This window comes from Cyanistes caeruleus, chromosome 2 (assembly GCF_971803275.1).
Source record: "Cyanistes caeruleus chromosome 2, bCyaCae1.hap1.1, whole genome shotgun sequence".
NCBI classification, from domain to species: Eukaryota; Metazoa; Chordata; class Aves; order Passeriformes; family Paridae; genus Cyanistes; species Cyanistes caeruleus.
The window spans coordinates 121,147,275-121,217,341 of NC_141702.1; the positions used below are offsets into that span (position 1 = coordinate 121,147,275).

The 70,067-nt window shown below is 50.5% G+C and overlaps 1 protein-coding gene and 3 long non-coding RNA genes across 10 annotated transcripts; 2 read left to right on the forward strand and 2 right to left on the reverse strand.

Moving 5' to 3' along the window:
• Positions 1-27,125: 27,125 nt before the first annotated feature.
• On the reverse strand, positions 27,126-28,595 carry LOC147655202 (uncharacterized). The gene is made up of 3 exons (XR_015283935.1): positions 28,452-28,595; positions 27,720-27,765; positions 27,126-27,291 (listed from the first exon to the last, which is right to left on the reverse strand). It is a non-coding gene; the product is annotated as an uncharacterized LOC147655202 (long non-coding RNA).
• A 91-nt stretch (positions 28,596-28,686) lies between these two features.
• LOC147655203 (uncharacterized) lies at positions 28,687-39,475 on the forward strand. 7 transcript variants are annotated; one of them, XR_015283939.1, is made up of 12 exons: positions 28,687-28,783; positions 28,981-29,077; positions 32,301-32,392; positions 34,245-35,333; positions 35,412-35,453; positions 35,548-35,712; positions 35,796-35,874; positions 35,956-37,044; positions 37,098-37,164; positions 37,259-37,423; positions 37,507-37,585; positions 37,667-39,475. It is a non-coding gene; the product is annotated as an uncharacterized LOC147655203 (long non-coding RNA). The 7 variants fall into 7 exon arrangements; XR_015283936.1 differs by lacking the exon at positions 28,687-28,783 and having other exon boundaries at positions 28,893-29,077; positions 32,301-32,732; positions 33,307-35,333; positions 35,387-35,453; XR_015283938.1 differs by lacking the exon at positions 28,687-28,783 and having other exon boundaries at positions 28,893-29,077; positions 35,387-35,453; positions 35,956-37,022.
• Positions 39,476-45,497: 6,022 nt separating this feature from the next.
• LOC147655204 (uncharacterized) lies at positions 45,498-52,542 on the forward strand. The gene is made up of 4 exons (XR_015283943.1): positions 45,498-45,675; positions 46,310-46,420; positions 48,490-50,197; positions 50,433-52,542. It is a non-coding gene; the product is annotated as an uncharacterized LOC147655204 (long non-coding RNA).
• LOC147655205 (extracellular matrix organizing protein FRAS1-like) lies at positions 48,508-49,066 on the reverse strand. The gene is made up of 2 exons (XM_086879435.1): positions 48,851-49,066; positions 48,508-48,630 (listed from the first exon to the last, which is right to left on the reverse strand). The coding sequence occupies exons 1-2, from the start codon at positions 49,064-49,066 to the stop codon at positions 48,508-48,510; spliced, it is 339 nt and encodes a 112-aa protein (XP_086735561.1).
• Positions 52,543-70,067: the final 17,525 nt, after the last annotated feature.

Sequence of the window (70,067 nt, forward strand, 5' to 3'; positions counted from 1 at the left end):
GCGCCTTGTACCTGGAGAAGTTTCTGCCAGCAGCACTGAAGAAACACGCATCTGGAGCCGGAAGAAGAGCTTGCAGTGAAATAAAGCTTGTGGGCCAAGAGCTGAAATCACTGGGGCTGGGAAAGGGCTCTCGAGGGCAAGAGCAAAAAATCACTGTGGGCTGGGATAGGGACTGACAATGTCAAAGCCACTGTAGGATCTGTGTGCTGGAATCACTGTAGGCCTGTGATATGGATGTTGGGGCTGGGTCTTGTGACTGAAAAGAGAACAAAATGGGTAGGGGCAAAATAATGGGACCGTAACAGGGGAGCTGAAACGGGTTAGGGATTTTACCTGCGTCTTCGATAGCCACTGTAGCGCTGGTGCTGAATTCACAGTGGGGCGGGGTCATTGACTGTGGGGTGGGCTTCTAGGCCCTAGGGTGGGAGCTGAAATGTTGCCGAGCTGGAGACAGGAGGAACATCCTGCGCCTTGTACCTGGAGAAGTTTCAGCCAGCAGCACTGAAGAAACACGCATCTGGAGCCGGAAGAAGAGCTTGCAGTGAAATAAAGCTTGTGGGCCAAGAGCTGAAATCACTGGGGCTGGGAAAGGGCTCTCCAGGGCAAGAGCTGAAATCACTGTGGGCTGGGATAGGGACTGACAATGTCAAAGCCACTGTAGGATCTGTGTGCTGGAATCATTGTAGGCCTGTGATACGGGTGTTGGTGCTGGGTCCTGTGACTGAAAATAGAACAAGATGGGTAGGGGCAAAATAATGGGACTGTAACACGGGAGCTGAAATGGGTTCGGGTTAGGGATTTTGCCTTCGTCTTTGATAGCCACTGTGGGGCTGGTGCTGAATTCACTGTGGGGCTGGGATAGGGACTGCTAATGGGATTGCCACTGTAGGATCTGTGTGCTGGAATCGCTGTAGGCCTGTGATACGGGTGTTGGTGCTGGGTCCTGTGATTGGAAATAGAACAAGATGGGTAGGGGCAAAATAATGGGACCATAACATGGGAGCTGAAATGCTGGCAGTGCCAAGGTTTTGCCTGCGTCTTTGATAGCCACTGTAGCGCTGGCGCTGAATTCACAATGGGGCGGGGACATTGACTGTGGGGTGGGCTTCTAGGCCCTAGGGTGGGAGCTGAAATGTTGCCGAGCTGGAGACAGGAGGAAGGTCCTGCGCCTTGTACCTGGAGAAGTTTCTGCCAGCAGAACTGAAGAAACATGCATCTGGAGCCGGAAGAAGAGCTTGCAGTGAAATAAAGCTTGTGGGCCAAGAGCTGAAATCACTGGGGCTGGGAAAGGGCTCTCGAGGGCAAGAGCTGAAATCACTGTGGGCTGGGATAGGGACTGACAATGTCAAAGCCACTGTAGGATCTGTGTGCAGGAATCACTGTAGGCCTGTGATATGGATGTTGGAGCTGGGTCCTGTGACTGGAAATAGAACAAGATGGGTAGGGCCAAAATAATGGGACCGTAACATGGGAGCTGAAACGGGTTAGGGATTTTGCCTGCGTCTTTGATAGCCACTGTAGCGCTGGTGCTGAATTCACAGTGGGGCGGGGACATTGACTGTGGGGTGGGCTTCTAGGCCCTAGGGTGGGAGCTGAAATGTTGCCGAGCTGGAGACAGGAGGAACATCCTGCGCCTTGTACCTGGAGAAGTTTCTGCCAGCAGCATTGAAGAAACACGCATCTGGAGCCGGAAGAAGAGCTTGCAGTGAAATAAAGCTTGTGGGCCAAGAGCTGAAATCACTGGGGCTGGGAAAGGGCTCTCCAGGGCAAGAGCTGAAATCACTGTGGGCTGGGATAGGGACTGACAATGTCAAAGCCACTGTAGGATCTGTGTGCTGGAATCACTGTAGGCCTGTGATATGGATGTTGGGGCTGGGTCTTGTGACTGAAAAGAGAACAAGATGGGTAGGGGCAAAATAATGGGACCGTAACAGGGGAGCTGAAACGGGTTAGGGATTTTGCCTGCGTCTTCGATAGCCACTGTAGCGCTGGTGCTGAATTCACAGTGGGGCGGGGACATTGACTGTGGGGTGGGCTTCTAGGCCCTAGGGTGGGAGCTGAAATGTTGCCGAGCTGGAGACAGGAGGAACATCCTGCGCCTTGTACCTGGAGAAGTTTCAGCCAGCAGCACTGAAGAAACACGCATCTGGAGCCGGAAGAAGAGCTTGCAGTGAAATAAAGCTTGTGGGCCAAGAGCTGAAATCACTGGGGCTGGGAAAGGGCTCTCCAGGGCAAGAGCTGAAATCACTGTGGGCTGGGATAGGGACTGCTAATGGGATTGCCACTGTAGGATCTGTGTGCAGGAATCACTGTAGGCCTGTGATATGGATGTTGGGGCTGGGTCCTGTGACTGAAAAGAGAACAAGATGGGTAGGGGCAAAATAATGGGAGTGTAACACGGGAGCTGAAATGGGTTCGGGTTAGGGATTTTGTCCGCGTCTTTGATAGCCACTGTGGGGCTGGTGCTGAATTCATTGTGGCGCTGGGATAGGGACTGCTAATGGGATTGCCACTGTAGGATCTGTGTGCTGGAATCACTGTAGGCCTGTGATATGGGTGTTGGTGCTGGGTCCTGTGATTGGAAATAGAACAAGATGGGTAGGGGCAAAATAATGGGACCATAACATGGGAGCTGAAATGCTGGCAGTGCCAAGGTTTTGCCAGCGTCTTTGATAGCCACTGTAGGGCTGCTGCTGAATTCACTGTAAGGCTGGGACATTGACTTTGGGGTGGGCTTCTAGGCCCTAGGGTGGGAGCTGAAATGTTGCCGAGCTGGACACAGGAGGAACATCCTGCGCCTTGTACCTGGAGAAGTTTCAGCCAGCAGCACTGAAGAAACACGCATCAGGAGCCGGAAGGAGAGCTTGCAGTGAAATAAAGCTTGTGGGCCAAGAGCTGAAATCACTGGGGCTGGGAAAGGGCTCTCCAGGGCTAGAGCTGAAATCACTGTGGGCTGGGATAGGGACTGACAATGTCAAAGCCACTGTAGGATCTGTGTGCAGGAATCACTGTAGGCCTGTGATATGGATGTTGGGGCTGGGTCCTGTGACTGAAAATAGAACAAGATGGGTAGGGGCAAAATAATGGGAGTGTAACACGGGAGCTGAAATGGGTTCGGGTTAGGGATTTTGTCCGCGTCTTTGATAGCCACTGTGGGGCTGGTGCTGAATTCATTGTGGCGCTGGGATAGGGACTGCTAATGGGATTGCCACTGTAGGATCTGTGTGCTGGAATCACTGTAGGCCTGTGATACGGGTGTTGGTGCTGGGTCCTGTGATTGGAAATAGAACAAGATGGGTAGGGGCAAAATAATGGGACCATAACATGGGAGCTGAAATGCTGGCAGTGCCAAGGTTTTGCCTGCGTCTTTGATAGCCACTGTAGCGCTGCGGCTGAATTCACAATGGGGCGGGGAAATTGACTGTGGGGTGGGCTTCTAGGCCCTAGGGTGGGAGCTGAAATGTTGCCGAGCTGGAGACAGGAGGAAGGTCCTGCGCCTTGTACCTGGAGAAGTTTCTGCCAGCAGCACTGAAGAAACACGCATCTGGAGCCGGAAGAAGAGCTTGCAGTGAAATAAAGCTTGTGGGCCAAGAGCTGAAATCACTGGGGCTGGGAAAGGGCTCTCGAGGGCAAGAGCAAAAAATCACTGTGGGCTGGGATAGGGACTGACAATGTCAAAGCCACTGTAGGATCTGTGTGCTGGAATCACTGTAGGCCTGTGATATGGATGTTGGGGCTGGGTCTTGTGACTGAAAAGAGAACAAGATGGGTAGGGGCAAAATAATGGGACCGTAACAGGGGAGCTGAAACGGGTTAGGGATTTTACCTGCGTCTTCGATAGCCACTGTAGCGCTGGTGCTGAATTCACAGTGGGGCGGGGTCATTGACTGTGGGGTGGGCTTCTAGGCCCTAGGGTGGGAGCTGAAATGTTGCCGAGCTGGAGACAGGAGGAACATCCTGCGCCTTGTACCTGGAGAAGTTTCAGCCAGCAGCACTGAAGAAACACGCATCTGGAGCCGGAAGAAGAGCTTGCAGTGAAATAAAGCTTGTGGGCCAAGAGCTGAAATCACTGGGGCTGGGAAAGGGCTCTCCAGGGCAAGAGCTGAAATCACTGTGGGCTGGGATAGGGACTGACAATGTCAAAGCCACTGTAGGATCTGTGTGCTGGAATCATTGTAGGCCTGTGATACGGGTGTTGGTGCTGGGTCCTGTGACTGAAAATAGAACAAGATGGGTAGGGGCAAAATAATGGGACTGTAACACGGGAGCTGAAATGGGTTCGGGTTAGGGATTTTGCCTTCGTCTTTGATAGCCACTGTGGGGCTGGTGCTGAATTCACTGTGGGGCTGGGATAGGGACTGCTAATGGGATTGCCACTGTAGGATCTGTGTGCTGGAATCGCTGTAGGCCTGTGATACGGGTGTTGGTGCTGGGTCCTGTGATTGGAAATAGAACAAGATGGGTAGGGGCAAAATAATGGGACCATAACATGGGAGCTGAAATGCTGGCAGTGCCAAGGTTTTGCCAGCGTCTTTGATAGCCACTGTAGGGCTGCTGCTGAATTCACTGTAAGGCTGGGACATTGACTTTGGGGTGGGCTTCTAGGCCCTAGGGTGGGAGCTGAAATGTTGCCGAGCTGGACACAGGAGGAACATCCTGCGCCTTGTACCTGGAGAAGTTTCAGCCAGCAGCACTGAAGAAACACGCATCAGGAGCCGGAAGGAGAGCTTGCAGTGAAATAAAGGTTGTGGGCCAAGAGCTGAAATCACTGGGGCTGGGAAAGGGCTCTCCAGGGCTAGAGCTGAAATCACTGTGGGCTGGGATAGGGACTGACAATGTCAAAGCCACTGTAGGATCTGTGTGCAGGAATCACTGTAGGCCTGTGATATGGATGTTGGGGCTGGGTCCTGTGACTGAAAATAGAACAAGATGGGTAGGGGCAAAATAATGGGACTGTAACACGGGAGCTGAAATGGGTTCGGGTTAGGGATTTTGCCTTCGTCTTTGATAGCCACTGTGGGGCTGGTGCTGAATTCACTGTGGGGCTGGGATAGGGACTGCTAATGGGATTGCCACTGTAGGATCTGTGTGCTGGAATCATTGTAGGCCTGTGATACGGGTGTTGGTGCTGGGTCCTGTGATTGGAAATAGAACAAGATGGGTAGGGGCAAAATAATGGGACCATAACATGGGAGCTGAAATGCTGGCAGTGCCAAGGTTTTGCCTGCGTCTTTGATAGCCACTGTAGCGCTGGCGCTGAATTCTCAATGGGGCGGGGACATTGACTGTGGGGTGGGCTTCTAGGCCCTAGGGTGGGAGCTGAAATGTTGCCGAGCTGGAGACAGGAGGAAGGTCCTGCGCCTTGTACCTGGAGAAGTTTCTGCCAGCAGCACTGAAGAAACACGCATCTGGAGCCGGAAGAAGAGCTTGCAGTGAAATAAAGCTTGTGGGCCAAGAGCTGAAATCACTGGGGCTGGGAAAGGGCTCTCGAGTGCAAGAGCTGAAATCACTGTGGGCTGGGATAGGGACTGACAATGTCAAAGCCACTGTAGGATCTGTGTGCAGGAATCACTGTAGGCCTGTGATATGGATGTTGGGGCTGGGTCCTGTGACTGAAAAGAGAACAAGATGGGTAGGGGCAAAATAATGGGAGTGTAACACGGGAGCTGAAATGGGTTCGGGTTAGGGATTTTGTCCGCGTCTTTGATAGCCACTGTGGGGCTGGTGCTGAATTCACTGTGGGGCTGGGATAGGGACTGCTAATGGGATTGCCACTGTAGGATCTGTGTGCTGGAATCACTGTAGGCCTGTGATACGGGTGTTGGTGCTGGGTCCTGTGATTGGAAATAGAACAAGATGGGTAGGGGCAAAATAATGGGACCATAACATGGGAGCTGAAATGCTGGCAGTGCCAAGGTTTTGCCAGCGTCTTTGATAGCCACTGTAGGGCTGCTGCTGAATTCACTGTAAGGCTGGGACATTGACTTTAGGGTGGGCTTCTAGGCCCTAGGGTGTGAGCTGAAATGTTGCCGAGCTGGAGACAGGAGGAACATCCTGCGCCTTGTACCTGGAGAAGTTTCTGCCAGCAGCATTGAAGAAACACGCATCTGGAGCCGGAAGAAGAGCTTGCAGTGAAATAAAGCTTGTGGGCCAAGAGCTGAAATCACTGGGGCTGGGAAAGGGCTCTCCAGGGCAAGAGCTGAAATCACTGTGGGCTGGGATAGGGACTGACAATGTCAATGCCACTGTAGGATCTGTGTGCTGGAATCACTGTAGGCCTGTGATATGGATGTTGGGGCTGGGTCTTGTGACTGAAAAGAGAACAAGATGGGTAGGGGCAAAATAATGGGACCGTAACAGGGGAGCTGAAACGGGTTAGGGATTTTGCCTGCGTCTTCGATAGCCACTGTAGCGCTGGTGCTGAATTCACAGTGGGGCGGGGACATTGACTGTGGGGTGGGCTTCTAGGCCCTAGGGTGGGAGCTGAAATGTTGCCGAGCTGGAGACAGGAGGAACATCCTGCGCCTTGTACCTGGAGAAGTTTCAGCCAGCAGCACTGAAGAAACACGCATCTGGAGCCGGAAGAAGAGCTTGCAGTGAAATAAAGCTTGTGGGCCAAGAGCTGAAATCACTGGGGCTGGGAAAGTGCTCTCCAGGGCTAGATCTGAAATCACTGTGGGCTGGGATAGGGACTGACAATGTCAAAGCCACTGTAGGATCTGTGTGCAGGAATCACTGTAGGCCTGTGATATGGATGTTGGGGCTGGGTCCTGTGACTGAAAATAGAACAAGATGGGTAGGGGCAAAATAATGGGACTGTAACACGGGAGCTGAAATGGGTTCAGGTTAGGGATTTTGCCTTCGTCTTTGATAGCCACTGTGGGGCTAGTGCTGAATTCACTGTGGGGCTGGGATAGGGACTGCTAATGGGATTGCCACTGTAGGATCTGTGTGCTGGAATCATTGTAGGCCTGTGATACGGGTGTTGGTGCTGGGTCCTGTGATTGGAAATAGAACAAGATGGGTAGGGGCAAAATAATGGGACCATAACATGGGAGCTGAAATGCTGGCAGTGCCAAGGTTTTGCCTGCGTCTTTGATAGCCACTGTAGCGCTGGCGCTGAATTCACAATGGGGCGGGGACATTGACTGTGGGGTGGGCTTCTAGGCCCTAGGGTGGGAGCTGAAATGTTGCCGAGCTGGAGACAGGAGGAAGGTCCTGCGCCTTGTACCTGGAGAAGTTTCTGCCAGCAGCATTGAAGAAACACGCATCTGGAGCCGGAAGAAGAGCTTGCAGTGAAATAAAGCTTGTGGGCCAAGAGCTGAAATCACTGGGGCTGGGAAAGGGCTCTCGAGGGCAAGAGCTGAAATCACTGTGGGCTGGGATAGGGACTGACAATGTCAAAGCCACTGTAGGATCTGTGTGCTGGAATCACTGTAGGCCTGTGATATGGATGTTGGGGCTGGGTCTTGTGACTGAAAAGAGAACAAGATGGGTAGGGGCAAAATAATGGGACCGTAACAGGGGAGCTGAAACGGGTTAGGGATTTTGCCTGCGTCTTCGATAGCCACTGTAGCGCTGGTGCTGAATTCACAGTGGGGCGGGGACATTGACTGTGGGGTGGGCTTCTAGGCCCTAGGGTGGGAGCTGAAATGTTGCCGAGCTGGAGACAGGAGGAACATCCTGCGCCTTGTACCTGGAGAAGTTTCAGCCAGCAGCACTGAAGAAACACGCATCTGGAGCCGGAAGAAGAGCTTGCAGTGAAATAAAGCTTGTGGGCCAAGAGCTGAAATCACTGGGGCTGGGAAAGGGCTCTCCAGGGCAAGAGCTGAAATCACTGTGGGCTGGGATAGGGACTGACAATGTCAAAGCCACTGTAGGATCTGTGTGCAGGAATCACTGTAGGCCTGTGATATGGATGTTGGGGCTGGGTCCTGTGACTGAAAAGAGAACAAGATGGGTAGGGGCAAAATAATGGGAGTGTAACACGGGAGCTGAAATGGGTTCGGGTTAGGGATTTTGTCCGCGTCTTTGATAGCCACTGTGGGGCTGGTGCTGAATTCATTGTGGCGCTGGGATAGGGACTGCTAATGGGATTGCCACTGTAGGATCTGTGTGCTGGAATCACTGTAGGCCTGTGATACGGGTGTTGGTGCTGGGTCCTGTGATTGGAAATAGAACAAGATGGGTAGGGGCAAAATAATGGGACCATAACATGGGAGCTGAAATGCTGGCAGTGCCAAGGTTTTGCCAGCGTCTTTGATAGCCACTGTAGGGCTGCTGCTGAATTCACTGTAAGGCTGGGACATTGACTTTAGGGTGGGCTTCTAGGCCCTAGGGTGGGAGCTGAAATGTTGCCGAGCTGGAGACAGGAGGAACATCCTGCGCCTTGTACCTGGAGAAGTTTCTGCCAGCAGCATTGAAGAAACACGCATCTGGAGCCGGAAGAAGAGCTTGCAGTGAAATAAAGCTTGTGGGCCAAGAGCTGAAATCACTGGGGCTGGGAAAGGGCTCTCGAGGGCAAGAGCTGAAATCACTGTGGGCTGGGATAGGGACTGACAATGTCAAAGCCACTGTAGGATCTGTGTGCTGGAATCACTGTAGGCCTGTGATATGGATGTTGGGGCTGGGTCTTGTGACTGAAAAGAGAACAAGATGGGTAGGGCCAAAATAATGGGACCGTAACATGGGAGCTGAAACGGGTTAGGGATTTTGCCTGCGTCTTTGATAGCCACTGTAGCGCTGGTGCTGAATTCACAGTGGGGCGGGGACATTGACTGTGGGGTGGGCTTCTAGGCCCTAGGGTGGGAGCTGAAATGTTGCCGAGCTGGAGACAGGAGGAACATCCTGTGCCTTGTACCTGGAGAAGTTTCAGCCAGCAGCATTGAAGAAACACGCATCTGGAGCCGGAAGAAGAGCTTGCAGTGAAATAAAGCTTGTGGGCCAAGAGCTGAAATCACTGGGGCTGGGAAAGGGCTCTCCAGGGCAAGAGCTGAAATCACTGTGGGCTGGGATAGGGACTGCTAATGGGATTGCCACTGTAGGATCTGTGTGCAGGAATCACTGTAGGCCTGTGATATGGATGTTGGGGCTGGGTCCTGTGACTGAAAAGAGAACAAGATGGGTAGGGGCAAAATAATGGGAGTGTAACACGGGAGCTGAAATGGGTTCGGGTTAGGGATTTTGTCCGCGTCTTTGATAGCCACTGTGGGGCTGGTGCTGAATTCATTGTGGCGCTGGGATAGGGACTGCTAATGGGATTGCCACTGTAGGATCTGTGTGCTGGAATCACTGTAGGCCTGTGATACGGGTGTTGGTGCTGGGTCCTGTGATTGGAAATAGAACAAGATGGGTAGGGGCAAAATAATGGGACCATAACATGGGAGCTGAAATGCTGGCAGTGCCAAGGTTTTGCCAGCGTCTTTGATAGCCACTGTAGGGCTGCTGCTGAATTCACTGTAAGGCTGGGACATTGACTTTAGGGTGGGCTTCTAGGCCCTAGGGTGGGAGCTGAAATGTTGCCGAGCTGGAGACAGGAGGAACATCCTGCGCCTTGTACCTGGAGAAGTTTCTGCCAGCAGCATTGAAGAAACACGCATCTGGAGCCGGAAGAAGAGCTTGCAGTGAAATAAAGCTTGTGGGCCAAGAGCTGAAATCACTGGGGCTGGGAAAGGGCTCTCCAGGGCAAGAGCTGAAATCACTGTGGGCTGGGATAGGGACTGACAATGTCAAAGCCACTGTAGGATCTGTGTGCTGGAATCACTGTAGGCCTGTGATATGGATGTTGGGGCTGGGTCTTGTGACTGAAAAGAGAACAAGATGGGTAGGGGCAAAATAATGGGACCGTAACAGGGGAGCTGAAACGGGTTAGGGATTTTGCCTGCGTCTTCGATAGCCACTGTAGCGCTGGTGCTGAATTCACAGTGGGGCGGGGACATTGACTGTGGGGTGGGCTTCTAGGCCCTAGGGTGGGAGCTGAAATGTTGCCGAGCTGGAGACAGGAGGAACATCCTGCGCCTTGTACCTGGAGAAGTTTCAGCCAGCAGCACTGAAGAAACACGCATCTGGAGCCGGAAGAAGAGCTTGCAGTGAAATAAAGCTTGTGGGCCAAGAGCTGAAATCACTGGGGCTGGGAAAGGGCTCTCCAGGGCAAGAGCTGAAATCACTGTGGGCTGGGATAGGGACTGCTAATGGGATTGCCACTGTAGGATCTGTGTGCAGGAATCACTGTAGGCCTGTGATATGGATGTTGGGGCTGGGTCCTGTGACTGAAAAGAGAACAAGATGGGTAGGGGCAAAATAATGGGAGTGTAACACGGGAGCTGAAATGGGTTCGGGTTAGGGATTTTGTACGCGTCTTTGATAGCCACTGTGGGGCTGGTGCTGAATTCATTGTGGCGCTGGGATAGGGACTGCTAATGGGATTGCCACTGTAGGATCTGTGTGCTGGAATCACTGTAGGCCTGTGATACGGGTGTTGGTGCTGGGTCCTGTGATTGGAAATAGAACAAGATGGGTAGGGGCAAAATAATGGGACCATAACATGGGAGCTGAAATGCTGGCAGTGCCAAGGTTTTGCCAGCGTCTTTGATAGCCACTGTAGGGCTGCTGCTGAATTCACTGTAAGGCTGGGACATTGACTTTGGGGTGGGCTTCTAGGCCCTAGGGTGGGAGCTGAAATGTTGCCGAGCTGGACACAGGAGGAACATCCTGCGCCTTGTACCTGGAGAAGTTTCAGCCAGCAGCACTGAAGAAACACGCATCAGGAGCCGGAAGGAGAGCTTGCAGTGAAATAAAGCTTGTGGGCCAAGAGCTGAAATCACTGGGGCTGGGAAAGGGCTCTCCAGGGCAAGAGCTGAAATCACTGTGGGCTGGGATAGGGACTGACAATGTCAAAGCCACTGTAGGATCTGTGTGCAGGAATCACTGTAGGCCTGTGATATGGATGTTGGGGCTGGGTCCTGTGACTGAAAATAGAACAAGATGGGTAGGGGCAAAATAATGGGACTGTAACACGGGAGCTGAAATGGGTTCGGGTTAGGGATTTTGCCTTCGTCTTTGATAGCCACTGTGGGGCTGGTGCTGAATTCACTGTGGGGCTGGGATAGGGACTGCTAATGGGATTGCCACTGTAGGATCTGTGTGCTGGAATCATTGTAGGCCTGTGATACGGGTGTTGGTGCTGGGTCCTGTGATTGGAAATAGAACAAGATGGGTAGGGGCAAAATAATGGGACCATAACATGGGAGCTGAAATGCTGGCAGTGCCAAGGTTTTGCCTGCGTCTTTGATAGCCACTGTAGCGCTGGCGCTGAATTCTCAATGGGGCGGGGACATTGACTGTGGGGTGGGCTTCTAGGCCCTAGGGTGGGAGCTGAAATGTTGCCGAGCTGGAGACAGGAGGAAGGTCCTGCGCCTTGTACCTGGAGAAGTTTCTGCCAGCAGCACTGAAGAAACACGCATCTGGAGCCGGAAGAAGAGCTTGCAGTGAAATAAAGCTTGTGGGCCAAGAGCTGAAATCACTGGGGCTGGGAAAGGGCTCTCGAGGGCAAGAGCTGAAATCACTGTGGGCTGGGATAGGGACTGACAATGTCAAAGCCACTGTAGGATCTGTGTGCAGGAATCACTGTAGGCCTGTGATATGGATGTTGGAGCTGGGTCCTGTGACTGGAAATAGAACAAGATGGGTAGGGCCAAAATAATGGGACCGTAACATGGGAGCTGAAACGGGTTAGGGATTTTGCCTGCGTCTTTGATAGCCACTGTAGCGCTGGTGCTGAATTCACAGTGGGGCGGGGACATTGACTGTGGGGTGGGCTTCTAGGCCCTAGGGTGGGAGCTGAAATGTTGCCGAGCTGGAGACAGGAGGAACATCCTGCGCCTTGTACCTGGAGAAGTTTCTGCCAGCAGCATTGAAGAAACACGCATCTGGAGCCGGAAGAAGAGCTTGCAGTGAAATAAAGCTTGTGGGCCAAGAGCTGAAATCACTGGGGCTGGGAAAGGGCTCTCCAGGGCAAGAGCTGAAATCACTGTGGGCTGGGATAGGGACTGCTAATGGGATTGCCACTGTAGGATCTGTGTGCAGGAATCACTGTAGGCCTGTGATATGGATGTTGGGGCTGGGTCCTGTGACTGAAAAGAGAACAAGATGGGTAGGGGCAAAATAATGGGAGTGTAACACGGGAGCTGAAATGGGTTCGGGTTAGGGATTTTGTCCGCGTCTTTGATAGCCACTGTGGGGCTGGTGCTGAATTCATTGTGGCGCTGGGATAGGGACTGCTAATGGGATTGCCACTGTAGGATCTGTGTGCTGGAATCACTGTAGGCCTGTGATACGGGTGTTGGTGCTGGGTCCTGTGATTGGAAATAGAACAAGATGGGTAGGGGCAAAATAATGGGACCATAACATGGGAGCTGAAATGCTGGCAGTGCCAAGGTTTTGCCAGCGTCTTTGATAGCCACTGTAGGGCTGCTGCTGAATTCACTGTAAGGCTGGGACATTGACTTTAGGGTGGGCTTCTAGGCCCTAGGGTGGGAGCTGAAATGTTGCCGAGCTGGAGACAGGAGGAACATCCTGCGCCTTGTACCTGGAGAAGTTTCTGCCAGCAGCATTGAAGAAACACGCATCTGGAGCCGGAAGAAGAGCTTGCAGTGAAATAAAGCTTGTGGGCCAAGAGCTGAAATCACTGGGGCTGGGAAAGGGCTCTCCAGGGCAAGAGCTGAAATCACTGTGGGCTGGGATAGGGACTGACAATGTCAAAGCCACTGTAGGATCTGTGTGCTGGAATCACTGTAGGCCTGTGATATGGATGTTGGGGCTGGGTCTTGTGACTGAAAAGAGAACAAGATGGGTAGGGGCAAAATAATGGGACCGTAACAGGGGAGCTGAAACGGGTTAGGGATTTTGCCTGCGTCTTCGATAGCCACTGTAGCGCTGGTGCTGAATTCACAGTGGGGCGGGGACATTGACTGTGGGGTGGGCTTCTAGGCCCTAGGGTGGGAGCTGAAATGTTGCCGAGCTGGAGACAGGAGGAACATCCTGCGCCTTGTACCTGGAGAAGTTTCAGCCAGCAGCACTGAAGAAACACGCATCTGGAGCCGGAAGAAGAGCTTGCAGTGAAATAAAGCTTGTGGGCCAAGAGCTGAAATCACTGGGGCTGGGAAAGGGCTCTCGAGGGCAAGAGCTGAAATCACTGTGGGCTGGGATAGGGACTGACAATGTCAAAGCCACTGTAGGATCTGTGTGCTGGAATCACTGTAGGCCTGTGATATGGATGTTGGGGCTGGGTCTTGTGACTGAAAAGAGAACAAGATGGGTAGGGCCAAAATAATGGGACCGTAACAGGGGAGCTGAAACGGGTTAGGGATTTTGCCTGCGTCTTCGATAGCCACTGTAGCGCTGGTGCTGAATTCACAGTGGGGCGGGGACATTGACTGTGGGGTGGGCTTCTAGGCCCTAGGGTGGGAGCTGAAATGTTGCCGAGCTGGAGACAGGAGGAACATCCTGCGCCTTGTACCTGGAGAAGTTTCAGCCAGCAGCACTGAAGAAACACGCATCTGGAGCCGGAAGAAGAGCTTGCAGTGAAATAAAGCTTGTGGGCCAAGAGCTGAAATCACTGGGGCTGGGAAAGGGCTCTCCAGGGCAAGAGCTGAAATCACTGTGGGCTGGGATAGGGACTGCTAATGGGATTGCCACTGTAGGATCTGTGTGCAGGAATCACTGTAGGCCTGTGATATGGATGTTGGGGCTGGGTCCTGTGACTGAAAAGAGAACAAGATGGGTAGGGGCAAAATAATGGGAGTGTAACACGGGAGCTGAAATGGGTTCGGGTTAGGGATTTTGTCCGCGTCTTTGATAGCCACTGTGGGGCTGGTGCTGAATTCATTGTGGCGCTGGGATAGGGACTGCTAATGGGATTGCCACTGTAGGATCTGTGTGCTGGAATCACTGTAGGCCTGTGATACGGGTGTTGGTGCTGGGTCCTGTGATTGGAAATAGAACAAGATGGGTAGGGGCAAAATAATGGGACCATAACATGGGAGCTGAAATGCTGGCAGTGCCAAGGTTTTGCCAGCGTCTTTGATAGCCACTGTAGGGCTGCTGCTGAATTCACTGTAAGGCTGGGACATTGACTTTGGGGTGGGCTTCTAGGCCCTAGGGTGGGAGCTGAAATGTTGCCGAGCTGGACACAGGAGGAACATCCTGCGCCTTGTACCTGGAGAAGTTTCAGCCAGCAGCACTGAAGAAACACGCATCAGGAGCCGGAAGGAGAGCTTGCAGTGAAATAAAGCTTGTGGGCCAAGAGCTGAAATCACTGGAGCTGGGAAAGGGCTCTCCAGGGCAAGAGCTGAAATCACTGTGGGCTGGGATAGGGACTGACAATGTCAAAGCCACTGTAGGATCTGTGTGCAGGAATCACTGTAGGCCTGTGATATGGATGTTGGGGCTGGGTCCTGTGACTGAAAATAGAACAAGATGGGTAGGGGCAAAATAATGGGACTGTAACACGGGAGCTGAAATGGGTTCGGGTTAGGGATTTTGCCTTCGTCTTTGATAGCCACTGTGGGGCTGGTGCTGAATTCACTGTGGGGCTGGGATAGGGACTGCTAATGGGATTGCCACTGTAGGATCTGTGTGCAGGAATCACTGTAGGCCTGTGATATGGATGTTGGGGCTGGGTCCTGTGACTGAAAAGAGAACAAGATGGGTAGGGGCAAAATAATGGGAGTGTAACACGGGAGCTGAAATGGGTTCGGGTTAGGGATTTTGTCCGCGTCTTTGATAGCCACTGTGGGGCTAGAGCTGAAATCACTGTGGGCTGGGATAGGGACTGCTAATGGGATTGCCACTGTAGGATCTGTGTGCAGGAATCACTGTAGGCCTGTGATATGGATGTTGGGGCTGGGTCCTGTGACTGAAAAGAGAACAAGATGGGTAGGGGCAAAATAATGGGAGTGTAACACGGGAGCTGAAATGGGTTCGGGTTAGGGATTTTGTCCGCGTCTTTGATAGCCACTGTGGGGCTGGTGCTGAATTCATTGTGGCGCTGGGATAGGGACTGCTAATGGGATTGCCACTGTAGGATCTGTGTGCTGGAATCACTGTAGGCCTGTGATACGGGTGTTGGTGCTGGGTCCTGTGATTGGAAATAGAACAAGATGGGTAGGGGCAAAATAATGGGACCATAACATGGGAGCTGAAATGCTGGCAGTGCCAAGGTTTTGCCAGCGTCTTTGATAGCCACTGTAGGGCTGCTGCTGAATTCACTGTAAGGCTGGGACATTGACTTTGGGGTGGGCTTCTAGGCCCTAGGGTGGGAGCTGAAATGTTGCCGAGCTGGACACAGGAGGAACATCCTGCGCCTTGTACCTGGAGAAGTTTCAGCCAGCAGCACTGAAGAAACACGCATCAGGAGCCGGAAGGAGAGCTTGCAGTGAAATAAAGCTTGTGGGCCAAGAGCTGAAATCACTGGGGCTGGGAAAGGGCTCTCCAGGGCAAGAGCTGAAATCACTGTGGGCTGGGATAGGGACTGACAATGTCAAAGCCACTGTAGGATCTGTGTGCAGGAATCACTGTAGGCCTGTGATATGGATGTTGGGGCTGGGTCCTGTGACTGAAAATAGAACAAGATGGGTAGGGGCAAAATAATGGGACTGTAACACGGGAGCTGAAATGGGTTCGGGTTAGGGATTTTGCCTTCGTCTTTGATAGCCACTGTGGGGCTGGTGCTGAATTCACTGTGGGGCTGGGATAGGGACTGCTAATGGGATTGCCACTGTAGGATCTGTGTGCTGGAATCATTGTAGGCCTGTGATACGGGTGTTGGTGCTGGGTCCTGTGATTGGAAATAGAACAAGATGGGTAGGGGCAAAATAATGGGACCATAACATGGGAGCTGAAATGCTGGCAGTGCCAAGGTTTTGCCTGCGTCTTTGATAGCCACTGTAGCGCTGGCGCTGAATTCTCAATGGGGCGGGGACATTGACTGTGGGGTGGGCTTCTAGGCCCTAGGGTGGGAGCTGAAATGTTGCCGAGCTGGAGACAGGAGGAAGGTCCTGCGCCTTGTACCTGGAGAAGTTTCTGCCAGCAGCACTGAAGAAACACGCATCTGGAGCCGGAAGAAGAGCTTGCAGTGAAATAAAGCTTGTGGGCCAAGAGCTGAAATCACTGGGGCTGGGAAAGGGCTCTCGAGGGCAAGAGCTGAAATCACTGTGGGCTGGGATAGGGACTGACAATGTCAAAGCCACTGTAGGATCTGTGTGCAGGAATCACTGTAGGCCTGTGATATGGATGTTGGAGCTGGGTCCTGTGACTGGAAATAGAACAAGATGGGTAGGGCCAAAATAATGGGACCGTAACATGGGAGCTGAAACGGGTTAGGGATTTTGCCTGCGTCTTTGATAGCCACTGTAGCGCTGGTGCTGAATTCACAGTGGGGCGGGGACATTGACTGTGGGGTGGGCTTCTAGGCCCTAGGGTGGGAGCTGAAATGTTGCCGAGCTGGAGACAGGAGGAACATCCTGCACCTTGTACCTGGAGAAGTTTCTGCCAGCAGCATTGAAGAAACACGCATCTGGAGCCGGAAGAAGAGCTTGCAGTGAAATAAAGCTTGTGGGCCAAGAGCTGAAATCACTGGGGCTGGGAAAGGGCTCTCCAGGGCAAGAGCTGAAATCACTGTGGGCTGGGATAGGGACTGACAATGTTTAAAACCACTGTAGGATCTGTGTGCTGGAATCACTGTAGGCCTGTGATATGGATGTTGGGGCTGGGTCTTGTGACTGAAAAGAGAACAAGATGGGTAGGGGCAAAATAATGGGACCATAACAGGGGAGCTGAAACGGGTTAGGGATTTTGCCTGCGTCTTCGATAGCCACTGTAGGGCTGCTGCTGAATTCACAGTGGGGCGGGGACATTGACTGTGGGGTGGGCTTCTAGGCCCTAGGGTGGGAGCTGAAATGTTGCCGAGCTGGAGACAGGAGGAACATCCTGCGCCTTGTACCTGGAGAAGTTTCAGCCAGCAGCACTGAAGAAACACGCATCTGGAGCCGGAAGAAGAGCTTGCAGTGAAATAAAGCTTGTGGGCCAAGAGCTGAAATCACTGGAGCTGGGAAAGGGCTCTCCAGGGCAAGAGCTGAAATCACTGTGGGCTGGGATAGGGACTGCTAATGGGATTGCCACTGTAGGATCTGTGTGCAGGAATCACTGTAGGCCTGTGATATGGATGTTGGGGCGGGGTCCTGTGACTGAAAAGAGAACAAGATGGGTAGGGGCAAAATAATGGGAGTGTAACACGGGAGCTGAAATGGGTTCGGGTTAGGGATTTTGTCCGCGTCTTTGATAGCCACTGTGGGGCTGGTGCTGAATTCACTGTGGGGCTGGGATAGGGACTGCTAATGGGATTGCCACTGTAGGATCTGTGTGCTGGAATCACTGTAGGCCTGTGATACGGGTGTTGGTGCTGGGTCCTGTGATTGGAAATAGAACAAGATGGGTAGGGGCAAAATAATGGGACCATAACATGGGAGCTGAAATGCTGGCAGTGCCAAGGTTTTGCCTGCGTCTTTGATAGCCACTGTAGCGCTGGCGCTGAATTCACAATGGGGCGGGGACATTGACTGTGGGGTGGGCTTCTAGGCCCTAGGGTGGGAGCTGAAATGTTGCCGAGCTGGAGACAGGAGGAACATCCTGCGCCTTGTACCTGGAGAAGTTTCTGCCAGCAGAACTGAAGAAACATGCATCTGGAGCCGGAAGAAGAGCTTGCAGTGAAATAAAGCTTGTGGGCCAAGAGCTGAAATCACTGGGGCTGGGAAAGGGCTCTCGAGGGCAAGAGCTGAAATCACTGTGGGCTGGGATAGGGACTGACAATGTCAAAGCCACTGTAGGATCTGTGTGCAGGAATCACTGTAGGCCTGTGATATGGATGTTGGAGCTGGGTCCTGTGACTGGAAATAGAACAAGATGGGTAGGGCCAAAATAATGGGACCGTAACATGGGAGCTGAAACGGGTTAGGGATTTTGCCTGCGTCTTTGATAGCCACTGTAGCGCTGGTGCTGAATTCACAGTGGGGCGGGGACATTGACTGTGGGGTGGGCTTCTAGGCCCTAGGGTGGGAGCTGAAATGTTGCCGAGCTGGAGACAGGAGGAACATCCTGCGCCTTGTACCTGGAGAAGTTTCTGCCAGCAGCATTGAAGAAACACGCATCTGGAGCCGGAAGAAGAGCTTGCAGTGAAATAAAGCTTGTGGGCCAAGAGCTGAAATCACTGGGGCTGGGAAAGGGCTCTCCAGGGCAAGAGCTGAAATCACTGTGGGCTGGGATAGGGACTGACAATGTCAAAGCCACTGTAGGATCTGTGTGCAGGAATCACTGTAGGCCTGTGATATGGATGTTGGGGCTGGGTCCTGTGACTGAAAAGAGAACAAGATGGGTAGGGGCAAAATAATGGGAGTGTAACACGGGAGCTGAAATGGGTTCGGGTTAGGGATTTTGTCCGCGTCTTTGATAGCCACTGTGGGGCTGGTGCTGAATTCATTGTGGCGCTGGGATAGGGACTGCTAATGGGATTGCCACTGTAGGATCTGTGTGCTGGAATCACTGTAGGCCTGTGATATGGGTGTTGGTGCTGGGTCCTGTGATTGGAAATAGAACAAGATGGGTAGGGGCAAAATAATGGGACCATAACATGGGAGCTGAAATGCTGGCAGTGCCAAGGTTTTGCCAGCGTCTTTGATAGCCACTGTAGGGCTGCTGCTGAATTCACTGTAAGGCTGGGACATTGACTTTGGGGTGGGCTTCTAGGCCCTAGGGTGGGAGCTGAAATGTTGCCGAGCTGGACACAGGAGGAACATCCTGCGCCTTGTACCTGGAGAAGTTTCAGCCAGCAGCACTGAAGAAACACGCATCAGGAGCCGGAAGGAGAGCTTGCAGTGAAATAAAGCTTGTGGGCCAAGAGCTGAAATCACTGGGGCTGGGAAAGGGCTCTCCAGGGCTAGAGCTGAAATCACTGTGGGCTGGGATAGGGACTGACAATGTCAAAGCCACTGTAGGATCTGTGTGCAGGAATCACTGTAGGCCTGTGATATGGATGTTGGGGCTGGGTCCTGTGACTGAAAATAGAACAAGATGGGTAGGGGCAAAATAATGGGACTGTAACACGGGAGCTGAAATGGGTTCGGGTTAGGGATTTTGCCTTCGTCTTTGATAGCCACTGTGGGGCTGGTGCTGAATTCACTGTGGGGCTGGGATAGGGACTGCTAATGGGATTGCCACTGTAGGATCTGTGTGCTGGAATCATTGTAGGCCTGTGATACGGGTGTTGGTGCTGGGTCCTGTGATTGGAAATAGAACAAGATGGGTAGGGGCAAAATAATGGGACCATAACATGGGAGCTGAAATGCTGGCAGTGCCAAGGTTTTGCCTGCGTCTTTGATAGCCACTGTAGCGCTGGCGCTGAATTCTCAATGGGGCGGGGACATTGACTGTGGGGTGGGCTTCTAGGCCCTAGGGTGGGAGCTGAAATGTTGCCGAGCTGGAGACAGGAGGAAGGTCCTGCGCCTTGTACCTGGAGAAGTTTCTGCCAGCAGCACTGAAGAAACACGCATCTGGAGCCGGAAGAAGAGCTTGCAGTGAAATAAAGCTTGTGGGCCAAGAGCTGAAATCACTGGGGCTGGGAAAGGGCTCTCGAGGGCAAGAGCTGAAATCACTGTGGGCTGGGATAGGGACTGACAATGTCAAAGCCACTGTAGGATCTGTGTGCAGGAATCACTGTAGGCCTGTGATATGGATGTTGGAGCTGGGTCCTGTGACTGGAAATAGAACAAGATGGGTAGGGCCAAAATAATGGGACCGTAACATGGGAGCTGAAACGGGTTAGGGATTTTGCCTGCGTCTTTGATAGCCACTGTAGCGCTGGTGCTGAATTCACAGTGGGGCGGGGACATTGACTGTGGGGTGGGCTTCTAGGCCCTAGGGTGGGAGCTGAAATGTTGCCGAGCTGGAGACAGGAGGAACATCCTGCGCCTTGTACCTGGAGAAGTTTCTGCCAGCAGCATTGAAGAAACACGCATCTGGAGCCGGAAGAAGAGCTTGCAGTGAAATAAAGCTTGTGGGCCAAGAGCTGAAATCACTGGGGCTGGGAAAGGGCTCTCCAGGGCAAGAGCTGAAATCACTGTGGGCTGGGATAGGGACTGACAATGTTAAAACCACTGTAGGATCTGTGTGCTGGAATCACTGTAGGCCTGTGATATGGATGTTGGGGCTGGGTCTTGTGACTGAAAAGAGAACAAGATGGGTAGGGGCAAAATAATGGGACCATAACAGGGGAGCTGAAACGGGTTAGGGATTTTGCCTGCGTCTTCGATAGCCACTGTAGCGCTGGTGCTGAATTCACAGTGGGGCGGGGACATTGACTGTGGGGTGGGCTTCTAGGCCCTAGGGTGGGAGCTGAAATGTTGCCGAGCTGGAGACAGGAGGAACATCCTGCGCCTTGTACCTGGAGAAGTTTCAGCCAGCAGCACTGAAGAAACACGCATCTGGAGCCGGAAGAAGAGCTTGCAGTGAAATAAAGCTTGTGGGCCAAGAGCTGAAATCACTGGGGCTGGGAAAGTGCTCTCCAGGGCTAGATCTGAAATCACTGTGGGCTGGGATAGGGACTGACAATGTCAAAGCCACTGTAGGATCTGTGTGCAGGAATCACTGTAGGCCTGTGATATGGATGTTGGGGCTGGGTCCTGTGACTGAAAATAGAACAAGATGGGTAGGGGCAAAATAATGGGACTGTAACACGGGAGCTGAAATGGGTTCGGGTTAGGGATTTTGCCTTCGTCTTTGATAGCCACTGTGGGGCTAGTGCTGAATTCACTGTGGGGCTGGGATAGGGACTGCTAATGGGATTGCCACTGTAGGATCTGTGTGCTGGAATCATTGTAGGCCTGTGATACGGGTGTTGGTGCTGGGTCCTGTGATTGGAAATAGAACAAGATGGGTAGGGGCAAAATAATGGGACCATAACATGGGAGCTGAAATGCTGGCAGTGCCAAGGTTTTGCCTGCGTCTTTGATAGCCACTGTAGCGCTGGCGCTGAATTCACAATGGGGCGGGGACATTGACTGTGGGGTGGGCTTCTAGGCCCTAGGGTGGGAGCTGAAATGTTGCCGAGCTGGAGACAGGAGGAAGGTCCTGCGCCTTGTACCTGGAGAAGTTTCTGCCAGCAGCATTGAAGAAACACGCATCTGGAGCCGGAAGAAGAGCTTGCAGTGAAATAAAGCTTGTGGGCCAAGAGCTGAAATCACTGGGGCTGGGAAAGGGCTCTCGAGGGCAAGAGCTGAAATCACTGTGGGCTGGGATAGGGACTGACAATGTCAAAGCCACTGTAGGATCTGTGTGCTGGAATCACTGTAGGCCTGTGATATGGATGTTGGGGCTGGGTCTTGTGACTGAAAAGAGAACAAGATGGGTAGGGGCAAAATAATGGGACCGTAACAGGGGAGCTGAAACGGGTTAGGGATTTTGCCTGCGTCTTCGATAGCCACTGTAGCGCTGGTGCTGAATTCACAGTGGGGCGGGGACATTGACTGTGGGGTGGGCTTCTAGGCCCTAGGGTGGGAGCTGAAATGTTGCCGAGCTGGAGACAGGAGGAACATCCTGCGCCTTGTACCTGGAGAAGTTTCAGCCAGCAGCACTGAAGAAACACGCATCTGGAGCCGGAAGAAGAGCTTGCAGTGAAATAAAGCTTGTGGGCCAAGAGCTGAAATCACTGGGGCTGGGAAAGGGCTCTCCAGGGCAAGAGCTGAAATCACTGTGGGCTGGGATAGGGACTGCTAATGGGATTGCCACTGTAGGATCTGTGTGCAGGAATCACTGTAGGCCTGTGATATGGATGTTGGGGCTGGGTCCTGTGACTGAAAAGAGAACAAGATGGGTAGGGGCAAAATAATGGGAGTGTAACACGGGAGCTGAAATGGGTTCGGGTTAGGGATTTTGTCCGCGTCTTTGATAGCCACTGTGGGGCTGGTGCTGAATTCATTGTGGCGCTGGGATAGGGACTGCTAATGGGATTGCCACTGTAGGATCTGTGTGCTGGAATCACTGTAGGCCTGTGATACGGGTGTTGGTGCTGGGTCCTGTGATTGGAAATAGAACAAGATGGGTAGGGGCAAAATAATGGGACCATAACATGGGAGCTGAAATGCTGGCAGTGCCAAGGTTTTGCCAGCGTCTTTGATAGCCACTGTAGGGCTGCTGCTGAATTCACTGTAAGGCTGGGACATTGACTTTGGGGTGGGCTTCTAGGCCCTAGGGTGGGAGCTGAAATGTTGCCGAGCTGGACACAGGAGGAACATCCTGCGCCTTGTACCTGGAGAAGTTTCAGCCAGCAGCACTGAAGAAACACGCATCAGGAGCCGGAAGGAGAGCTTGCAGTGAAATAAAGCTTGTGGGCCAAGAGCTGAAATCACTGGGGCTGGGAAAGGGCTCTCCAGGGCAAGAGCTGAAATCACTGTGGGCTGGGATAGGGACTGACAATGTCAAAGCCACTGTAGGATCTGTGTGCAGGAATCACTGTAGGCCTGTGATATGGATGTTGGGGCTGGGTCCTGTGACTGAAAATAGAACAAGATGGGTAGGGGCAAAATAATGGGACTGTAACACGGGAGCTGAAATGGGTTCGGGTTAGGGATTTTGCCTTCGTCTTTGATAGCCACTGTGGGGCTGGTGCTGAATTCACTGTGGGGCTGGGATAGGGACTGCTAATGGGATTGCCACTGTAGGATCTGTGTGCTGGAATCATTGTAGGCCTGTGATACGGGTGTTGGTGCTGGGTCCTGTGATTGGAAATAGAACAAGATGGGTAGGGGCAAAATAATGGGACCATAACATGGGAGCTGAAATGCTGGCAGTGCCAAGGTTTTGCCTGCGTCTTTGATAGCCACTGTAGCGCTGGCGCTGAATTCTCAATGGGGCGGGGACATTGACTGTGGGGTGGGCTTCTAGGCCCTAGGGTGGGAGCTGAAATGTTGCCGAGCTGGAGACAGGAGGAAGGTCCTGCGCCTTGTACCTGGAGAAGTTTCTGCCAGCAGCACTGAAGAAACACGCATCTGGAGCCGGAAGAAGAGCTTGCAGTGAAATAAAGCTTGTGGGCCAAGAGCTGAAATCACTGGGGCTGGGAAAGGGCTCTCGAGGGCAAGAGCTGAAATCACTGTGGGCTGGGATAGGGACTGACAATGTCAAAGCCACTGTAGGATCTGTGTGCAGGAATCACTGTAGGCCTGTGATATGGATGTTGGAGCTGGGTCCTGTGACTGGAAATAGAACAAGATGGGTAGGGCCAAAATAATGGGACCGTAACATGGGAGCTGAAACGGGTTAGGGATTTTGCCTGCGTCTTTGATAGCCACTGTAGCGCTGGTGCTGAATTCACAGTGGGGCGGGGACATTGACTGTGGGGTGGGCTTCTAGGCCCTAGGGTGGGAGCTGAAATGTTGCCGAGCTGGAGACAGGAGGAACATCCTGCGCCTTGTACCTGGAGAAGTTTCTGCCAGCAGCATTGAAGAAACACGCATCTGGAGCCGGAAGAAGAGCTTGCAGTGAAATAAAGCTTGTGGGCCAAGAGCTGAAATCACTGGGGCTGGGAAAGGGCTCTCCAGGGCAAGAGCTGAAATCACTGTGGGCTGGGATAGGGACTGACAATGTTTAAAACCACTGTAGGATCTGTGTGCTGGAATCACTGTAGGCCTGTGATATGGATGTTGGGGCTGGGTCTTGTGACTGAAAAGAGAACAAGATGGGTAGGGGCAAAATAATGGGACCGTAACAGGGGAGCTGAAACGGGTTAGGGATTTTGCCTGCGTCTTCGATAGCCACTGTAGCGCTGGTGCTGAATTCACAGTGGGGCGGGGACATTGACTGTGGGGTGGGCTTCTAGGCCCTAGGGTGGGAGCTGAAATGTTGCCGAGCTGGAGACAGGAGGAACATCCTGCGCCTTGTACCTGGAGAAGTTTCAGCCAGCAGCACTGAAGAAACACGCATCTGGAGCCGGAAGAAGAGCTTGCAGTGAAATAAAGCTTGTGGGCCAAGAGCTGAAATCACTGGGGCTGGGAAAGGGCTCTCCAGGGCAAGAGCTGAAATCACTGTGGGCTGGGATAGGGACTGCTAATGGGATTGCCACTGTAGGATCTGTGTGCAGGAATCACTGTAGGCCTGTGATATGGATGTTGGGGCTGGGTCCTGTGACTGAAAATAGAACAAGATGGGTAGGGGCAAAATAATGGGACTGTAACACGGGAGCTGAAATGGGTTCGGGTTAGGGATTTTGCCTTCGTCTTTGATAGCCACTGTGGGGCTGGTGCTGAATTCACTGTGGGGCTGGGATAGGGACTGCTAATGGGATTGCCACTGTAGGATCTGTGTGCTGGAATCATTGTAGGCCTGTGATACGGGTGTTGGTGCTGGGTCCTGTGATTGGAAATTGAACAAGATGGGTAGGGGCAAAATAATGGGACCATAACATGGGAGCTGAAATGCTGGCAGTGCCAAGGTTTTGCCTGCGTCTTTGATAGCCACTGTAGCGCTGGCGCTGAATTCTCAATGGGGCGGGGACATTGACTGTGGGGTGGGCTTCTAGGCCCTAGGGTGGGAGCTGAAATGTTGCCGAGCTGGAGACAGGAGGAAGGTCCTGCGCCTTGTACCTGGAGAAGTTTCTGCCAGCAGCACTGAAGAAACACGCATCTGGAGCCGGAAGAAGAGCTTGCAGTGAAATAAAGCTTGTGGGCCAAGAGCTGAAATCACTGGGGCTGGGAAAGGGCTCTCCAGGGCAAGAGCTGAAATCACTGTGGGCTGGGATAGGGACTGACAATGTCAAAGCCACTGTAGGATCTGTGTGCAGGAATCACTGTAGGCCTGTGATATGGATGTTGGAGCTGGGTCCTGTGACTGGAAATAGAACAAGATGGGTAGGGCCAAAATAATGGGACCGTAACATGGGAGCTGAAACGGGTTAGGGATTTTGCCTGCGTCTTTGATAGCCACTGTAGCGCTGGTGCTGAATTCACAGTGGGGCGGGGACATTGACTGTGGGGTGGGCTTCTAGGCCCTAGGGTGGGAGCTGAAATGTTGCCGAGCTGGAGACAGGAGGAACATCCTGCGCCTTGTACCTGGAGAAGTTTCTGCCAGCAGCATTGAAGAAACACGCATCTGGAGCCGGAAGAAGAGCTTGCAGTGAAATAAAGCTTGTGGGCCAAGAGCTGAAATCACTGGGGCTGGGAAAGGGCTCTCCAGGGCAAGAGCTGAAATCACTGTGGGCTGGGATAGGGACTGCTAATGGGATTGCCACTGTAGGATCTGTGTGCAGGAATCACTGTAGGCCTGTGATATGGATGTTGGGGCTGGGTCCTGTGACTGAAAAGAGAACAAGATGGGTAGGGGCAAAATAATGGGAGTGTAACACGGGAGCTGAAATGGGTTCGGGTTAGGGATTTTGTCCGCGTCTTTGATAGCCACTGTGGGGCTGGTGCTGAATTCATTGTGGCGCTGGGATAGGGACTGCTAATGGGATTGCCACTGTAGGATCTGTGTGCTGGAATCACTGTAGGCCTGTGATACGGGTGTTGGTGCTGGGTCCTGTGATTGGAAATAGAACAAGATGGGTAGGGGCAAAATAATGGGACCATAACATGGGAGCTGAAATGCTGGCAGTGCCAAGGTTTTGCCAGCGTCTTTGATAGCCACTGTAGGGCTGCTGCTGAATTCACTGTAAGGCTGGGACATTGACTTTAGGGTGGGCTTCTAGGCCCTAGGGTGGGAGCTGAAATGTTGCCGAGCTGGAGACAGGAGGAACATCCTGCGCCTTGTACCTGGAGAAGTTTCTGCCAGCAGCATTGAAGAAACACGCATCTGGAGCCGGAAGAAGAGCTTGCAGTGAAATAAAGCTTGTGGGCCAAGAGCTGAAATCACTGGGGCTGGGAAAGGGCTCTCCAGGGCTAGAGCTGAAATCACTGTGGGCTGGGATAGGGACTGCTAATGGGATTGCCACTGTAGGATCTGTGTGCAGGAATCACTGTAGGCCTGTGATATGGATGTTGGGGCTGGGTCCTGTGACTGAAAAGAGAACAGGATGGGTAGGGGCAAAATAATGGGAGTGTAACACGGGAGCTGAAATGGGTTCGGGTTAGGGATTTTGTCTGCGTCTTTGATAGCCACTGTGGGGCTGGTGCTGAATTCATTGTGGCGCTGGGATAGGGACTGCTAATGGGATTGCCACTGTAGGATCTGTGTGCTGGAATCATTGTAGGCCTGTGATACGGGTGTTGGTGCTGGGTCCTGTGATTGGAAATAGAACAAGATGGGTAGGGGCAAAATAATGGGACCATAACATGGGAGCTGAAATGCTGGCAGTGCCAAGGTTTTGCCTGCGTCTTTGATAGCCACTGTAGGGCTGCTGCTGAATTCACTGTAAGGCTGGGACATTGACTTTGGGGTGGGCTTCTAGGCCCTAGGGTGGGAGCTGAAATGTTGCCGAGCTGGAGACAGGAGGAACATCCTGCGCCTTGTACCTGGAGAAGTTTCTGCCAGCAGCATTGAAGAAACACGCATCTGGAGCCGGAAGAAGAGCTTGCAGTGAAATAAAGCTTGTGGGCCAAGAGCTGAAATCACTGGGGCTGGGAAAGGGCTCTCCATGGCTAGAGCTGAAATCACTGTGGGCTGGGATAGGGACTGACAATGTCAAAGCCACTGTAGGATCTGTGTGCAGGAATCGCTGTAGGCCTGTGATATGGATGTTGGAGCTGGGTCCTGTGACTAGCAATGGAACAAGATGGGTAGGGCCAAAAAAGGGCACTGTAACAGGGGACCTGTAAAGCTGCCAATGCCGGGATTTTGCCTGCGTCTGTGATAGCTACTGTGGGGCTGGTGCTGAAATCACTGTGGGGCTGGGATATGGATTGATAATACTATTGCTACTGTAGGATCTGTGTGCTGGAATCACTGTAGGCCTGTTGTATGGATGTTGGGGCTGGGTCCTGTGACTGGAAATAGAACAAGATGGGCAGGGGCAAAATAATGGGACCGTAACATGGGAGCTGAAATGGCTGGCAGTGTCGGGATTTTGCCTGCGTCTTTGATAGCCACTGTAGGGCTGCTGCTGAATTCACTGTGGGGCTGGGACATTGACTGTGGGGTGAGCTTCTAGGCCCTAGGGTGGGAGCTGAAATGTTGCCGAGCTGGAGACAGGAGGAAGATCATGCGCCTTGAACCTGGAGAAGTTTCAGCCAGCAGCAGTGAAGAAACACGCATCTGGAGCTGGAAGAAGAGAGCATGCAGTGAAATAAAGCTCGTGGGCCAAGAGCTGAAATCACTGGGGCTGGGAAGGGGCTCTCCAGGGCTAGAGCTGAAATCACTGTGGGGCTGGGATAGGGACTGACAATGACATAGCCACTGTAGGATCTGTGTGCTGGAATCACTGTAGGCCTGTGATATGGATGTTGGGGCTGGGTCCTGTGACTGGAAATAGAACAAGATGGGTAGGGCCAAAAAAATGGGACTGTAACATGGGACCTGAAACTCTGGCAGTGCTAGGATTTTGCTTGCGTCTGTGATAGCCACTGTAGGGCTGGACAAGAAACCACTGTGTGGCTGGGATATTGACTTTGGGGTGGGCTTCTAGGCCCTAGGATGGGATCTGAAATGTTGCTGAGCTGGAGAAAGGAGGAAGATCCTGCGCCTTGTACCTGGAGAAGTTTCAGCCAGCAGCATTTGAGAAGCACGTATCTGGAGCTGGAAGAAGAGAGCATGCAGTGAAATAAAGCTTGTGGGCCAAGAGCTGAAATCACTGGGGCAGGGAAAGGGTCACTTGGACTGGAGCTGAAATCACTGTGGGGCTGGGATATAGAGACTGATAGTGGGATTGACACGGCTGGGTGAGATAACTATGTTAGCATTCATATGCTTTAATCACTGTCGGTCAGTAATACTGATGTTGTGACAGTGTCAAAGGGTTGAGGTCAAGGGCAAAAGTCAGGGTTCAATGGTTAAATTGAAAATCAGGGATTCAAACTTCAAGGGTCACATGTGAATGGTCAGTGTTCAAAGATGAAGAATAAAGGGTCCAAGGTCCAATGTTATGGTTTAATTTTCCAAGGTTATGTGGTTCAAAGTCAGTTATCAGGGAATCAAATTTCAGAGAGCTAAAGTCAAGAGACAAAGGTCAAAATTCAGAGGTTAAGAGTAAAAGGTCAATGGGAGGTTGCCAGGGATTTGGAGGGAAGAGGAGTATTTATAAACTTTATCCATATTTCCCTGTAATTGTGGGTGTTTGGATTTCATTTGTGCTCATCAGGATAAGCCATAAACAAGCCCCTGAACTCTGCATCCATGTCACAAGCACTTCCACAGAAAGGCATGTCAGCAGTGATTCTAGAGGAAAAATTAGAGGTGATAGCTTATGATCCCTGGGGAATTACATTGGGAATTATGAAACTCAAACACATGGAATTTTGGAGGTGGAATTCCATTTTCAGCCTTGGGCACCAGGAGAAGGAGAGGTGTCCTCATCCATAGCAAGGAAAGCCTGGTGCCCCAGTGTGTCAGGTGCAGACAATGAGCTGTCCAGGGAATGAGCAACAAGTTCCTTCTGCCCCTCCCCTTACCCGTAGGATGGCAACAGCACAAACTGAACTGTGACGTTGATGAGCGCTCAGAGTAGCTCCAGGTGTGAGCAGTGAGGTTGATGAGCTCTCAGAGCAGCCCCAGGTGTGAGCAGTGAGGTTGATGAGCACTCAGAGCAGCCCCAGGTGTGAGTAGTGAGGTTGAGCTCTCAGAGCAGCCCTAGGTGTGAGCAGTTATGGTAAAGAATGGGTGGGTCCTGCCTGGGGCTATTTTAGGGGGAGGGTTTGTCTCACTTTGCTTGGGCACGGAGCAGTTGCAGAAGAGGGGTTTATGGTGGGCTTCCCTGGGGGTACCTCATGGAATGATACTGGGACCATCTCATAGGATCTGGGAGAACAGCTGGTTGCGTTTGGACATGGAGCATTGCTTAAAGGAGGTGCCGAGGGAGAAACCTTTGTGTCTGGAAGCAGCATCGGAGCAAGTAAGCCAGTGCGAGTTTGCAGTGGGGCTTTTCTCCTTTTCCTTTTTGATTTCCTCTTGCCAGGGAGCGACAGAGCTGTGTGGAGGAGAGGCGGGCTCTGCCGAGCCGGCAGGCGGGAGCCGCGGTGTGGAGCTGTGTTCCGGCCTCGTTGTCCACTCCGGGCGCAGGGCTCGGGCACCGCCGGGGCCCCTTCGGGCCGGTCCCGGTGCCGCTGGGCGGGCCGAGCTCTCCCGGGGCCGGAGCTGCCCCCGCCCGCCGGAGGAGCCGCTTTCCGGCCGGGAGCGCGGGGCCGCCCCCGGGTGCCGAGTGCCGCCGCTGCCGGGGCTCGCGTGGTTTCCCCGGTCCCCCTGCACCTGGAGCGGCGCCAGCCCGGGAGCGAGTCCCGGCGGGGGCCGCTGGGGAACACTTGTGGCTTGTCAGCTTCAGAGTGCGCTTGCAAAAATCACTGGGAGGAGGGGAGGGGGAAAAGCCCGACCTTCGGGGCTTTTTGTCTCGGGGCTTTGTCGGTGTTGCTCTTTAGCCGAGCTGCGCCTTTAAATAACGATGTGGTGCCTTCTAGAAACTGTGTCCAATACCTTTTGCACCCTCACAGGAGGGCTTCAAGCTCAGGTTTTTCCATTGCCGAGTTAACTGCAGGTGCGAGCTGGCAGCGTCCCGTGCATCTGGGGTGTGTGAATCTGTTTGTGATGTTCATTTCCCCTGGATGCAGAGCTGGGCTTTTTGGGCAGACTGTATTTCTCAAGCCTCGGGGTTTATTTAAGCCTTGCACACGATTTTCTGGAGACGCGGGCCGAGTGAGAGCTTTGTCTTGGTGCTGTACTAGAGAATGGAAAGCAGGGGGTCCCCTCAATATCCCCGTGGAAGCTGGAATGTCTGAGGGAATGGATGTGACAATTCTCAGGGCTGAACCTGGCTCCCAGCGCTCTGCAGCGTAGGATGCGAGAGAGCAGGGCCGGGGGACAGCAGGGTAGGGACAGTGAGGTGCTTCGTGCTCTGGGTTTGGTGTTGCTGATGTTTCCAGAGCCAGAGCAGGTTGATTTGGTTCAGGTGCACTGGAACAGGATCCAAACTTTGGAAAGATTTGAGACAAACGGGGAGAAAAACGTTTTAAAATGAATGTGTTTCTTAATAGAAATCAGGTTTCAGTCTGTTTTTAAATTGATTTTAAAGGAATTTTTTTTTGAGGAAAAGTGAAAAAAATGTTTATTTTAATAAGTAGGGCATAGGTAAGAGGAAAAAAAAGGATGAATAATGTTAGATAATTTCTTTGTTGAGGAGAAAAGAGCAGGAGCTTTAGAAGGGTTTTCTGCACATGTGGTTTGGATGTTTTTGGAGTTGGGCTGTGGCGTTGATCTTTTTGAGCCATGGGGTGTTTTGGTGGTAGCTTGGGTTTTTGGATTGGAGTAAAGTTGAATAGTTTTAGAAGTAGTTGTTATGGTTCTGGTAATTATTTTGTATTCACTAAGAAATGAGAAATTAGTTTGAAAAAGTAAAAAATGCATTTTTTGTTGTGTTAGACAGTAGAGTTGAGAGAGAATTTGAGTGAGGCTGTATTAGTATTGTATATAGATTGTATGTTCAAAGAATTTTTTCTTTTTTAGTTTTGAAGTTACAGAATTTATGTTTGGGCATAAAGCGGATGATGAGGATATAATATAATGTAATTTAAGGACATTTTATTTTTTATTGTATATATTTGGCTTAGAGGTCAAATTAATGTTTATTGAATTTAAATATGCTTTTATGCAGATACAGGTAAATATAAATAGTGGCGGTAATATTTAGTAAGCAGAGATATTTATATGTGATTTTTATTCAATATTAGATTTTTTTGGTGGTACACAGTGTGTTGTTTGATTTGTTTGTGTTGTATACTATGTGAAATTTATTTTTTGAATAAAGATGATTCTATGAATGGGTTTGTATTTTAGGTAGAATCAATTAAAATAGATTTTGATATGTATTACTGGGTTTTGTTTATTGTATGTTGGGGTTCAGATTGGGTAGGGTTTGTTTGGTTAGCTCAGTTTTGAGTGTTAATTAGGTGGCTTTTGTTAGATGCAGTTTTCAATTTTTGAAAGTTTTTTATTGACTGGTTTTAAGGTGACTTAGTAATTGATTGTATCATTTTATTTTGTTTGTAGTTGGTGTATAATAATGTATATGTCCTATTTATTTAATGTTGTGTTTTCTAGTTTAGGTGTTGATGATAAGTTTGGATTTCTTTCTGTTGTGTTTCTTAGTTACATTTCTGGGGGCAGGCATTTATATGGTGGATTTTTATAGGTATATTTTTGGGGGTGATGCTTTTTAATTTTTTAGTAGTTTAGATTGGTTTTTTGTTTTTAATGAGCTATTAAATTTTTTTATAGAGTATTGGTGAGTATTTAGGTATTAGCATAAAGGTAGGGCTTTGGGGCTTTTTTCTGCTGATGTTTAGGGTTAGTTGAATGGTTTTGAGTTTAGCGAGTTGGTCTGATTATTTTTTAATAGTTGGTGTGATTTGTTGTGTGGAGTTCAATAGCGTTGTTTTTTATTTATGTCTAACTTTGCTGATGTGATAAGAACTGTTAGTGAAAGAGCCTAGCATCCATTTTTGCTGGTAGTTGGTTGTATGGTGTTGGTTTTGTTTGTGTTGCCTGTTTTGGTTTTTTTTGTTAGTGAGATTAAAGTTTTTATTTTGGGGTTAATTTGTGATTATTTTAAAGATTTTAGGGCAATTTAGGTTTTTGATTCAGGGGTGCTGTGGTGAGAGTACTTTGTTTTATGTAGTATTGGTGATGTGCATAGAGGGAATATTTGTTATGAAAATTTATTTTAGTATTGTTAGTTGAAGTGTTAGGATGAGTTCTGTTTCAGTGTTGAGTCTTTGAGGGGGTTAAGATTTTTTTCCCTTGGTTGGTGGAGGTATTGTGATTTTATTGATGACACTGGTGGGAATTTGATGCTGTTTGTTTTTTGGTTATTTTTAGGAATATGATTTTTGTAGTAGGCTTGGAAGAATTCACTTTATTTCAGGACATACTAGTTTAGTGATGTAAAGGTTCCCATATTAACGCGTCAGTGTCTTAGATTTTTTTTTCTTATTTAGGTTTTCCAGAATTTACCGATAATTTAGCAATCAAGCAGGGATGGCACCTCATTCTTGAAAAGATGGCCATGGAAAAACCTGTGTCTAACAACATGTACCTGACAGAAGGCAACAATTTTGCCGTTATTACAGGGCCAAATACGAGTGGCAAAACAACGTTGGCATGGAACTGCTGCAGGAGAGGAGTTTCTGGTGGGCTCCCAGTGGCATCTGATGGAGTGACGGTGAGAGCATCTCATAGGGTCTGGGGGAGCACCTGGATGCACTTAGACTTGGAGTACTGCTTAAAAGAGGTGGTGATGGACAAAGCTTTTTGCCAGGAAGCAGCACCTGAACAGCTGAGCTAGTGTGGATTTGCAGGGGTGATTTTTGTCCTTTTCCCTTTTGATTTCATCGTGGCAGTCCCTCCCCAGTGCCCTCAATCTGTCAAATGAATTCCAAGAAAAAAAGGCTGAGCAAACAGTGAAAAGAAGGGGTATAGGTAAGGTGGAGTTCAGGTGTACCCCACCCCAAACCCTAAACAGCAGCCCTAACAGTGCTCCCGTTTCCCTGAGGCAGCTGCAGGCAGGAACCCTAAAGCAGCAGAGTGCCAGAACCCCCGAGAGGTGCAGGCAGTTCCCTGGTGCTAGGGCCAGCCAGGAAGAGATAGTGGGGGGACGATCCGCAGGGTTGGGGAAACAGGGGGTTTCCCGCCCCGCCCCACCCTGGGCTCTCTGTCCCTCCGCAGCCGGGGATTGCTCCCACCCCTCCTCGAGGCGGCGGTTGGTAAGGCTTCGTGCCTGGCCTCCGCAAAGAGTTCGGCTCTGTCAGCCTCTGCCCTGTCTCAGGGCCAAACTTAGGTAGGGTAGGGAGCAACTGTGGATTGCCTGGTCCGGGCTAAGGGACATCTCTTGGGGCCTATGGATAAGGAGCATCCCCGGTTGCAAGCGTAGGGTTGTAAGTTTGTAGGGTTCAGTGGGGCAGCTTGGCAGTGACACAGAGAGGCTGAGGGAGGGCTTCAGAGGTCAAGGGCCTGAGGGCTGGAGACAAACAGTGAAAATAAAAGGGGTACAGGTTGGGATATAAGGTAGAGTACAGGACTATTCAAACCCTAAACAGTAGCCCTAACAGTGCTCCCGTTTCCTTGAGACAGCTGCAGGCAGGAACCCTAAAGCAGCAGAGTGCCAGAACCCACGAGAGGTGCAGGCAGTTTCCTGGTGCTAGGGCCAGCCAGGAAGCGATAGTGGGGGGACGATCCGCAGGGTTGGGGAAACAGGGGGTTTCCCGCCCCGCCCCACCCTGGGCTCTCTGTCCCTCCGCAGCCGGGGATTGCTCCCACCCCTCCTCGAGGCGGCGGTTGGTAAGGCTTCGTGCCTGGCCTCCGCAAAGAGTTCGGCTCTGTCAGCCTCTGCCCTGTCTCAGGGCCAAACTTAGGTAGGGTAGGGAGCAACTGTGGATTGCCTGGTCCGGGCTAAGGGACATCTCTTGGGGCCTATGGATAAGGAGCATCCCCGGTTGCAAGCGTAGGGTTGTAAGTTTGTAGGGTTCAGTGGGGCAGCTTGGCAGTGACACAGAGAGGCTGAGGGAGGGCTTCAGAGGTCAAGGGCCTGAGGGCTGGAGACAAACAGTGAAAATAAAAGGGGTACAGGTTGGGATATAAGGTAGAGTACAGGACTATTCAAACCCTAAACAGTAGCCCTAACAGTGCTCCCGTTTCCTTGAGACAGCTGCAGGCAGGAACCCTAAAGCAGCAGAGTGCCAGAACCCACGAGAGGTGCAGGCAGTTTCCTGGTGCTAGGGCCAGCCAGGAAGCGATAGTGAGTGCTAGGGCCTGCTGGTGTCATATAAGCTGGGGTTTCTATCCTTGGGGTACACTGGGCTCCCTGTCCCTCACTGACTGGAGAGTCTGCCTCCCCTCCTTGAGGTGGTGGTAATTTGGCTGTGTCAGCCAATACTGCTGTGAAGCAAGCCTCTGCCTACCTGTGGGGTGAATTCTGCAGCCCATGAACCTGGGCATTCTCTAGAGAAGGTAAGTGCTGGATTTTCACAGATGTGCCACTAAGATCCTGCATTGATATTTGGTCTTCTTGGTTGTAGCTGACGGAGAGACAACAGCCTGGCGATGGCAGGAACTTCCCGGATAGCCAGGCAGCCTTCCTTGGCGCTTCGTGTGGATCCTCCCCACCGGGCATGCGAGAGCTGAGTCGAAGGCTACGACCCGCGGAGGGGATGAAAGCGGGGTGCCGGGACGGGACATGTGACCTGGGATTTTTGAGTCAGCTTTGGGGACGGGGAGGTCCAGGCTGTGGCCCCTTAGGCCACAGGGTGGGAGAGCCTCACTTTTGCTCACAGTGCTGAGGTGTGCAGGACAGAGCAGCCTCGGGGCGCGTCGTGTCACTTGTCCGTCGTGCCTTCTGTGTCTTTTGTGCCTCTTGTGTTGTACGTGCCTTGCCCTATCTCTTCTGGGGGCTTGCCAGAAACCCCAGCATCATACTTATAGCATCTCCAATCTCTGGGCTCCTCGGCTCGGCAGCTCTCAGAGGCCTCGGAATCGCGTCTCTTTTGAAAAGCATCCGATCGGATGTCTTTTAGATGTCTTGTTCCGAGCTGTGTCAACAGCCGTGCGCCGCGAGGATCCATTGTTGCGGCTTAGGACTTGAAGAAACGCAAAGATAGGTAGAGGATTGCTGCCATAAGATTCTTGGGCATCCGTCTTGGCGGTTCCTGGAGTTTGTCATTCCGTCAGCATCTTCTTCCTCCCGGGTTCTGTGAGCTTCATCAGCTCGCCTTCATTCTCACCCGGCTCATCTCGTTCCGCATTCTCTCAGTCCTTGCGGCCGTTCTTGTGGCCCAGAGTTTTGTCTCCCCATTGTGTCCCCTCGTCTGTTGTCTGGTGTGTCACGGGTGTCTGGGTGTAGTTGTCCCGGAGCTGCTCTGCCCTGCTGCCCAGCCGCCCAGCCTGGCTGTAGGTGTAAAAGGCCAAGTCCCAGGCCCCTGTAATTTGACATTTGTGATGTAGGGTGTGTAGTTGGGGTCTAGAACATATTCCTAGATCAACACAAGATGTCTGGAGCTGTGAAGTTCCCCTGCAGCACTTTGACTTTTGTCTCAGCTTTCTTTCAGATGCGGATGGATGAAATCGGTGGCCGAGAGCCGCAGCCAGGGTAAGGGGGTTCCCACAAGAAGGTAAGTCAATGTTTGTCTTTGCAGGGCAACTGGAACCGGTCACTGTGTTACAGGTCTCCTCTTTGTCTTTATTTTTAGGAAATAGAGCCGGCCAGCAGCAGTCAAGGTGAAGCGGGCAAGGTGAGCGTTGACCGGTGGAGGGAGGCTGTTGTTATCGCTGGGCTCTCAGTTTCTGGTGCGACGCCAAGCGTCCCTTCTTGTTTGCGCGCTTTAGGCGGTCCAGTCGCGTTTCGTCGAGACCCCGTCAACCAGCCGGCCGGCACGCCTGCTTCGCCGCTCCCGTGAGCCCCGCGGAAGCGTTACAGGGACCGCGTGACGGAGCCTTTTCCACGTAAAGGGGCCGTGGGGGTGGCCTTCAGGAACGGGCCGAGGGCTTCCCGTGAGTTGGGGATGTCAGGAGGAGGAGCGAGGGCCTGTTCAAGTTTCAGCAACGCCACATCACTTTTTTTTCTCTTAACTCAGGCGCGCCCTGCGACGACGGTGTCTGGTCCCGGCGTGGCCGTATCGTGGGGCCTCAGGACACGGCCGTTCGCAGGACACCGTGAGTAGCGGAATTGTCGGGTTTTGGCCGATGCCCTGCGCAGCAAGATCAGCTGCTGATTTTCTGTTTTATTTTTTGTAGCTGACGGAGAGACGACAGCCTGGCGATGGCAGGAACTTCCCGGATAGCCAGACGGCCTTCCTTGGCGCTTCGTGTGGATCCTCCCCACCGGGCATGCGAGAGCTGAGTCGAAGGCTACGACCCGCGGAGGGGATGAAAGCGGGGTGCCGGGACGGGACATGTGACCTGGGATTTTTGAGTCAGCTTTGGGGACGGGGAGGTCCAGGCTGTGGCCCCTTAGGCCGCACGGTGGGAGAGCCTCACTTTTGTTCACAGTGCTGAGGTGTGCAGGACAGAGCAGCCGCGGCGCGCGTCGTGTCACTTGTCCGTCGTGCCTTCTGTGTCTTTTGTGCCTCTTGTGTTGTACGTGCCTTGCCCTGTCTCTTCTGGGGGCTTGCCAGAAACCCCAGCATCACACTTATAGCATCTCCAATCTCTGGGCTCCTCGGCTCGGCAGCTCTCAGAGGCCTCGGAATCGCGTCTCTTTTGAAAAGCATCCGATCGGATGTCTTTTAGACGTCTTGTTCCGAGCTGTGTCAACAGTCGTGCGCCGCGAGGATCCATTGTTGCGGCTTAGGACTTGAAGAAACGCAAAGATAGGTAGAGGATTGCTGCCATAAGATTCTTGGGCATCCGTCTTGGCGGTTCCTGGAGTTTGTCATTCAGTCAGCATCTTCTTCCTCCCGGGTTCTGTGAGCTTCATCAGCTCGCCTTCGTTCTCACCCGGCTCATCTCGTTCCGCATTCTCTCAGTCCTTGCGGCCGTTCTTGTGGCCCAGAGTTTTGTCTCCCCATTGTGTCCCCTCGTCTGTTGTCTGGTGTGTCACGGGTGTCTGGGTGTAGTTGTCCCGGAGCTGCTCTGCCCTGCTGCCCAGCCGCCCAGCCTGGCTGTAGGTGTAAAAGGCCAAGTCCCAGGCCCCTGTAATTTGACATTTGTGATGTAGGGTGTGTAGTTGGGGTCTAGAACATATTCCTAGATCAACACAAGATGCCTGGAGCTGTGAAGTTCCCCTGCAGCACTTTGACTTTTGTCTCAGCTTTCTTTCAGATGCGGATGGATGAAATCGGTGGCCGAGAGCCGCAGCCAGGGTAAGGGGGTTCCCACAAGAAGGTAAGTCAATGTTTGTCTTTGCAGGGCAACTGGAACCGGTCACTGTGTTACAGGTCTCCTCTTTGTCTTTATTTTTAGGAAATAGAGCCGGCCAGCAGCAGTCAAGGTGAAGCGGGCAAGGTGAGCGTTGACCGGTGGAGGGAGGCTGTTGTTATCGCTGGGCTCTCAGTTTCTGGTGCGACGCCAAGCGTCCCTTCTTGTTTGCGCGCTTTAGGCGGTCCAGTCGCGTTTCGTCGAGACCCCGTCAACCAGCCGGCCGGCACGCCTGCTTCGCCGCTCCCGTGAGCCCTGCGGAAGCGTTACAGGGACCGCGTGACGGAGCCTTTTCCACGTAAAGGGGCCGTGGGGGTGGCCTTCAGGAACGGGCCGAGGGCTTCCCGTGAGTTGGGGATGTCAGGAGGAGGAGCGAGGGCCTGTTCAAGTTTCAGCAACGCCACATCACTTTTTTTTCTCTTAACTCAGGCGCGCCCTGCGACGACGGTGTCTGGTCCCGGCGTGGCCGTATCGTGGGGCCTCAGGACACGGCCGTTCGCAGGACACCGTGAGTAGCGGAATTGTCGGGTTTTGGCCGATGCCCTGCGCAGCAAGATCAGCTGCTGATTTTCTGTTTTATTTTTTGTAGCTGACGGAGAGACGACAGCCTGGCGATGGCAGGAACTTCCCGGATAGCCAGACGGCCTTCCTTGGCGCTTTGTGTGGATCCTCCCCACCGGGCATGCGAGAGCTGAGTCGAAGGCTACGACCCGCGGAGGGGATGAAAGCGGGGTGCCGGGACGGGACATGTGACCTGGGATTTTTGAGTCAGCTTTGGGGACGGGGAGGTCCAGGCTGTGGCCCCTTAGGCTGCACGGTGGGAGAGCCTCACTTTTGTTCACAGTGCTGAGGTGTGCAGGACAGAGCAGCCGCGGGGCGCGTCGTGTCACTTGTCCGTCGTGCCTTCTGTGTCTTTTGTGCCTCTTGTGTTGTACGTGCCTTGCCCTGTCTCTTCTGGGGGCTTGCCAGAAACCCCAGCATCACACTTATAGCATCTCCAATCTCTGGGCTCCTCGGCTCGGCAGCTCTCAGAGGCCTCGGAATCGCGTCTCTTTTGAAAAGCATCCGATCGGATGTCTTTTAGATGTCTTGTTCCGAGCTGTGTCAACAGCCGTGCGCCGCGAGGATCCATTGTTGCGGCTTAGGACTTGAAGAAACGCAAAGATAGGTAGAGGATTGCTGCCATAAGATTCTTGGGCATCCGTCTTGGCGGTTCCTGGAGTTTGTCATTCAGTCAGCATCTTCTTCCTCCCGGGTTCTGTGAGCTTCATCAGCTCGCCTTCGTTCTCACCCGGCTCATCTCGTTCCGCATTCTCTCAGTCCTTGCGGCCGTTCTTGTGGCCCAGAGTTTTGTCTCCCCATTGTGTCCCCTCGTCTGTTGTCTGGTGTGTCACGGGTGTCTGGGTGTAGTTGTCCCGGAGCTGCTCTGCCCTGCTGCCCAGCCGCCCATCCTGGCTGTAGGTGTAAAAGGCCAAGTCCCAGGCCCCTGTAATTTGACATTTGTGATGTAGGGTGTGTAGTTGGGGTCTAGAACATATTCCTAGATCAACACAAGATGTCTGGAGCTGTGAAGTTATCCTGCAGTGCTTTGAGTTTTTTCTTAGCTTTCTAAGCATTTTATTATTTGCTGCCCAATGTGGGGTTCAGAAGAGTAAGGAAAAGCTATGCTAATTATGTTGTATTGGTACTTACTGTGTGTTGGGATAAAGGACTTTGTAATGGTGTTACTTAATTCATGTCTCTCAGGGTCGAGGCCTTTATGTTGTTCTAGTCTCTGAGCTTTTTTGAGGTTTTAATGCCTTTCTTGTCCCTAAGTTTATTTTCTTATCCAAAAATAACTCCAATACTGTCCCTACTACATAACTTTCACAGTAAAAGAGCACAGATTAAAATAGTTGTTATGCTAAGCTCAGTAATAATGATGGATAAAAACTTTATAAAAGTACTGAAGTTTGTACCAAATAGCTTTAGTTTATTGTTTCTTTGGCCTACCCTACATCCCAATCCCAGTAACATGTTTTAAAAGTGTATTAGTAATTATACCCAGTTTATTAGAAGAGGAGCTAAAAAACCCCACTACACTCTTTTTACTAATAATTCATACCACATCATAAAAGTAAAACAAAACACAAAAAGCTACATAAAACCTAACACAACTAAATCTGCTTAAAAAAAACCTCAACAACTTACTAAACTGAAAACCATTCAATGAGCCCTAAGCATTACTAAGAACAACCTAACCAAATTGCTACCTTCTAATTCATAAATAATAATCAATGCTCTATAAAAATAAAGACCTCATTAACAATAAAAGAATTAAACTACTAAAAAATAAGAAATCACTACAAAAACTAACTACCTTTAAAATCCATCATATAAATATTCGTATCCCCAAAAATACAACTAATAAAAACCACCAAAGCAAAAAACAGGTACATGCAACTACAAAAAAAAAAAAGATCAAAAATAAACTGCAATTAACCATACAGGAACAATTTGGTTTTAACTCAATAATCTCATAATACCTTGAATCATCAAAATAAAAATACTATCTCCAAATAAACACAAAACCAAAAAATAAATGTAACCATAAACAATATTTTTCACATTATCCCTAAGTTTAAAACATACTACAATCAAACAAATGAACCCCTCTAAGAAACAATAATCCAAATAGAAATATAAGAAACCTAACAAATTAGCTACATTACTGTACCCCAAACACACCAAAATAAACACTACATACTCACAATAATAAAAAAACATCACTAAATAAATAAAAACGTACCCTATACCTCACACTGCTACTCAAAACATCATCCTTAACCTCAAAAAACAAGCCCTTTAAAAACATAATACCCCTAAAAAATTAAATCAAACCATAAAACTCATTTCAAAAACAACCTTATCAACACCTAAACTAAAAACCATAATATTCAGTAAATATACCATATCCCCTACCATGCACCAAGTACAAAAAAAAAAAAACCAAACCTAAAAACTATTAAAAACCTTCTTAAAAACATTAAATAAAAAAGTCTTTCAAATAGTAAAAAACATCTAGCAAAAGCCACCTAATTCATTAACACCCCAAACTCTACCAAGCAAACTAACCCTACCCAATCTAAACCCTGACATATCATTAACAAAACCAAAATCCCAGTAACAAATAAAAAAATGTATTTAAAAAAGCAATTAAAATCAATTCCAGGTTAAATAGAAAAAACTCCATAAAACTGTCTTAACTCAAAAACCAAATGACACATGATAAATAATACGAAAAAATAACACAATATGTACCTCAAAAAAAATCTAAGCATTAAATAAAAAATATATATAAGCCTCACTTTTTACTCAGTATCTCTAGTCTTATCTGTCTATATATATAACTAATTTCCAAAAGAAACAAAACACCCCACACAAGTTATTTTCAAAAACAACATTCATTCCCCCACATCTTTCTCCAAACGATATTATCTACAACAAAACAAAAGTCTCCCTTACTTTGAATTAATTTTTAAGAAACTAAAAAAACAAAATTGTCCAAACTATATATATTTTTTCTTTCTCCTCTATTCTAATGTACTCTAAACTAAAACCCAAAAACCAAAAACTCACACATCCAGCCCTTGGGGGTCTGGGCCTCAACACTTTGCAACACCAAAAAAACTGATATATAACTAAACAAACAAAACTACAACAAGAACTTTCTAAATTGACCATCTCTTCAAACAACAACTAATTTTATTATTTATTATTCATTTTTTTATAATTATAAATACTTTACTCATTAAATAAACATTTTTTTCAATTTTCCTCCAAAGAAATCTCTTCCCAAACCAATTAAACAAAATAAAAAAACCACTTAAATTTTCTTTATTAAAAACCCCGTTCAAAACTTTTCTCCGAAATTTACCCTAAACCAGGAAAAATATCTACTGTGCAGTATACATATATCAATGTAGTATATAAATATAAATTTGATAAAAATAGACATTAAAAAAATGTTTGATTACCATTTCAGTTAAAGGGGCTCTTTGGTGTTTATTTGGTTAGAGGTAGAGCTTTTAAATAAGTACTATAGAAATTAAAATGTACAAATCTATGATAAATACATTAAGATATAGATATAAAAAAGAAATATAAGTAATATAAACATAGACATGTAGATTAATATTCAATATGAATAAGATATGTATAGATGTTATATATGCTTATATGTTATATATGCTGCTTCACCCCCTACTGCAAGGTCACGGATGACAGCAACACCCCTGCCATGTTCACCAAAATCATATTGCCAATATTTCTAATAAATAGTACATACATCACGGCAGCCATGTAAATCCACCACACCTCATCAGCACATGCACACTGCCATACCATCCACTAACCAACCCACACAGCCCTCCAAATAAACTACACCTCATCAGCACATGCACACTGCCATACCATCCACTAACCAACCCACACAGCCCTCCAAATAAACTACACCTCATCAGCACATGCACACTGCCATACCATCCACTAACCAACCCACACAGCCCTCCAAATAAACCACACCTCATCAGCACATGCATGGCACCATACCATCCACTAACCAACCCACACAACCCTCCAAATAAACCACACCACACAGGCCCACCAAAACACACGTGGCACAGCATCCAGAAACCACACAAATGTACAGCACCGCGTTTGGCCAGAAATGCATGAGCACAACCATTTTTAACCACAAATAAATGCACATCACCATATTCAACCCAAAATGCATCTGCAGACCACCATATCGAACCAGAAATACACATGAACCACCATAGTTACCTAAAAATAAATGCACAGCACCAAATGTGAACCAGAAAAACACAACCACCACCATTCCACTGCTGCTGGAATGGAGTGGCCCTCTCAGGAGGATCCTGGTTGCTTCAGTGCTTTGTGTCCACAAAGGAAAGGCATGCAGAAGGCAACACCATCACCCCAGCCCTGTAGTCTAGACCTAGAAAGAGTTCCAATAAAGCAAGGTGCTGCTGTCCACGGCAGTTGGAGTTGTTCTGTGCCTTCTTTGGGGGTGAGGAGCAAAGGCTGGGGACGGGATGGAGACTGGGGGGCTCCCGTGTCCCTTGGGGCACGCTGAGGTCCCCACCAGAGGGAGGGACACACTGCGCTGGAGGAGCAAGGTGAGTGGGGAATGGGGAGGGCTTTTGCTGGGTACCCTTGCCCAGAGGGGACCCCGAGCTGCCAGGAAATTCCCTGGGAGGGCTGGGTGCAGAATCCAAAAACCTGTGGAGTTGTTCTGGTTTTTACAGTAGGTATTGGCACGGAACAGGAATTGACCTCTCTAAATTCCCTTGGAAAGGAACCCCCTCTCTGTGCACTCCGTCGTTAGGGTTTTGTTATGTCAGGAACGGCTGAGGGTTAAGAAAGTGGGTTTTGTCTTTCCACCTCTTACTTCCCTGTAAAATGGGAGTGTATAAAACACATCTGTGCATCCCTGAGGTATTAAAATGCACCGAGAGAAATTTCTGTGCCTAAGGTCCATAGAGACGAGCACGTTCTGAACTCGGGGTTGAGTAGGGATTTATATTTTTGTCATTCTGACGTGTTAGCTGAATGAATTGGGAGAGTTTCCAAGAGAAAGAAATGCAAATTTCAGAAAGCAGAACATTAGAAAGAGAAATATATAAATGTATACATGTAAAAATAAATATAGGGAAGCTAGATAGATCTATATATATAGAGAGAGAGATAAAAAAAAAAATAAATACAAGTAATCCAAGTCTAGAAAAGTAGATTAATAATCAGTATGAAAACTATATGGATAGATGCTAATATAATATATTTTAATATCTGTTATGTATTATATCTATGTGTATAAATAAAGAAGTTCAATATGATAGAAATAGATATTTAAAAGAGTTAAATGAAGGGACTTTTTGTTTTTTATTTGGTTAGAGGCTTAGAGGCAGGGCATTTAAATGAATAATATAGAAATGAAAATATACACATCTATAATAACGAAATAAATATAGGGAGATAGATAGATAGATAGGTAGATAGATAGATAGATAGATAGATAGATAGATAGATAGAGCCATAAAAAAATATAAATACCAGTAATCCAAATCTGGACAAGTAAATTAATAATCAGTATGAAAGCTATACAGATAGATGGTAATGTACTTTAATATCTGTTATGCATTATATCTGTGTGTATAAATATGGAAGATCAATATTATAGAAATAGATATTAAAAACATTTAAAATAAGGGTTTAATTGTTTTTTATTTGGTTAGAGGCTTAGAGGCAGGGCTTTTAAATGATTAATATAGAAATGAAAATATACACATCTATAATAAAGAAATAAATATGGGGATATATATATATATAAATTGAAATAAAAACAAATAAATACAAGTAATCTAAAACTAGACAAGTAGATTAATATTCAATATGAAAAATATATGGATAGATGTTAATATATTTTTATATTGATTATGCATTATATCTATGTGCATAAATATAGATAAATATGATAGAAATAAATATTAAATACATTTAAATGAAGGGGTATTTTGTTTTTTATTTGGTTAGAGGCAGGGCTTGCTAAGTTTTGATGGGGGCGTTTTTTGGGGCGTTCCTCAGAGAAGAATTTTTGGAAGGGGGTTGCACACGTGGTTTCTTGCCTCGCCTCTCTGCACGTGCAGGGGAACCCCCCGCCCACCCTTGGCTGAGCTCTGTGGCAGTGCTGCAGCCTTGTGGGCATAGAGCGGTACTGCAGCTGTGCTCCGAGCTGGGTGGGGCGGGGCCTGGCGGGGCCGAGCTGAGCCGAAGCGGGCCGGAAAGAGCCGAGCCAAACAGATCCGCGTCAGGACCGCCCCACCCCCGCAGGAGCCAGCCGGGAGGACCCCGGCAGAGGCGTTGACTCCAATGCCTGCTGTCACAGGCACAGCCGCCACCCAGCTACGGAGCCGCTGAGCCCCGCCGCCATCATCCTCGCCCCGGGAAAGGTGGCAGAAAATCGGGCGGAGTGCTTGGAGTCGGTCGGTGTCGGCAGGTTTTTCGTTCAGGCAAGTAAGACAGAGGCGCTGAGCGTAGCGGGGGCCTTAATTGTGCCATAACAAAGATGGCCACTCGACCGGAAGTGGCTTCAGCCACAACAAAGATGGCAGCGAGGAAGGGCGGAAGTGACGTCACGCCACGCACAAGATGGCTCCCCAGTCGTGGCCGGCTTGACCTTCCAAGGATGGTGGCCAAAAAGGCGGGAAAATGGAAGGACCCTGGGCGGTGGGTGCGTGATTTCGACTGCCTGACAAACACCCCGGCACTGATGCCGCTCCGGCGCAATTTTCTGCGGCTTTTCCGGCCATGCGGACACGGGCTGTGCGCTCGGCGGCGCCGGGGCCGGGCACGAGCCGGTCGGGTGCCGACAGGCAGCGGTGAAGACGCCTCTCTCTGCCGGGGTCCTTGCCGCAGCCGCGTTCTGGGGCTTCTGGCACTCGCGACGACCCGTACCTCGCCGCTGCTGCTCTCGCTCCGTTCTCTCCCCCACGGCCCGGGAAAATGGCGGAAACCCCAATGGCATCGGGACCGAATGGTCGCTCCCCGGCCCTGGGACGGAAGCAGCCCGAGGAGGCGGCTGCTCTTTGTGCCGGAACGGTGAGAGCGGTGGGCGGGGCGGGGGCAGGTTATCAACCGAGTATATACCTGTAAGTATAAAGATGATCAAAATAGATATTAAAAAATATTGAAGATAAAGGGGATGCTTGGTTTTTATTTAGTTAGAGGCAGGGCTTTTAAATAAATAAAAAAAATAAAAATAAATAAAATATTTAAAGACTGAATATATATATATAGACATATATATGTAGGCGTAAAAATAAGTAATAGAAATATATACATATATATTGATTTATAATCTATAATATGATTTCTGTATATATAGATGGTAATATGATATATTTTAGGATATGTTATGTGTTATGTATATCAACAAGGTATATAAATATGATAAAAAATATGTATTAAAATATTTTTAAATACTGTTTAATATAAAGGGACTGTTTGGTTTTTATTAGGTTAGCTTCGGGGCTTTTAAATAAATACAACAAAAATAAAAAACATAGAAATGTATATTAAATATATAAAGATATAGACATATGTGCAACCAGAAAAGTAAAGATATATAAGTAATGCCAATATATACAAACAGATTTGTATTTAATATATATTATATATATTGATTTTAATATATGTATTATATTTATAATAAATATATATAATTAAAATGTATATAATATATTTAATATATAATAACATACATATACATGTTAAAATAATATATTTTGATACTTTATATATTGCATGTCATATATAAATGAATATAGTATATAAATTTAAACATGTGTGATGGAAATAGATGCTAATCTGTTTTTTTTTTTATTTTCATTGTTTTGGTATGTTTCTCGGAGGCAATCCTCCCCTTGCAGCTGCTGACAGCACTGAAAACCTGTGTGCTTCGTGGTGTCTATTGCCCAGCTGGCAACGATTCCCTTGTGTTTGGTGCATTAAGTCACACCGAGCTGTGTGGGATGGCAGGTGTGCACATTGCCCGACCCTTTTAGCTTTTCTGGCTCACACACAACTTCCTTTCCTTTTGGATATGGAAAACAGGGAAGAGAGGGTAGTGTGACATTAGCACTAATTTCTAGCAGATTTTTAACTGCCCCTGATGCTCGTTCATCTTTGCAGTGTGGGTTTTCATGCTGACAAATCCTCTGCTTTGCCTTCTGCTCACAGTCAGCTGGGCCCTTTATTGAACAGATTTATCTGCTACAAGGCTACGCAGAAGGATGGAAAGGAGGAACACAGGGGGAAAAAAAATAGCTTCAAGGCCGTGCATTGATCATCTGATGTACTCTAGAGACAAACGTGGCTATCAGAGGTAACATGGAGCAGCCCTTCTGGCCTTTTCAGTTGTATTCAGAGAGATGTTTGCCTGCTGTGAATATCTGGGTGCTTGGAGTTCCCTCTGATTTCAACAAGCCCATCAATAATAAAACATTGTATTGATAGAACAAGATCTACTTCTGTGAAGTTGTGGCTCCACAGAAAAGTGGCTTAAAGAAGGTAGCTGGTTTATTTGTATGATATGTAGCTTTTTTAGGATGTTTTGTTCTTTATATGGCGTTAATTCCAAATACAAGCCTGTGAACTTTGTGTTCCCCTTTAGAGGCTGGTTCTGGGGTAAGGAGGAAACACGAGGCCTAAACACCTCTGGCTTGTCTGTCCAAGGATCTGCCTGAATTGTGGCTCCCATCCTTCTGAAGAACTCTTCAGCACAGTGAGTTACCTTCTATAACTATTGTTGTATTGTTGTTGTGAGACCTCATTGCTGGGTGAGAGGACCAGGGGAAATTAAAGGCTGTATGCCACTGTTACTTCATCACTGAATTCTTGTACTCTGTTAAAATCAAAACAAAAGGGATTTACACTGTCAGAAACACATAACTGTAAGTTAAGGTAAAGGTCACAGTGCTAAAACCTAAGAGCAGATAGCGTTGAGCTCCTTTCTCTTCCCTCTCCGGCAGTTTTTGTGACTCCTGCCTCCAAGGTAGCATCAGATATCCCCTAGATCTTGCAGTGGAAGAGATGCTGAACCACCAGCTGTTCCATATTCTACACCATGTGTCTTTTTACCATGCTCCTCTGAGAAGCATCTCTCCCTTCTCTGTTTCTTTGCAGACAAGAAGGGAAAAATTGTGATTGTCTTTGTTCTTTTGCCTGTTAATAAAAAGGCGGCTTGTGGCTGTGTGCAGTGGCAACTGCATCACAGAATCTTAGAGGTGATTATTCACAGGTTAAGGAAATAATTCCTTTTTTTGTCACTGCTGCACTGAATTTCATAGGCGTGTCTGTGGCTTGATGCCTAAGATATTTGGCAGTTTTTGTGACTCCTGCCTCCAAGGTAGCATCAGATATCCCCTAGATCTTGCAGTAGAAGAGATGCTGAACCACCAGCTGTTCCATATTCTACACCATGTGTCTTTTTACCATGCTCCTCTGAGAAGCATCTCTCCCTTCTCTGTTTCTTTGCAGACGAGAAGGGAAAAATTGTGATTGTCTTTGTTCTTTTGCCTGTTAATAAAAAGGCGGCTTGTGGCTGTGTGCAGTGGCAACTGCATCACAGAATCTTAGAGGTGATTATTCACAGGTTAAGGAAATAATTCCTTTTTTTGTCACTGCTGCACTGAATTTCATAGGCGTGTCTGTGGCTTGATGCCTAAGATATTTAAAGCAGGTTTTATTCTTACAGGGGTTTTGCACACTAAAGTGTCTGCCCAGGTTTTGTTTCCAAAAGTGAGGTATAGTGCTGGGTGTTTAATTTGGTATGTTACTTGTTCTGTTGTGTAAATAACTGCAGTGCCCTCCCTGTGCCTGTGTATTGCAGGGGCAGGCGAGCGCTGGTTATAAAGGTGGTGATAAATAGGAATAAGCTGTTTAAGCTTGAATAAATGTTTAGAAATCATTGCTTAGATATTGCTGTGTAAAATGCTCGCTTGCGGTGAGAGACTTCTCTAGGGTCAAGCTGTTCAGGTATAAGCAATTTATTATAAGAGTAAAGAGAGGGGAGACCTTTGTCCACCACCAGCCTCGGCGTCCACATGGTCCAGGGGAGGGGAGAGAGCAGGGAGAGCAGGGGAGGAGAGGTTGGAAAAGGGGAGGGAGGGAGTAAGAGCAACAGAGGGAGAGCGGGGGAAACCAGGGAGGCTTAGGAGAGGGGGGAGACAAGAAAGGGGTAAGAGGGGAAAACCAAGAGGGTAAGAGTAAGAGAGGGGAAGAGTGGAAGAGGTAAGAGAGGGGGAGAGGGGAGCTGAGAGAGGAGTAAAGGGGTAAGAGAGAAGAGCCAAGAGGTACGAGAGGGGTTAAGAGGTGAGAGAGGGGTTAAGAGAGAGAGGTTTAAGAGTGAAAAGCTAAGAAAGCAATGTTCTTGTCACAATCCAATGTATCTTTTTCTATAGTGAATATTCTAATTCCCAGTATCCAATCACTATGAGATACACCCACTAAAGATTTTACATACAGTGTTGCATTTGAGGCTCTACAAGCTTTACAAGTTCTTTCCTTGCTTCTTGGCCTTTGGGCTTTCTGTCAGCAGAAGGGCATTGTTTTATCAGCAGGGATTCTCCTTTAGCTGGCTAGGCTATTGTTCTCTGGTCATATAGTAACCAGTACTCTGTATCTTATGACTCAAAGCAGACTTTCATTTCTACTTCGATTCTAGCCTTTTTTCAGAATGTTCTGCCAAACAATCACATTCATAAGGTTTCCCTGTTTCACCCTCCCCAGCAGGCAGCGAGTTGTGCTGCGCTCTGATAATTCCATACTCAACCTGTTCCTCATTTCTTAAAGGTTCACTTCAGCCTTGAATCAGCAGGTCCCTAGGTCCTGCTTCCACAGGATCATCTGGGCCCAGCACCAGAGAAAAGGACTCGTGCCACTCCCGGTCTTCGTTGGACATGATCTCCACCTTAAACATGATGTGGGCCACACCTGACAACAGTTCAGAGACACGGGGCTTACTGTGCGAGTCAGAGCCTCAGCCACCACGTCCCTTCGGCTCTGCTGGCACCAAGGGCAGAGTTTGCAGGGAGGGGAAGAAGCAAAGATGTGACTGAGAACATTCAGTCAGCATCTCAGTCCCCACTGCCCCGAGAGGAGGCAGCTCCCTGTGAGCTCCCAAGGCCCCCTCCCATCCCTTCTCCTCCCCGACCTTCTTCCCTCCCTCCTGCACCACGAAGAGGGGGCTGGTGCCGTCGGAGACGGTGAGGGTGAAGCGGTCCCTGAGCGCGCTGCCGCCGCGGTGGCTGTAGCTGCCGCGCTTCTGGTAGATGTCATCCGTGGTGAAGGTGGTGGCCTGCAGAGGACGCTGCCCGTGGCCGCTGCGCTCCATCAGCCCGTGCCGGGGCGGCTGCACCGCCCCGAACATCAGGGACTCCACCTGTGCCCAGACATGGAGGGGCAAAGCTGGGGACACAACCTCAGGACACTGCCCTTCCAGCTCAGGAGAGCTGGACAGGGATTCTGGCCAGGCAGCTCCCCTGTGTTGGTGTTCCCAACACAAGGGTTAGCACAGAACATTCCTGGTTTGGTTCTCCCTGAGCCCCGCCCTGTCCTTGTCCCTCTCCCAAGGGATTTTGTTTTGTAGGTGTCTCCCTATAAAACAAGGCACATCCCACCGAATTCCTGCTTCAGCTGGTCTGAGACAGCTCCCACCCACCCCTGTGCCTGCTCCACGAACACTAGAGCAGCCCCCAGTCCTGCAGCCATTACGGGCAGTGTGTCCCTTGCTACTTCTGCCAGGGCAAAAACCTTTGGGGCAGGATTTTGGCTCAGGCAGCCAGATCTCTTGCTGCAGGGGAAACAGCAGTGAGATAGAGCCAATGTTAGACAGCTCAGCCTCTGGCCAGACCCAGGAAGAAGAGGAAGTGCCATTTCCATCCATGCTGAGCGTAAATTCAGTGTTAAGTCTTTAAACACAAGCCCAGGTGTGCAGCACAAGAGGGGAGCAAGGAGGCTGGGGGTGGTCCTGCCTTACCTCTGTGTCAGCATCTGTCGCTTCGAGCTCAAACTCCATGATGGTTTTTCTCACCCCTTCCTGAACTGTCATCCCAAAGATTTGCACGATGGGCAAGGAGTCATCCACGGGGTTTATGGTGATGTCAAATGTCTGGCTCACCTGGGACAGGAAGAAAAGCTTCCCTTGCCGAATTCAGCCTTCCAAGAGTGTGACTTCACCGCAAGAGCACAGCGATCCCCAGTTTGGGTCTCTTCATTTCAGCCTTGTCTGAGCTGCTAAGCCCAGATCACTTCTTTATCCCTCCCCACTCATTAATTCTCCCTCTTTCTGTGATATTTATGGACATCCACTTTCCCTCCCTCTCTCACTCAGTTTTTCCCCTCTCCCTCTATGTGCAGCTAGACTTCTTCTCTTTCAGAAAACAGGAAAAAGGCATTTCTCCAGGGGCTGGATGTCGTCAGTACGCTGTCAGTGCACTGAATCAAAGCTGAGCTCCAGGAACAGTTGGCAAGCAGCTGAAAACCAGGCACTCAGCTCTTGGTGAGCCCACAGGGCAGGTGTTCCCTGTTCCTGTTCCCTGCACAGGCCTTGCTGCCTTCCTGACCTGAGGGATGTGGGAAATCCCACAGCAGGTGAAGGAGGAACAGCCACATCTGCCCACTCAGGCAAAAGTCAGGCTGGGACTGACCTCGTTTGTCCCATCAGACACTTTTCTTTTCATCTTTTTCTTTTTTCTTTTCTTTTTCACTTTTCTTTTTTCTTTTTCACTTTTCAGGACATCAGACCTTTTCTTTTCATCAGAAAAGGTGAAGGCATCTGTGTGCTTTTCCTCCTCACTGGTGTGGATGTACTGGATGCTGCCAGAGGCCAAGTCTGCCTGGCTGAAGGAACTAATTCTTGTCCCTGGAAAATGAACAACAGGGAGGAAATGTGCAGCAGAAAGAGCAAGGCAGGGAAAAACTACAGGAAGCAGGACATATTTAGGCATGAGGACTCGGTTTTGGCTGGTTCTGATCCAAGTCAGGCTGCCCCGTGAACCCTCAGCTGAGCCAGGGATTTAGCTGGCAGAGAGCCTCCTAAAATTTCCTTCTCAAAAAGAAGTCCAGGCTTCTTTTCATCTCCTCCTGTTGGGAGTGGGCCTCCTGGGGCAGAGAAGCTGGGAGAAAAACTGTCCATGTAACACTTGGATTGTCGCTGCTGGGCAGGACTAACCCAACCGTGGCATCACTGGGGATGAACCGAAGGCCTTCTGGCCTCACAGCAGTTTTCCAAAATGCCTTCCAAGGATCTCTTCTCTCTGCCCTTCCTTATACCCCTGCATTTAGTACCCAGTCCCATTTTCAGCACTGATTTATAGTGACATCTTTACAGCCCATTAGGTGTGACACAGCCACAGAAAGGTACCTGACAAGCATTTTAAAAAACACTTGAGCATTTTTAAATCTCTTTGCTGCGTTCAACAGTTTTTACTGCTGCTGTCAACCAACATCCTGACAAGAAGTTTGCCACCAATATATCACACTAAATGGCTGCTGACAAGTGCTGGCCACACTACAGAAGACACCAGGATCTGATTTAAATAAATGAGCCACAATGGAACGATCAGCTAATATTTCCTCAGAGCTCATCAGCTGGAAAGGTTTGGGTTCTCTTTTGAACACTTCAGTACTCTCTCCTTAGGTTTAGGTCATTTAAATCATTACAGCTACTTCTCAGTCTGTGACTCGGTAGCCTTATTGGTCCCTCACAGACATGAAAAAGCAGAGAAATCAGAATCATCATCAGATTTTAAATAACAGGAGGAATAAAGCCCTTAATTCAAGTCTCCAAAGTACAAGATTCACTGGTTAGTTTGCAATTTAGACAAAGATACTGCAAGTTTTTAATTTACTCTCACAGCAGGGAGTAGTTTGCTTATTATAACTCATTCACTATTCCTGCCCTTTCAACATCTTTTTGTGAGAAGATGAGGCAAACCACACACCCAAACTGAGCTGTACAGGGACCATCTGCATCTTGAAAACACAGAGCAGATATTTCCGCTTTCACCTCACGTTAACGAGAAATCTAAAGTTAAGAAGAAATACAACCTTAGATGAATATAATAAAATCAGAAGAGCGTATTTTATGACACCATAGATCAAGATTAATTCATCAGGGAGAGGCAGCACACTCACACAGTCAGCAGAAAAAAAGCAGGGTGGAGCTGCTCCCACTCCAAGGCAAGAGCCTGCAAGGCCTATCCTTTGGGGCCTTGTCTTTTGTGTGAAGGCACATTGTCTAGCAGAGGAAGAGGTTGGTACCTGGTGGAGCAGGGCCAAGATTCCATTTTCCCCAGGCAGCTCCCTCCTCTGCCTGCTGTAGCGCTGGCCAGGGCTGGGAGAGGAGGGGGAGTGTGTTCAGCACTGCTGCTGGAACGGAGTGGCCCTCTCAGGAGGATCCTGGTTGCTTCAGAGCCTTGCTTTTGCACTGGTTTGTGTCCACAAAGGAAAGGCATGCAGAAGGCAGCACCATCACCCCAGCCCTGCAGTCAGGAGTCCATCAGCTTTCCCCACAGTGAACGTGGTTAAGGTCTCCTTAACCAAAGGAAAACTCAGCACCACTACAGATGTACAGAACAGCAATTTATCCACTGGGGCCCTCCGACACACTTTGCCCATTATGTGTCCAGAAGACTCCAAGTACTGACTTTACGTGTCCACAAGCGTGGCCAAAGCCACACATACAGAGCAACACCTAGTTCTCATGGTGTACCAAGAGAAACAAAGATTTAATAACATTATTTCTTAGACAACTGTTGGGGATGAAGTCAAATGTAAAGAAAAAATGGAAATGTAAAAAATCATGGATGTCAGTGCACACGGATACAAAGTTTCTGCTTTTGAGCTCCGCAGATGTTTTATTCTTTCCTCTTTCCCTTCTTGTGTGAGCTGCCTTTGAGTTAGTTATGTTATGTTGAGCTCTTGTGGGCACAGAGCGGTACTGCCGCTGTGCCCCGACCGGGGCCCTACCCCGCTCCGCTGGGTGACGGGTGGGAGGCGGCAGCGGGAGCTACAGCAGTTCCGCGGCTGCCGAGCCTGGGGAGGGAGTGAGCGGGGCGGTGTCTGTAAATAGCAGGGAGGGGTGAAATAGCGTTAAGTGTGTAAAGTGATACGGCCGGGAGCAGGGACACGGCGCTAAAAGGAGCGGCGGCCGTGCAGGCCGGCGGCTAAGAATAACAGCAGTGACGGGCGGCAGATCAGTTTCAGCTTCACAGACGGACTGCGGGGAGAAGGACGGTGACCAGCAGACCCGCAGCAGGCGAGGGGCGGGCACTTAGGTATTTTGCTAAGGTGTTTACCTCGGCCAGCACCTAATCGGGCAGTCCAAGTCCCCGCAGAAGAGGAACCGCTGCGAGGGAAGAGGCGCTCAGAGCCCGCAGCGAGCTGTGCACGCCCTCCCCACCGCCGCTCCCTGCTCCGCGCTGCCATCGCAGATTTGCGAGCTGGCACCACACCCGGGAGAGCTGGCGGCTACGCCCCTCCCCGCCCCCTGCGCCGAGTGCCGCTGGGGCGCTCCGATAGAGGCTCTGCGGGGGCCTTTTAGGCGGGACCTGGGCAATAGCGAGGGCCGGAGAAGGGGACGGGAGTCTGGCGAGCGGGGCCCAGGGCGTCCGCGGACCCTGCGAGCACCCCTGGCTCCGCCCAACTGAGCGCCTCGCGCTCCCATGGGCCGCAGCCTCAAAGCTTCCGCCAATCCCGGCCCGCCTTGCTCCGCTCTGGCCAATCACAGCTGCCCTTTGAATCCAGGCGCGGTCCCGCCAAGCTCAGCCCGCTCAGTCGCGGCCCGGTCCCGCTCCCCCGTTTTGCTGGTGTGCCGCTCCGGCCGCTGTCGCTTTGGGAGCCGGCGGAGCCGAGCTGCCGCAGCCCCGAGAGGTGCTGCTGGGTCCCGGGAAGGGTGGGCGGGGGCTCCCCGTTCAGGTCCCGGCCGTAATTTCGCCCAAAGAAACGGGGAGAAGAGGGGGGAGCGGGGGGGATCGCGGGAGCGTAGCGTGAGGGGACAGCGGGGGGTCGCGGAGGCGAGCGCGGCGGGAACGGGCGGGCTGGGATTGGCGGGCCCGGCGCTGCCTCGGGCTGTGATTGGCTGGGCTGGCCGGCCGTGGGCTATAAATAGCGTGAGCTGGAGGGGTGCGGGCGTTAGTTCGGCGGCGCGGCGGCAAGCGGCAGAGAGGCGGCGGCGGCGGCGGCGGCGGCGGCGGCGGCGGCGGCGGCGGCGGCGGCGGCGGCGGCGGCGGCGGCGGCGGCGGCGGCGGCGGCGGCGGCGGCGGCGGCGGCGGCGGCGGCGGCGGCGGCGGCGGCGGCGGCCCTGCGCCGGTGAGGTCGGGCGCCATGCCCGCGTCTGCCGCGGCCAGCATCTGGGGGCTGGCGGTGTCCTGGGGAGGCGGGGCCGGTCGTGGCCAATTCTTTCTGCCACGTCCTGGGCTTTTCGGGCGGCCGGAGGCGGGTGCGGCGTCTGGAGTGGCACAGGGAGACGAGCTACTGCTTCTACGGAACAGAGGAGCTGTTTTGTAGTTTCTGGATTGAAGATAATGTTTAAAATATCGGAAATAAAGCTGGGATTTTTTGGTTTTTATTATTTTAGTTTGACTTTATTTAAAATAATAACGGTTTTCTTTATTACATTGCTTTGCTTTGCTCGTTTTATTAAAATAATAAAATTATTATTATAATTACTTTTAACAAGATATATTGTTATCCTTATATGTATTAGTTTAACTAAGTATTAATAAATAATGATTAAATATTATCTACTATTATTAAATACTATTTGTTAATCATTATTTAATTAAATATTCATTATTTATAAGTTTATTATTTACTAATTATTTAAGACTACTAAATATAAAATATTATCTATCAATAATTAATTAAACATTTATTATTTATTCATTAGCTAATATTATTTATTGATTATTAATTAAAAATTAAATATATGTTAATTATTAATTAACTATTGAGTAATTATTTATTAGTTCATTATTATTTCTTATTAATTAAACGTTAATTAACTTAATTAATTATTAGAATTAATTACTTTAGGGGCTTTTTTGCTGGATAGCTGATGTTAATTCAGTAGAGATTGTGGGGCTGGGGCTGAAACACCCGTTGTGGGACCAGTGGAGACATAAAGCCCCAGGGTGTGGAATAAAGACCTTGGCACTGGAATCATGCCTAAACCAATGTGGGGCAATGGAAATACTGAGGCTGCAGCTGGATAAATGCCATGGGGGAAGGGGATGGAGCTGCAGCTCAGGGCCTGCAGGAGGTGCCTGGGGGATTAGCAGCCTCTGTCTGCTGGTACCAAGGAGAGTCTGAGGGTATGGGGGCTGGGAGGGCTCCAGGGCCTGAGAACCAGCCCAAGGGCACCTTTTGGGATGGGGGAGCAGGGGCCCAATGGCTATTCCCAGCCCCTGGTTCTGCCTGGGGTGGGTGAGGGGGGGCCTTTGGGGAAGTGCTGGGCTGAGACCCAGGGGGAGGGGTAAGGTACCTGTTGGGCTAGAGGCTTCAAGTGTCCCCAAAGTTGGGCTCCCATTAGGGTGGGTAGGGCAATATCTAGAGACATTGAAGTGACAATAATAACTGACTTGTGGCCTTATCAACAGCCCTGGGTTGCAGTGAGAAGCAGGAGCAGCTTTCAGCCACCAGTACTGGGAAGCTGAAGAGCAGGAACTGAGGAAGCAGAGCTGGAGCAGACAGAAACATGGTAGGGTTTAGGGTAAAACTGTTGTGGGGCTGGGATAAGGAATATGGAGCTGGGATGCAAACTGCATAGCTGGAGCTGAAATCAGTGTAAGGGCTGGGATAGGGCCTTGAAGAGCTGTTCCTCCAGTAAGGATGGTCAGGTTGGGGTTGGAATGTGGGTTCAAGAAACCACAGAGCTAGAGCTAAAACAGAAATCCTGCCTGGAGAGCCAGAAAGCAGCATGATGTGGCAATGCTGGGAAGATGAGGAGGCAGAAGTGCAGCACAAGAGCTGGCAGTCAAATAAAGCTTGTGGGACTGAAGCTGAAATCACTGGGGCTGGGATGGGGACTGCTGCAAACACTGTTCTGAGGGCATAGTGACTGTACATGTGGGAAGCAAGCATAGAATGGTACACAACAGGGCAGGCTGTAAATACAGTAAAGATTACTATGGGGTTGGAGTGGCATCTCTCAGCCTAGAGGTGAAACCTCAGAGCTGGAACCAAGAACAAAGACCCTTTGTCTCAACCTGGAGCAGCTTCACCAAGCAGAGAGGGGGGAAAAAGAAGCAGATGTGGAGCTGCAAGAAGAGAGCTTGCAGTGAAATAAAGCTTGTGGGCCAAGAGCTGAAATCACTGGGGCTGGGAAAGGGCTCTCCAGGGCAAGAGCTGAAATCAATGTGGGCTGGGATAGGGACTGATAATGGGATTGCCACTGTAGGATCTGTGTGCTGGAATCACTGTAGGCCTGTGATATGGGTGTTGGTGCTGGGTCCTGTGATTGGAAATAGAACAAGATGGGTAGGGGCCAAAATAATGGCACCGTAACATGGGAGCTGAAATGCTGGTAGTGCCAAGGTTTTGCCTGCGTCTTTGATAGCCACTGTAGCGCTGCGGCTGAAATCACTGTGGGGCGGGGACATTGACTGTGGGGTGGGCTTCTAGGCCCTCGGGTGGGAGCTGAAATGTTGCTGAGCTGGAGACAGGAGGAAGATCCTGCGCCTTGTACCCGGAGAAGTTTAGCCAGCAGCATTGAAGAAACACGCATCTGGAGCTGGAAGAAGAGAGCATGCAGTGAAATAAAGCTTGTGGGCCAAGAGCTGAAATCACTGGGGCAGGGAAGGGCTCTCCAGGGCTAGAGCTGAAATCACTGTGGGGCTGGGGTAGGGAATGACAATTTCATAGCCACTGTAGGATCTGTGTGCTGGAATCACTGTAGGCCTGTGATATGGATGTTGGGGCTGGGTCCTGTGATTGGAAATAGAACAAGATGGGTAGGGGCAAAATAATGGGACTGTAACAAGAGAGCTGAAACGGGTTCGGATTCGGGTTAGGGACTTTGCCTGCGTCTTTGATAGCCACTGTAGGACTGGTGCTGAAATCACTGTGGGGCTGGGATAGGGACTGATAATGGGATTGCCACTGTAGGATCTGTGTGCTGGAATCACTGTAGGCCTGTGATATGGATGTTGGGGCTGGGTCCTGTGACTGGAAATAGAACAAGATGGGTAGGGGCAAAATAATGGGACCGTAGCAGGAAAGCTGAAACGGGTTCGGGATTTTGCCTGCGTCTTTGATAGCCACTGTAGGGCTGGTGCTGAATTCACAGTGGGGCGGGGACATTGACTGTGGGGTGGGCTTCTAGGCCCTAGGGTGGGAGCTGAAATGTTGCCAAGCTGGAGAAAGGAGGAAGATCCTGCGCCTTGTACCTGGAGAAGTTTCTGCCAGCAGCAGTGAAGAAACACGCATCTGGAGCTGGAAGAAGAGAGCATGCAGTTAAATAAAGCTTGTGGGCCAAGAGCTGAAATCACTGGGGCTGGGAAGAGCTCGCCAGGGCTAGAGCTGAAATCACTGTGGGGCTGGGATAGGGACTGACAATGACACAGGCACTGTAGGATCTGTGTGCTGGAATCACTGTACGCCTGTGATATGGATGTTTGCACTGGGTCCTGTGACTGGAAATAGAACAAGATGGGTAGGGGCAAAATAATGGGACGGTAGCAGGGGAGATGAAACGCGTTAGGGATTTTGCCTGCGTCTTTGATAGCCACTGTAGGACTGGTGCTGAAATCACTGTGGGGCTGGGATAGGGACTGATAATGGGATTGCCACTGTAGGATCTGTGTGCTGGAATCACTGTAGGCCTGTGATATGGATGTTGGGGCTGGGTCCTGTGATTGGAAATAGAACAAGATGGGTAGGGGCAAAGTAATGGGACCGTAGCAGGGGAGCTGAGACGGGTTCGGGATTTTGCCTGCGTCTTTGATAGCCACTGTAGCGCTGGTGCTGAATTCACAGTGGGGCGGGGACATTGACTGTGGGGTGGGCTTCTAGGCCCTCGGGTGGGAGCTGAAATGTTGCCGAGCTGGAGACAGGAGGAAGATCCTGCGCCTTGTACCTGGAGAAGTTTCTGCCAGCAGCATTGAAGAAACACGCATCTGGAGCTGAAAGAAGAGAGCATGCAGTGAAATAAAGCTTGTGGGCCAAGAGCTGAAATCACTGGGGCAGGGAAGGGCTCTCCAGGGCTAGAGCTGAAATCACTGTGGGGCTGGGATAGGGACTGACAATGACATAGACACTGTAGGATCTGTGTGCAGGAATCAATGTAGGCCTGTGATATGGATGTTGGGGCTGGGTCCTGTGATTGGAAATAAAACAAGAGGGGTAGGGGCAAAATAATGGGACTGTAACACGGGAGCTGAAATGGGTTCGGCTTAGGGACTTTGCCCGCGTCTTTGATAGCCACTGTAGGACTGGTGCTGAAATCCCTGTGGGGCTGGGATAGGACTGATAATGGGATTGCCACTGTAGGATCTGTGTGCTGGAATCACTGTAGGCCTGTGATATGGATGTTGGTGCTGGGTCCTGTGATTGGAAATAGAACAAGATGGGTAGGGGCAAAATAATGGGACCATAACATGGGAGCTGAAATGCTGGCAGTGCCAAGGTTTTGCCTGCGTCTTTGATAGGCCCTGTAGCGCTGCGGCTGAAATCACTGTGGGGCTGGGACATTGACTGTGGGGTGGACTTCTAGGCCCTAGGGTGGGAGCTGAAATGTTGCCAAGCTGGAGACAGGAGGAAGATCCTGCGCCTTGTACCTGGAGAAGTTTCTGCCAGCAGCATTCAAGAAACACGCATCTGGAGCTGGAAGAAGAGAGCATGCAGTTAAATAAAGCTTGTGGGCCAAGAGCTGAAATCACTGGGGCTGGGAAGGGCTCTCCAGGGCTAGAGCTGAAATCACTGTGGGGCTGGGATAGGGACTGATACTGGGATTGCCACTGTAGGATCTGTGTGCTGGAATCACTGTAGGCCTGTGATATGGGTGTTGGTGCTGGGTCCTGTGATTGGAAATTGAACAAGATGGGTAGGGGCAAAATAATGGGACCATAACATGGGAGCTGAAATGCTGGCAGTGCCAAGGTTTTGCCTGCGTCTTTGATAGGCCCTGTAGCGCTGCGGCTGAAATCACTGTGGGGCTGGAACATTGACTGTTGGGTGGGCTTCTAGGCGCTAGGGTGGGAGCTGAAATGTTGCCAAGCTGGAGACAGGAAGAAAAACCTGCGCCTTGTACCCGGAGAAGTTTCAGCCGGAAGCATTGAAGAAACATGCATCTGGTGCTGGAAGAAGAGCTTGCAGTGAAATAAAGCTTGTGGGCCAAGAGCTGAAATCACTGGGGCTGGGAAGGGCTCTCCAGGGCAACAGCTGAAAACACTGTGGGCTGGGATAGGGACTGATAATGGGATTGCCACTGTAGGATCTGTGTGCAGGAATCACTGTAGGCCTGTGATATGGATGTTGGGGCTGCGTCCTGAGATTGGAAATAAAACAAGAGGGGTAGGGGCAAAATAATGGGACTGTAACACGGGAGCTGAAATGGGTTCGGGTTCGGGTTCGGGATTTTGCCTGCGTCTTTGATAGCCACTGTAGCGCTGGTGCTGAATTCACAGTGGGGCGGGGACATTGACTGTGGGGTGGGCTTCTAGGCCCTCGGGTGGGAGTTGAAATGTTGCCAAGCTGGAGACAGGAGGAAGATCCTGCGCCTTGTACCTGGAGAAGTTTCAGCCAGCAGCATTGAAGAAACACGCATCTGGAGCTGGAAGAAGAGACCATGCAGTTAAATAAAGCTTGTGGGCCAAGAGCTGAAATCACTGGGGCTGGGAAGGGCTCTCCAGGGCTAGAGCTGAAATCACTGTGGGGCTGGGATAGGGACTGACAATGACATAGCCACTGTAGGATCTGTGTGCTGGAATCACTGTAGGCCTGTGATATGGATGTTGGGGCTGGGTCCTGTGATTGGAAATAGAACAAGATGGGTAGGGGCAAAATAATGGGACCGTAGCAGGGGAGCTGAAACGCCTTAGGGATTTTGCCTGCGTCTTTGATAGCCACTGTAGCGCTGCGGCTGAATTAACAGTGGGGCGGGGACATTGACTGTGGGGTGGGCTTCTAGGCCCTAGGGTGGGAGCTGAAATGTTGCCAAGCTGGAGACAGGAGGAAGATCCTGCGCCTTGTACCTGGAGAAGTTTCTGCCAGCAGCATTCAAGAAACACGCATCTGGAGCTGGAAGAAGAGAGCATGCAGTTAAATAAAGCTTGTGGGCCAAGAGCTGAAATCACTGGGGCTGGGAAGGGCTCTCCAGGGCTAGAGCTGAAATCACTGTGGGGCTGGGATAGGGACTGACAATGACATAGCCACTGTAGGATCTGTGTGCTGGAATCACTGTAGGCCTGTGATATGGATGTTGGGGCTGGGTCCTGTGACTGGAAATAGAACAAGATGGGTAGGGGCAGAATAATGGGTCCGTAGCAGGGGAGCTGAAACGCGTTAGGGATTTTGCCTGCGTCTTTGATAGCCACTGTAGGACTGGTGCTGAAATCACTGTGGGGCTGGGATAGGGACTGATAATGGGATTGCCACTGTAGGATCTGTGTGCTGGAATCACTGTAGGCCTGTGATATGGATGTTGGGGCTGGGTCCTGTGATTGGAAATAGAACAAGATGGGTAGGGGCAAAATAATGGGACCGTAGCAGGAGAGCTGAGACGGGTTCGGGATTTTGCCTGCGTCTTTGATAGCCACTGTAGCGCTGGTGCTGAATTCACAGTGGGGCGGGGACATTGACTGTGGGGTGGGCTTCTAGGCCCTAGGGTGGGAGCTGAAATGTTGCCAAGCTGGAGACAGGAGGAAGATCCTGCGCCTTGTACCTGGAGAAGTTTCAGCCAGCAGCATTGAAGAAACACGCATCTGGAGCTGGAAGAAGAGAGCATGCAGTTAAATAAAGCTTGTGGGCCAAGAGCTGAAATCACTGGGGCTGGGAAGGGCTCTCCAGGGCTAGAGCTGAAATCACTGTGGGGCTGGGATAGGGACTGACAATGACATAGCCACTGTAGGATCTGTGTGCTGGAATCACTGTACGCCTGTGATATGGATGTTTGCACTGGGTCCTGTGACTGGAAATAGAACAAGATGGGTAGGGGCAAAATAATGGGACGGTAGCAGGGGAGATGAAACGCGTTAGGGATTTTGCCTGCGTCTTTGATAGCCACTGTAGGACTGGTGCTGAAATCACTGTGGGGCTGGGATAGGGACTGATAATGGGATTGCCACTGTAGGATCTGTGTGCTGGAATCACTGTAGGCCTGTGATATGGATGTTGGGGCTGGGTCCTGTGATTGGAAATAGAACAAGATGGGTAGGGGCAAAGTAATGGGACCGTAGCAGGGGAGCTGAGACGGGTTCGGGATTTTGCCTGCGTCTTTGATAGCCACTGGAGCGCTGGTGCTGAATTCACAGTGGGGCGGGGACATTGACTGTGGGGTGGGCTTCTAGGCCCTCGGGTGGGAGCTGAAATGTTGCCGAGCTGGAGACAGGAGGAAGATCCTGCGCCTTGTACCTGGAGAAGTTTCTGCCAGCAGCATTGAAGAAACACGCATCTGGAGCTGAAAGAAGAGAGCATGCAGTGAAATAAAGCTTGTGGGCCAAGAGCTGAAATCACTGGGGCTGGGAAGGGCTCGCCAGGGCTAGAGCTGAAATCACTGTGGGGCTGGGATAGGGACTGACAATGACATAGCCACTGTAGGATCTGTGTGCTGGAATCACTGTAGGCCTGTGATATGGATGTTGGGGCTGGGTCCTGTGACTGGAAATAGAACAAGATGGGTAGGGGCAAAATAATGGGACCGTAGCAGGGGAGCTGAAACGCGTTAGGGATTTTGCCTGCGTCTTTGATAGGCCACTGTAGGACTGGTGCTGAAATCACTGTGGGGCTGGGATAGGGACTGATAATGGGATTGCCACTGTAGGATCTGTGTGCTGGAATCACTGTAGGCCTGTGATATGGATGTTGGGGCTGGGTCCTGTGATTGGAAATAGAACAAGATGGGTAGGGGCAAAGTAATGGGACCGTAGCAGGGGAGCTGAGACGGGTTCGGGATTTTGCCTGCGTCTTTGATAGCCACTGTAGCGCTGGTGCTGAATTCACAGTGGGGCTGGAACATTGACTGTGGGGTGGGCTTCTAGGCCCTCGGGTGGGAGCTGAAATGTTGCCGAGCTGGAGACAGGAGGAAGATCCTGCGCCTTGTACCTGGAGAAGTTTCTGCCAGCAGCATTGAAGAAACACGCATCTGGAGCTGAAAGAAGAGAGCATGCAGTTAAATAAAGCTTGTGGGCCAAGAGCTGAAATCACTGGGGCAGGGAAGGGCTCTCCAGGGCTAGAGCTGAAATCACTGTGGGGCTGGGATAGGGACTGACAATGACATAGCCACTGTAGGATCTGTGTGCTGGAATCACTGTACGCCTGTGATATGGATGTTGGGGCTGGGTCCTGTGATTGGAAATAGAACAAGATGGGTAGGGGCAAAATAATGGGACCGTAGCAGGGGAGCTGAAACGCCTTAGGGATTTTGCCTGCGTCTTTGATAGCCACTGTAGCGCTGCGGCTGAATTAACAGTGGGGCGGGGACATTGACTGTGGGGTGGGCTTCTAGGCCCTAGGGTGGGAGCTGAAATGTTGCCAAGCTGGAGACAGGAGGAAGATCCTGCGCCTTGTACCTGGAGAAGTTTCTGCCAGCAGCATTCAAGAAACATGCATCTGGAGCTGGAAGAAGAGACCATGCAGTTAAATAAAGCTTGTGGGCCAAGAGCTGAAATCACTGGGGCTGGGAAGGGCTCTCCAGGGCTAGAGCTGAAATCACTGTGGGGCTGGGATAGGGACTGACAATGACATAGCCACTGTAGGATCTGTGTGCTGGAATCACTGTAGGCCTGTGATATGGATGTTGGGGCTGGGTCCTGTGACTGGAAATAGAACAAGATGGGTAGGGGCAAAATAATGGGTCCGTAGCAGGGGAGCTGAAACGCGTTAGGGATTTTGCCTGCGTCTTTGATAGCCACTGTAGGACTGGTGCTGAAATCACTGTGGGGCTGGGATAGGGACTGATAATGGGATTGCCACTGTAGGATCTGTGTGCTGGAATCACTGTAGGCCTGTGATATGGATGTTGGGGCTGGGTCCTGTGATTGGAAATAGAACAAGATGGGTAGGGGCAAAATAATGGGACCGTAGCAGGGGAGCTGAGACGGGTTCGGGATTTTGCCTGCGTCTTTGATAGCCACTGTAGCGCTGGTGCTGAATTCACAGTGGGGCGGGGACATTGACTGTGGGGTGGGCTTCTAGGCCCTAGGGTGGGAGCTGAAATGTTGCCAAGCTGGAGACAGGAGGAAGATCCTGCGCCTTGTACCTGGAGAAGTTTCAGCCAGCAGCATTGAAGAAACACGCATCTGGAGCTGGAAGAAGAGAGCATGCAGTTAAATAAAGCTTGTGGGCCAAGAGCTGAAATCACTGGGGCTGGGAAGGGCTCTCCAGGGCTAGAGCTGAAATCACTGTGGGGCTGGGATAGGGACTGATACTGGGATTGCCACTGTAGGATCTGTGTGCTGGAATCACTGTAGGCCTGTGATATGGGTGTTGGTGCTGGGTCCTGTGATTGGAAATTGAACAAGATGGGTAGGGGCAAAATAATGGGACCATAACATGGGAGCTGAAATGCTGGCAGTGCCAAGGTTTTGCCTGCGTCTTTGATAGGCCCTGTAGCGCTGCGGCTGAAATCACTGTGGGGCTGGAACATTGACTGTTGGGTGGGCTTCTAGGCGCTAGGGTGGGAGCTGAAATGTTGCCAAGCTGGAGACAGGAGGAAAAACCTGCGCCTTGTACCCGGAGAAGTTTCAGCCGGAAGCATTGAAGAAACATGCATCTGGTGCTGGAAGAAGAGCTTGCAGTGAAATAAAGCTTGTGGGCCAAGAGCTGAAATCACTGGGGCTGGGAAGGGCTCTCCAGGGCAACAGCTGAAAACACTGTGGGCTGGGATAGGGACTGATAATGGGATTGCCACTGTAGGATCTGTGTGCAGGAATCACTGTAGGCCTGTGATATGGATGTTGGGGCTGCGTCCTGAGATTGGAAATAAAACAAGAGGGGTAGGGGCAAAATAATGGGACTGTAACACGGGAGCTGAAATGGGTTCGGGTTCGGGTTCGGGATTTTGCCTGCGTCTTTGATAGCCACTGTAGCGCTGGTGCTGAATTCACAGTGGGGCGGGGACATTGACTGTGGGGTGGGCTTCTAGGCCCTCGGGTGGGAGTTGAAATGTTGCCAAGCTGGAGACAGGAGGAAGATCCTGCGCCTTGTACCTGGAGAAGTTTCAGCCAGCAGCATTGAAGAAACACGCATCTGGAGCTGGAAGAAGAGACCATGCAGTTAAATAAAGCTTGTGGGCCAAGAGCTGAAATCACTGGGGCTGGGAAGGGCTCTCCAGGGCTAGAGCTGAAATCACTGTGGGGCTGGGATAGGGACTGACAATGACATAGCCACTGTAGGATCTGTGTGCTGGAATCACTGTAGGCCTGTGATATGGATGTTGGGGCTGGGTCCTGTGATTGGAAATAGAACAAGATGGGTAGGGGCAAAATAATGGGACCGTAGCAGGGGAGCTGAAACGCGTTAGGGATTTTGCCTGCGTCTTTGATAGCCACTGTAGGACTGGTGCTGAAATCACTGTGGGGCTGGGATAGGGACTGATAATGGGATTGCCACTGTAGGATCTGTGTGCTGGAATCACTGTAGGCCTGTGATATGGATGTTGGGGCTGGGTCCTGTGATTGGAAATAGAACAAGATGGGTAGGGGCAAAGTAATGGGACCGTAGCAGGGGAGCTGAGACGGGTTCGGGATTTTGCCTGCGTCTTTGATAGCCACTGTAGCGCTGGTGCTGAATTCACAGTGGGGCGGGGACATTGACTGTGGGGTGGGCTTCTAGGCCCTCGGGTGGGAGCTGAAATGTTGCCGAGCTGGAGACAGGAGGAAGATCCTGCGCCTTGTACCTGGAGAAGTTTCTGCCAGCAGCATTGAAGAAACACGCATCTGGAGCTGAAAGAAGAGAGCATGCAGTTAAATAAAGCTTGTGGGCCAAGAGCTGAAATCACTGGGGCTGGGAAGGGCTCTTCAGGGCTAGAGCTGAAATCACTGTGGGGCTGGGATAGGGACTGATACTGGGATTGCCACTGTAGGATCTGTGTGCTGGAATCACTGTAGGCCTGTGATATGGGTGTTGGTGCTGGGTCCTGTGATTGGAAATTGAACAAGATGGGTAGGGGCAAAATAATGGGACCATAACATGGGAGCTGAAATGCTGGCAGTGCCAAGGTTTTGCCTGCGTCTTTGATAGGCCCTGTAGCGCTGCGGCTGAAATCACTGTGGGGCTGGAACATTGACTGTTGGGTGGGCTTCTAGGCGCTAGGGTGGGAGCTGAAATGTTGCCAAGCTGGAGACAGGAGGAAAAACCTGCGCCTTGTACCCGGAGAAGTTTCAGCCGGAAGCATTGAAGAAACATGCATCTGGTGCTGGAAGAAGAGCTTGCAGTGAAATAAAGCTTGTGGGCCAAGAGCTGAAATCACTGGGGCTGGGAAGGGCTCTCCAGGGCAACAGCTGAAAACACTGTGGGCTGGGATAGGGACTGATACTGGGATTGCCACTGTAGGATCTGTGTGCAGGAATCACTGTAGGCCTGTGATATGGATGTTGGGGCTGCGTCCTGTGATTGGAAATAAAACAAGAGGGGTAGGGGCAAAATAATGGGACTGTAACACGGGAGCTGAAATGGGTTCGGGTTCGGGTTCGGGATTTTGCCTGCGTCTTTGATAGCCACTGTAGCGCTGGTGCTGAATTCACAGTGGGGCGGGGACATTGACTGTGGGGTGGGCTTCTAGGCCCTCGGGTGGGAGTTGAAATGTTGCCAAGCTGGAGACAGGAGGAAGATCCTGCGCCTTGTACCTGGAGAAGTTTCAGCCAGCAGCATTGAAGAAACACGCATCTGGAGCTGGAAGAAGAGACCATGCAGTTAAATAAAGCTTGTGGGCCAAGAGCTGAAATCACTGGGGCTGGGAAGGGCTCTCCAGGGCTAGAGCTGAAATCACTGTGGGGCTGGGATAGGGACTGACAATGACATAGCCACTGTAGGATCTGTGTGCTGGAATCACTGTAGGCCTGTGATATGGATGTTGGGGCTGGGTCCTGTGATTGGAAATAGAACAAGATGGGTAGGGGCAAAATAATGGGACCGTAGCAGGGGAGCTGAAACGCCTTAGGGATTTTGCCTGCGTCTTTGATAGCCACTGTAGCGCTGCGGCTGAATTAACAGTGGGGCGGGGACATTGACTGTGGGGTGGGCTTCTAGGCCCTAGGGTGGGAGCTGAAATGTTGCCAAGCTGGAGACAGGAGGAAGATCCTGCGCCTTGTACCTGGAGAAGTTTCTGCCAGCAGCATTCAAGAAACACGCATCTGGAGCTGGAAGAAGAGAGCATGCAGTTAAATAAAGCTTGTGGGCCAAGAGCTGAAATCACTGGGGCTGGGAAGGGCTCTCCAGGGCTAGAGCTGAAATCACTGTGGGGCTGGGATAGGGACTGACAATGACATAGCCACTGTAGGATCTGTGTGCTGGAATCACTGTAGGCCTGTGATATGGATGTTGGGGCTGGGTCCTGTGACTGGAAATAGAACAAGATGGGTAGGGGCAGAATAATGGGTCCGTAGCAGGGGAGCTGAAACGCGTTAGGGATTTTGCCTGCGTCTTTGATAGCCACTGTAGGACTGGTGCTGAAATCACTGTGGGGCTGGGATAGGGACTGATAATGGGATTGCCACTGTAGGATCTGTGTGCTGGAATCACTGTAGGCCTGTGATATGGATGTTGGGGCTGGGTCCTGTGATTGGAAATAGAACAAGATGGGTAGGGGCAAAATAATGGGACCGTAGCAGGGGAGCTGAGACGGGTTCGGGATTTTGCCTGCGTCTTTGATAGCCACTGTAGCGCTGGTGCTGAATTCACAGTGGGGCGGGGACATTGACTGTGGGGTGGGCTTCTAGGCCCTAGGGTGGGAGCTGAAATGTTGCCAAGCTGGAGACAGGAGGAAGATCCTGCGCCTTGTACCTGGAGAAGTTTCAGCCAGCAGCATTGAAGAAACACGCATCTGGAGCTGGAAGAAGAGAGCATGCAGTTAAATAAAGCTTGTGGGCCAAGAGCTGAAATCACTGGGGCTGGGAAGGGCTCTCCAGGGCTAGAGCTGAAATCACTGTGGGGCTGGGATAGGGACTGACAATGACATAGCCACTGTAGGATCTGTGTGCTGGAATCACTGTACGCCTGTGATATGGATGTTTGCACTGGGTCCTGTGACTGGAAATAGAACAAGATGGGTAGGGGCAAAATAATGGGACGGTAGCAGGGGAGATGAAACGCGTTAGGGATTTTGCCTGCGTCTTTGATAGCCACTGTAGGACTGGTGCTGAAATCACTGTGGGGCTGGGATAGGGACTGATAATGGGATTGCCACTGTAGGATCTGTGTGCTGGAATCACTGTAGGCCTGTGATATGGATGTTGGGGCTGGGTCCTGTGATTGGAAATAGAACAAGATGGGTAGGGGCAAAGTAATGGGACCGTAGCAGGGGAGCTGAGACGGGTTCGGGATTTTGCCTGCGTCTTTGATAGCCACTGGAGCGCTGGTGCTGAATTCACAGTGGGGCGGGGACATTGACTGTGGGGTGGGCTTCTAGGCCCTCGGGTGGGAGCTGAAATGTTGCCGAGCTGGAGACAGGAGGAAGATCCTGCGCCTTGTACCTGGAGAAGTTTCTGCCAGCAGCATTGAAGAAACACGCATCTGGAGCTGAAAGAAGAGAGCATGCAGTGAAATAAAGCTTGTGGGCCAAGAGCTGAAATCACTGGGGCTGGGAAGGGCTCGCCAGGGCTAGAGCTGAAATCACTGTGGGGCTGGGATAGGGACTGACAATGACATAGCCACTGTAGGATCTGTGTGCTGGAATCACTGTACGCCTGTGATATGGATGTTTGCACTGGGTCCTGTGACTGGAAATAGAACAAGATGGGTAGGGGCAAAATAATGGGACCGTAGCAGGGGAGCTGAAACGCGTTAGGGATTTTGCCTGCGTCTTTGATAGCCACTGTAGGACTGGTGCTGAAATCACTGTGGGGCTGGGATAGGGACTGATAATGGGATTGCCACTGTAGGATCTGTGTGCTGGAATCACTGTAGGCCTGTGATATGGATGTTGGGGCCGGGTCCTGTGATTGGAAATAGAACAAGATGGGTAGGGGCAAAGTAATGGGACCGTAGCAGGGGAGCTGAGACGGGTTCGGGATTTTGCCTGCGTCTTTGATAGCCACTGGAGCGCTGCGGCTGAATTCACAGTGGGGCGGGGACATTGACTGTGGGGTGGGCTTCTAGGCCCTCGGGTGGGAGCTGAAATGTTGCCAAGCTGGAGACAGGAGGAAGATCCTGCGCCTTGTACCTGGAGAAGTTTCTGCCAGCAGCATTGAAGAAACACGCATCTGGAGCTGAAAGAAGAGAGCATGCAGTGAAATAAAGCTTGTGGGCCAAGAGCTGAAATCACTGGGGCAGGGAAGGGCTCTCCAGGGCTAGAGCTGAAATCACTGTGGGGCTGGGATAGGGACTGACAATGACATAGACACTGTAGGATCTGTGTGCAGGAATCAATGTAGGCCTGTGATATGGATGTTGGGGCTGCGTCCTGTGATTGGAAATAAAACAAGAGGGGTAGGGGCAAAATAATGGGACTGTAACACGGGAGCTGAAATGGGTTCGGGTTCGGGTTCGGGATTTTGCCTGCGTCTTTGATAGCCACTGTAGCGCTGGTGCTGAATTCACAGTGGGGCGGGGACATTGACTGTGGGGTGGGCTTCTAGGCCCTAGGGTGGGAGCTGAAATGTTGCCAAGCTGGAGACAGGAGGAAGATCCTGCGCCTTGTACCTGGAGAAGTTTCAGCCAGCAGCATTGAAGAAACACGCATCTGGAGCTGGAAGAAGAGAGCATGCAGTTAAATAAAGCTTGTGGGCCAAGAGCTGAAATCACTGGGGCTGGGAAGGGCTCTCCAGGGCTAGAGCTGAAATCACTGTGGGGCTGGGATAGGGACTGACAATGACATAGCCACTGTAGGATCTGTGTGCTGGAATCACTGTAGGCCTGTGATATGGATGTTGGGGCTGGGTCCTGTGACTGGAAATAGAACAAGATGGGTAGGGGCAAAATAATGGGACCGTAGCAGGGGAGCTGAAACGCGTTAGGGATTTTGCCTGCGTCTTTGATAGCCACTGTAGGACTGGTGCTGAAATCACTGTGGGGCTGGGATAGGGACTGATAATGGGATTGCCACTGTAGGATCTGTGTGCTGGAATCACTGTAGGCCTGTGATATGGATGTTGGGGCTGGGTCCTGTGATTGGAAATAGAACAAGATGGGTAGGGGCAAAGTAATGGGACCGTAGCAGGGGAGCTGAGACGGGTTCGGGATTTTGCCTGCGTCTTTGATAGCCACTGTAGCGCTGGTGCTGAATTCACAGTGGGGCGGGGACATTGACTGTGGGGTGGGCTTCTAGGCCCTCGGGTGGGAGCTGAAATGTTGCCGAGCTGGAGACAGGAGGAAGATCCTGCGCCTTGTACCTGGAGAAGTTTCTGCCAGCAGCATTGAAGAAACACGCATCTGGAGCTGAAAGAAGAGAGCATGCAGTTAAATAAAGCTTGTGGGCCAAGAGCTGAAATCACTGGGGCTGGGAAGGGCTCTTCAGGGCTAGAGCTGAAATCACTGTGGGGCTGGGATAGGGACTGACAATGACATAGCCACTGTAGGATCTGTGTGCTGGAATCACTGTAGGCCTGTGATATGGATGTTGGGGCTGGGTCCTGTGATTGGAAATAGAACAAGATGGGTAGGGGCAAAATAATGGGACCGTAGCAGGGGAGCTGAAACGCCTTAGGGATTTTGCCTGCGTCTTTGATAGCCACTGTAGCGCTGCGGCTGAATTAACAGTGGGGCGGGGACATTGACTGTGGGGTGGGCTTCTAGGCCCTAGGGTGGGAGCTGAAATGTTGCCAAGCTGGAGACAGGAGGAAGATCCTGCGCCTTGTACCTGGAGAAGTTTCTGCCAGCAGCATTGAAGAAACACGCATCTGGAGCTGGAAGAAGAGAGCATGCAGTTAAATAAAGCTTGTGGGCCAAGAGCTGAAATCACTGGGGCTGGGAAGGGCTCTCCAGGGCTAGAGCTGAAATCACTGTGGGGCTGGGATAGGGACTGACAATGACATAGCCACTGTAGGATCTGTGTG

What these genes read in the sequence shown, in the direction of transcription:
- LOC147655205 (XM_086879435.1), bottom strand. Translation starts at nt 49,066, where the DNA reads ATGTTCGGGGCGGTGCAGCCGCCCCGGCACGGGCTGATGGAGCGCAGC. An exon ending in TGCAGGAGGGAGGGAAGAAG is followed by an intron (nt 48,631 to 48,850) that starts GTCGGGGAGGAG and finishes AACTGTTGTCAG; the next exon opens with GTGTGGCCCACATCATGTTT.